The sequence below is a fragment of the Nanorana parkeri genome, unplaced genomic scaffold (genome assembly GCF_000935625.1).
Source record: "Nanorana parkeri isolate BGI_ZX_2015 unplaced genomic scaffold, ASM93562v1 scaffold600, whole genome shotgun sequence".
Lineage (NCBI taxonomy): Eukaryota > Metazoa > Chordata > Amphibia > Anura > Dicroglossidae > Nanorana > Nanorana parkeri.
The window spans coordinates 808,975-864,743 of NW_017306868.1; the positions used below are offsets into that span (position 1 = coordinate 808,975).

Here is a 55,769-nt window from a genome sequence, read left to right on the forward strand (position 1 = left end):
GTACGTTACGTCAAAACACGTGACTTCGTCAGGGGTCTGGGAAATATATACCACCATCAATATATATCCTTAACAACTTCCTTTGAACACGTTTTTTATGTTTATTTTTCGTTGACCAATTTATTCCAATTTTTTAATATATATTTTTTGCACGGATCGTTTATATATTGTGACCTATTCGAGGTCTTTACACAGTGGTTGAAATTTTTTATTGTCCCAATCATTTTCTGTTTTTCCACAGCACTATTGTACTATTAATTTTATTTTTATTTTTATATTTTTTATGATTCTATGTAAGACATATCACTTGTTTTAGGGCTAGACCGCCTAAACCTAAAAGTTCACTATATCACTTGGTTATACTAAGTTTCATATTAGTTACACCTTTAGCGCTTTGATATATATTTTTCTCGACTGTTGATAGGATTCTTCTATCCTCTTTTTAGAGCTGCTTTAGGTCTTAATTTATTATACATTTCCACTTTAGTCTCCTTTCCAGAAGCGCGGATTATCTATTTCTCATATATTTTTTGATGAACTATGTGTTTTATTATTGGTGTCAAACCCGTTTCCCTCCTGAGTGTATACTGAGGAGAAAAAAGTGTTCAGCACTTCGGCCCTCTCCTTGTCGTTTGTGACCAACTTCCCGTTATCGTCCTTTATTGGGCCTATCTGCTCCTTTCTCCCCTTTTTACTGTTTATATATTGGTAAAACATTTTTTTTTTTTTTTTACAATATGTGGCAATATGCTTTTCGCACTCTATTTTAGCTGCCTGTATTGCTAGTTTGCATCTTTTATTACATTTTAATGAATGCTTTACTGAGATTGGCCAAGACAAAGATTTACAGCATGGGATGTTATCTACAAATATCTCTAGGCACAGACTCCCAAAAAGCAGCAGAGTTATTGAACTCCCCCATGAAAAAACTAACATTCTTATATAACACTCTGCCAGGAGCACTTGCTGAGAGGATTGGGAATATTGGGAAAGGATTGTGTCTGCTCCCTCCCTTGTCATCTCGAATATGAAAGAGGAAATATTGGCTGGCAGAGCATAACGGAAGAAGTAGGTCAGCAACAGCTGGAACAGCATAATCTTCCCATCCCTGCCCGAGGCAAAGCTACAGAAGCTGCTGTCACTCTTCTTGTATTTTTATTCTCTAATGACAGTGTCAGCATACTGGCCCTGTTAACCCACAGACGTGCAGACGGATTTGGTTACACTTTTTGTCTAATGTTTTTGGTCACAGCAAATCAAGACAATGATCTCAGCAGGTACACAGTTTAATATCAGCTCCTTTTTTCAGCGTTTTTTCAACTTTCAACTAAATGGAACACAGAAATAAAGTTGCATTCTGAGTTTAATGACAGCCACCAAACATCCACACTCTGAGGTACTCACTGACTCCTTATGATCACACGTGGTTATATAACATTAAAGGGTTATTAAACCCTCAAATTTTTATGCATATATCTACTGCTAGCAAGCAGTAGATACATGCAAAAACTTTAGAAAAATGAAAGAGGTTTAAACTTACCTATGTCTTCGCCGCTCGCTCCTGTCCGAAGATCTGAAAATGTCTCGGGCGGCGGCAAAGCATCTTGGGGCGGGCGCATGCGCAGTTCAGATGTTCGGCTGGGAGACGAGAGACACAAGGTAAGTATATGGAGCAGCGTGTACCCGCACAGACACAGTGGGACATGAGTGAAGAGGAGGACAGAGGAGTCAGCGCTGGATCGGAGACCTGCAGCAGCGCTGGAGGGACAGCTAAAAACGACAGTAAGGAAGAAGATCGGATTAAGAGGCATCATTTAGGGAAAGTCCCTACACTAACATTGGGGAAGGGAAAAAAATCCTTCAACCTCCCTGGCGGTCTGATTATCTCAGTATTTTTTCTCTTTTTTACTTTTGAATTTCGGGCCGGTTCCGCGTGCGCTTGCAAGGGAAGTAACCCGGAAGACGGATGCCAACATCGGCCGGAGGACACAGCGGGGCTCGTAGGGACAAGGTAAGTGTAATCCCCAGTGTGGCTCGGGGTTACCGCTTTTGGTACTGAAGAAACTTCCTGGCGAGACAGTGTCAGCATACTGGCCCTGTTAACCCACAGACGTGCAGACGGATTTGGTTACACTTTTTGTCTAATGTTTTTGGTCACAGCAAATCAAGACAATGATCTCAGCAGGTACACAGTTTAATATCAGCTCCTTTTTTCAGCGTTTTTTCAACTTTCAACTAAATGGAACACAGAAATAAAGTTGCATTCTGAGTTTAATGACAGCCACCAAACATCCACACTCTGAGGTACTCACTGACTCCTTATGATCACACGTGGTTATATAACATTAAAGGGTTATTAAACCCTCAAATTTTTATGCATATATCTACTGCTAGCAAGCAGTAGATACATGCAAAAACTTTAGAAAAATGAAAGAGGTTTAAACTTACCTATGTCTTCGCCGCTCGCTCCTGTCCGAAGATCTGAAAATGTCTCGGGCGGCGGCAAAGCATCTTGGGGCGGGCGCATGCACAGTTCAGATGTTCGGCTGGGAGACGAGAGACACAAGGTAAGTATATGGAGCAGCGTGTACCCGCACAGACACAGTGGGACATGAGTGAAGAGGAGGACAGAGGAGTCAGCGCTGGATCGGAGACCTGCAGCAGCGCTGGAGGGACAGCTAAAAACGACAGTAAGGAAGAAGATCGGATTAAGAGGCATCATTTAGGGAAAGTCCCTACACTAACATTGGGGAAGGGAAAAAAATCCTTCAACCTCCCTGGCGGTCTGATTATCTCAGTATTTTTTCTCTTTTTTACTTTTGAATTTCGGGCCGGTTCCGCGTGCGCTTGCAAGGGAAGTAACCCGGAAGACGGATGCCAACATCGGCCGGAGGACACAGCGGGGCTCGTAGGGACAAGGTAAGTGTAATCCCCAGTGTGGCTCGGGGTTACCGCTTTTGGTACTGAAGAAACTTCCTGGCGGTAATCCCTGGCTCGGGATTACCGCCAGGAAGGTTGATGTCACTTTAAGACTGCACATACTGTCACTCTCCAGCTTGTTTCTTGGAGAGCTGACTTTTATAGAAAGTGGGTCAGCAGCACATTATCAAATGATCAATTATTGGCCAGAGTTCACAGGTCATGCAAAGCATTAAGAGGTTTTATGTTATTATTCTACACTTTATAGTCCTACATATTTTGTAGATTAGCAAACCCATCACACAAAGAAGGTTATCCGAAAATGATCTTCTTCATGTGCCGGCTTTGCTAATATTACAGTTTGGGTTCGGCAGGTTTGTTTGAACAGTACATAGTACCTTGTACATGGAGAAAAACACGTTTTTTTCCCCAGTACCTCTCTTTCCATTGTAGGTATTTAGCACTTCTTAAAACAGAAGGTATTCACATTTCTCATCTCATTGCAAACCCTTCTTTTGGGATAGTGGATGGAGCCATGCAAATCAATTTGTTATGCCCCTAACAGTAGCAGTTATGGCTTATTGTACAATCAGAACCATTGGTGTACATACAGATACAGTCTAATATTATGGAGCCGTTTTTCCACATTGTATACAGCTGTTTCGGGCTTGTTGGCCATCATCAAACAGTGTATAGAAACAATGGTTTCCATAGAGTAGTGCTCCTCATCTAGTTTCATCTAGTGGCAGTAATGCTGTGTGAATGAAATTCATCCAGCTTTACAATGGGTGGAAGATTTATTTATGCTTTCTCCTTCTTCTGTCTTCCCACTCCTTGTTTCCTCTCTCAAGGGTGCAGGACAAGAGGCACAAGGGAGGCCTCCTCAGCTATTCATTCTTCTACCAGGTACGTGATAGCTGCAAAGGAAGATGGAAGATTCACTGACAGATGAAAGCAATGTTGCTATAAAAAAAGATATCTGTGATGTCTCCAGGTGGCGAGGTCAAGAATCGGGCAAAGGAGCCTTACGCATGCGCTATATGATCAACCTCTATGTGTGACTATAAGGAGTCAGTGTACATGTATGTGGGTGTTTGGTACCAGTCATTAAATGTTGGTAGTAGTTTCTTGAATTCATTGTTCATTTGAATTTGCATGGTTTATACATCATGAAAAAAGTATGCATAAAGAATTTATATGCTAAACAGAAATTTCAGGCAAAAAGAGAAAGCAAACACTGTAACCATGTTAAAGTGACATTAAACCCTCAGATTTTTGTTAACATAAAACAATACTGTAATGTGCGCCTTACTGTAATCCATGGTAGTTTCCCTTCTCTTTGATGCTCTTCCTTTTAAATCTGTATCTGTTCTCATGCTTGGAGAGAACTTCCCTTTTCAGTAGACTGCCTTTTCTCAAACGGTGTCTGGGTATACGTTTCTATAGGCTGTAACCTGAGCCAGCACTACAGGAAGAGGCCCTGAGCTGAAAAGGGAAGTTCTCCCCAAGCATGAGAAAAGATACAGATTTAAAAGGAAGAGCATCAAAGAGAAGGGAAACAACCATGGATTACAGTAAGGCACACATTACAGTATTGTTTTATGTTAAAAAATCTGAGGGTATAATGTCACTTTAAGGTAAAAAGCCCCCCCCCCTTTACATTATTCTGCAAACTATAGCGAGCAGAAACCAAAAAGACCCTCACAGGTTCCATGGGAATGTTGTGTGTGAATCCATTGCTGCGTAACTCACACTCACTTTTTCAAGGAAAGTGCGGATTGTGAGAAACTTCTTGGTACTGAAAATTGTTTTGGATAAGGTTGTCTGCATATGAGTGGACACCTGCAGTGGGTGCATGTGGTAATTATCTTGTACCACAAGCAGGAGGTCAGCTCGCCAGCAAAAAAGGAGGTGGAATGGTACAATACATTGCAGCAATTACTGACTGAATTACCATCAGGTATTTTGAATCTTAAAAGAGAACTATGGGGTAAGTATTTTTCCCCATAGTTCTCTTAAGGGTCACGGGAGGACATATACTAGCTGACCCAAAGCTCAGTATATCGCGAGCTACAGCTTGCGGTACACCTAGACTGGCTCAGCCGGGACGGATCCCGACATTACTGTCGAGATCCACTCAGCTCTTTGAGTGACAGATGGCTCTGCCTATCTAAAGGCAGAGCCAGCTATGCCCGCCTCCTCCACGTTCGTTCCTCAACTCAGCGCTGGTGGATCGGAGAGGGGGGAATCTCTGCAGAGAGCGGTGACTGACGGTCACCGCTCTCTGCAGGGAGATGATCGAGAAGTGAGCGAGCGACAGTTCTGAGCCTACGTGTGACAGTTTCATTGTCACACGTCGGCTCCAACTATGAGGATGAGTGATTTTCACTCTCCTTTAAGTTTTTCTGCAGTGTGCCTATAAATTATAATTGTATTGCTTTAATGTTAGTAATGCTACAATGAGAAACGCTGTGAATCGCAATGGGGTTTTGAGGTACTTTTTGTATATACTGGAATAATCAAAGTTTCATTAATGCCTTCAGGGGGTCAGTCTGCAATGCTTCCAGTAAACAGAATGTTTACAGCAATACATTGTTGTATGTTTGACACAGAGTATAAATCTGAAAAGTCTACATTGGGCACTGTAGAAACATCAGGATCCCATGTGGATAGAATGGAACACAAAGCCACTGATAACAACAGAACTGGGCAACAGTCATGTGATGTTTATGGCCAGCTTTATCATGTCTCTCAGGGCCTGTGGGATATCTGCAGCAGAGTTTCTTGACCTATACACTTGTCATGCTAATTTCAGGGCAATCTCACTTTTCCTGTTGGAGTCTTGAAGTAATACACATCAGCGCTAGACACTCAGGCAGCAACATCTCATTACCGGGGTTTGCAGGAGATACAATAGGGGTGAATATGAATATGTCCAACCTACCATTGTGAGGACAAAACCTTTCAATCTTGCATTTGTTTTTACAATCAAACATCCAAATTCTATGCCTAAACTCAATTAGTTTAAAATGCTATCAAGGTTTTGTTTCTTTTTAGCATCTTATAAGACTGAGAATTTACAGATCCCTCTGACATTGAGGGCCGAATTGATGCTAAAATATGGACCATTTTTAAAATCAGCTGAAGAAGAACTCCGTACAAAGAAAAAACGTACCCGTGCAGGGGGGTAACAAGCACACTGCAAGGGTTAATGACTAATTTTGTCTGGGCGAATTAAAGTTGTTTTACTTACCTGATCTCGGCTCACCTCTCCCTCTCCACTGCTCAAGCCATGGAATGTCCCTCAGCATCCTCACGTTTAATGCTGGTCTATGGACCTGTATACGAGGTAATGATGTCAGTGGTTCTTAGACCGCCAGAGCGAAGGGAAGAAGAGGCTACAGGGACCAGTCCGATAGACCAAAGATCAGGTAAGTAAAAAAGCTTTGACTCCCCTAGACAAAATTAGCACTTAACCCTTGCAGATGGGCTGTACCTACCCTATATGCTGCCTGAGGCCGTAGATCAGGACAGGGGTGCTGCTAGTAGTGCTTTTTTGGGGGCTTTACTGACAGATAGATAGTGGTCATCCGGGGGCGCAGATGCGGTGGGATGTGCAGCTGTGTTAGAAACGTGCTGTCAAGTCTCGCCCAGCTCACTGACCTCACTGGTTGCCACGAGCTTGGCAGGATGCCAGCCAGAGTGTCCCGCTCAGCTCCCTGGCAACCAATGATGTCACTGAGCTGGGCAGGAAGCCAGAGTGTCACAGGTTGCTAAAAGCTCTTAGCAACTTGGGACGCTGTAACCACCTCATTATAGGTAATACCCTGAGTGCGGGGGTAGCCCCACTGCAAGGGTATGTTTTTCTGTTTGTACAGAGTTCTTCTTTAACCTCCCTGGCGGTATGATTTTTTCGTGTGATTTTTCGGTCTAATTTTTTTTATATCCCGCCGGTTCCGCCCCCCTGCGATGCGTACGCTCGCAAGGGACGGAACCCGGAATCGGCCGGAGAACACAGTGCGGCTCGAGGGACAAGGTAAGTAAATGCTATGCGGCATTCCCGAGTGTAGCTCGGGGTTACCGCTTATGGTATGGAAAAGTAACCCCGAGCTACACTCGGGAATACCGCCAGGGAGGTTAAAGGACAAATGTGGGTTCTGAGGTTACACAGGTTAAGAACCACTGCTTTAAACACATCCCCTGCATGCTGCATTGCTGAGTTTCTAACTTAAAGTGTAAAACCAAAATTTGTTGTATGGAATGGATAAAAGTATGAGTATGGAATGGATAAAATGCCTGTCAATTTTTTTTGTACTCCACTGTGGAGATTTCCTCTCATTCTTTGTCTTGTGCAATCAACAGCGACTAGGAGGAAATCTCTTTAAAGTGAGGGAAATCTTAAAACCTTGTCACTGGAACAAGTGATCCCATTGGAAGATTCCCCCTCTGCCTTTTCTGGTGTCAACTCAGAATGTTAGAGTTTCCCTCATTTTCAGTCCTGGTGACAGATGTCACTATGACAGATAGAGAGCGTGACGTTACCTACTGGGGACACAGGTAGCAACAAGAACCTGAAAGAGGTTCTAACCCTTCCACACTCTATTTAAAACTGAAAGCTGTTTTGGCTTTAGATGCCATGGCTGTAAGTGTAACACATCCAGTGACAACTTTCGAAGAAGAATTTCCTCACTTTAATGAGATTTCCTCTCAATTCCTACTTTTATTTTTTTCAGAGGCTGGATGGACAAGTACATGAATCCTTGTCAAAGTGTAAATATCCTTCATTAACATTATAACAACATCTTAAACTGTGTACTCACTAAAACACGCTATAGTTTTCCTTTAAATTTACATAGCGGAAAGGAAAACTATTTCTTCTAGAGACTTTAGCCATAATTGCACAGAAATGTATCACAGAGGCACATTGCAGTGTGTTCCTCCAAGAATATCAGAGGAATGTTATTTTTTTCATTACGTTACAGCCAGAACAGCAAAGACACAGAGTCATGAGATGTGCCAAGGTTTATTAGGTGGCTGCATTCAGGGGACATATTTGAGATCTCAGCAGCTTTACATGCAGGCCAAGCGATGACATAATTGGCACAAGTACAATGTCAATAAGACAGAAGATGTCATTCTGTCTGCACTAACATCTGCAATGGGAGCTTATTCTAGATAACGAAAACAATCTTTTCCACTTTTATGAGGAGTGTCATTCAGCTTAGGCAGTCAAACCATTTTTATTTATCCAGAACTTGTGAAATCACAAAAACAGAATCTATAATCCACATCAGCACCGTCTAATGGTTGATCACAGTGGAGTGTTTTCCAAATGTCGATCAGTTCTGAAACACTGGCACATGCTTTCACCAGTCTTAAAGAAGAGTTTAAGCCAAAATAAAACTCATAAGTTTGCATGTCATCTATTGTATGTTGGAAGGTTTATTGGTTGGCGAGCCTGTCAAGTTGATAAAATAAATTATAAGAGCTGCCTTTGCCGACCTGTTTTTAGGGGATTGTGCACCCTGATCCTTTTTTCACTACCTGGTAAACAATCAGGACATCTGATATGCACATACATGGATAAAGTTAGTAACTTGATAAGTATTAGGTGGAAGTTTTACAGCATACACCTTTAAAAAAGATTAGTAGTGCAGCTCTCATATTTTCAACCTGATCCTGATTCCTTTTCAAGCAATTAAAGCAAGTATACCTAAAGGCAACACTTTTTTTTTCGAGTTTTTGATAGAGCATGAAAGAATTATAACCTGTTAGTTTTTTTTTTATTGCCGAGACCTTGTCAGGGAGAGTCACTCTCTCAATTTGTCCTGGTAACCCATGTCACTGTGAGATGCTGGAGTGTATAAATGAGCCACCCCCTGCACAAAGGCTTTCATTAGAGAGTTAAGCAGCCCCTAGAAAAGAATCACCAAGGAAGATGTTTGGCCCTGGACAGTACTTAAGGCTAAATGCTGGTCTAGGCCAGACCGGAAGGAAAGGTAAGATGCATCTCATGAAGTACCTCATGGGATGGAAATATTTTTTTCACACAAAGCAAAATGAGCCATCCAGGTGTGATGGAAGACCTTGTGGGAGGTCGATTTCCTAGCTCTCAGAAGCGTAAGGATGACAACATCTAGAAGGCCTCTGTTGTTTGGGACCTGGGATTCAGGGACTGAGAAGCAGGGTGGAGTTTGACCTGTTGGAAGCATTGAGGATCACCAGAATGCCCTCCGTCTCTATCCTGCAAAGGAGGCACGGAAAGAGTTTCAGAGTAGGGAAGGCATAGATCAGGCTGAACTGGTTTCATGGAGTCACAGAGGCATCCACTGAGAAGGCCCAGGGATGTCTGGGCCTGGCGACAAGCTTGTGCAGTTTCTTGTTGAACCTGGTTGCCAGGAGGTCCATGCCTGGCATCCACCGCATAGGACAATGGTCCTGAAACACCTCTAGGTAAAAGGGACAAATTTTCCATGCTTCAGATGTTGACCAATGAAGAAGTCCTATCACCAATTTTCCAATCCTGGGATGTGCACATCAGACACAGACAGGATGTGAAATTCTGCCCAGGCCAGAATCAGGTCTACTTCTCAAGCTGTGATTTCTGGTGCCCCATTAATGGTTGATATAAGCCATGGCAATGTCTGACTGAATTCTGGTCAGATTGCCCTGTTACTGGGGGGTTTCCGCAGGACACCTCCCCAGCTTGACAGGCTGGCATCCGTTGTGAGCACTTTCCTGACCATCAGAAGGCAGGGTTTCCCTGATTCCAATGCCAGGTTGGAGATCCTCCAAGCCAGGGCAAGCCTGGCTTTGCTGGACAAGAGCTTGAGGAGGTCCAGGGATGGAACGTGTTTCAGTTTCATGCAAGGACATATAGGGCCTTAAAGAGGACTTCTAACCTCTTGTCCATGTGGCCCATAAAAACAAGAAAATTCATACAGGGATCTTTAACATCTTAAAGAAATAGCTGAGTCTACAAAAGGGACAGCCCATTTTTTAAGGAAACCCTCTTCAATAGGGTATTGCTGAGCAAACCGTTTAGATGGAGTGATCCCAGTCACCCTACACCACTGGCTGTAAAAGCACATGCACAGGCAAGGTCTTGGCAGGTTTCAGCATTTTTTTTAAAGAGCCCAGGCTAGTGACTTTTGGCAAGGCCACTGCAGGCAGCTCTGTAAAGAAAAATAAATAATCACACACACCACATCCAAAAGCACAGAAATAGTGTCCTTGAGCTTGGAAGTGTCTCAGAACTATAGGCAGTGCAGCTGTTTGCAGACATCTGGACTCCCTGGTAGACATGTAGAGTTGCAGCAGTAGCATTTGGCCACTTCAGCACATACCAAGAAAAGGAAAATGGTGGGGGATGCACAGTAGAAAGAACCTAAAGGGAGGCTGCGCAGGCCCCATAGGCTACCTTTGGAATATGGGAATGGTGGCAAGTTTAAAAAGAGGGGCAGCAGTTTCCCTCTCCAAGTAAACCCATTCAGGGAGAGGGGCTGTTACATGGGCACCTTTAGCAGGGACTAGCTCTGACGAGCGGCAGCAACCAGGCAAAACAGTGCTGTAATATAAAGGGGACATACCGAATCCAGTCTTAGCCCTCTCACTGGGCATACCCACCGAAGAGGATATTCAGGGACAGGGCTCCACCAAAATAGACCATCGCCCTTGACCTGTAATGCACCCTGTGGCAACTGCATGTGCTGCACAAAGTACCAAAACAAGTGTCCCACATAAGATCCAGTGCCCTAAACACATTACTTGCTGCCTCTGCATGTTCCTTTCGATGGGGACCAGGTATAGTCTGCCAAGGAGAATCTGCTTATCCAGATAATTGCTTTTAGGTGTCGCAGTGGTTGGGAGCAGCATAGGGAAACTTGAGAAGCAATCTGGAAGCAGGAGGGATTATACAAGGCTGTCCTTACTGCTTACATTTGCGGAGTCCTGAAGGTAAACCTAAAAAGGTAGAGGCTGAGCCCATCCGTCCAAGAATTAACTGTGTCCTGTGATGTACAATCAAGAAAATAATCCTCTCCTGGTCAGCTAATGCACTGCAAAGACTGATAGCAATTTTATTATACAATTATACAGAGCAACAACCACTAGCAGGCCCAATGAAACAGAACTGGGGACAGCCTGCAGCCCATGAGCCACCTGAAGGACCAGCTGAAAGCAGATGAGACGGAGCCCATAGAGAAGTTACGGAAAGTCGACCTGAAGCTCAAGGTCAAGATAAAAAAAGGTCACCACCAGAAGGGAATGAGTCCACGTGGAAGGGAACACCCAACCTAAACAAGCGATAAGCTGATCAACCAGAACCCCCCAAATACAGGTGGAACACTAACAAATTTCTGTGTAGGAAGAAAAGACCCTCAACCTGATGTGGTCAAAAAGAGATGGGGCAAAACCCCTAGAACAGGTCCGGAAAGGGAATCGAAGACAAAGCAGGTTCTGGTGAGAAAAACCAGTGGGTTACTGCGACTGGTGGCAGGCCTGTTCTAAGGAACTGGGTAGATCAGAGCTGAACTCTGCAGTGGAGTGTGTCAGAGCAAGCTTGGAGCCTCTGAAGCTAGTGTCTTCGATGAATTGGGTGAATTTGGTCACAAAGTCTTGTGTGACTGCAGTAGAAGCACCTGAAAAGAGCGTATGGGACTCTGCCTCACCCAATGGAACTAAGAGACTCAGGTGAGGTAGACACAAGAACCATAGGGATTACTGAATTCCAGCTTACAGATATCATTGCCCTAACAGGGTACTGGAACCATAAGAAGAGGGTGTGTGGGGGTCACGCATGGCAGCAGGACTGTCCCTCCATGTCAGTAGATAGACATGTTGCAATCCTGTAGCAGTAATGCAATTAGGTTCAAGGTACGAGGCAAGACACAAACCCAGGCAGCTGGTGGCTGATGAGGGTCGAATTGCCAGACGTAAGCAGGCCACTGTAGGCGGGCAGTAGGAATGGACCAGAGATCGCAGTTTGAAGTGGTGTTTTGCAAAGCAAGAGCAGCAGTGGGACAATGCTTCCTCTTTCAATGCTGAATTGCAGGAAAGAGGGCATGGAGAGTGTGCATGCAAAACTCTACCTAGCAGATGGTCAGCTCTCAATGTTAACCCTGGCCCACTCATAAAAAGTGAGTCTTCAGACAGGACAAGAACTGAGGCAATTCTACGGCTTTGGAAAATCCCTATGCGTCTTTTAGCAGTACTTAGAGACTTGAAAGCACCACAAGTGACCAGTGCCAGGCAGTCAAATTCCAGGCTAGCTCTGCATGTCCAGTTCATGTGATCTTGGTATGGCACTCCAAACTCAAGCTAAGGAATGGCTGGACCATGTAGAGACCAGTTTAAAGCAGCCATGTAGTACTGAAGTCAATAGAAGAATCCAAAATTAAAGTAAAAAAAAAAAAAAGCAAAAAAAAAAAGCAAAAAAGGAGAAAAAAAAATGCCCACCCCCCATGACACTAGGAAAAAACCCTCTGCCACTGTCCAATCCTCCTTTAGGCGACTGTAAAACCAGACAGTATCTCATATTGTGTGCCTCTCAATGTTTTTACCAAAAGTGGAGTTACCCTTTAAAGAGCACCTGTACTCTAGTACTAAACCTATCACAGAGGAAACAATCAGTATGGTAGACATGGATCATCATCGGCTGTCAAAAATACACTTTAACCTTTAAAACAATGATAGTACCATCTCTACAGGCTTCCTATAGAACATACAGCATTGTTTTCTTTAAGAATGCAGATGCATTTTATGATATTGAGCCCAGCTTTGTATAACCCAGAGTAAGGACAAATACCCTACGTCAGAAATCACTGCAATAGAGGTAAAGAAACTAAACTGTTACCATTTATTAGCATGAAGGCCTAAATTATTACTTTATAAAAGAATCAGTAGCCAAGTATAAAACACTTCTTTAGTCTCAATTATGGAAATGAAAGTAAATCAAAATAATGCCTCTTGTAGTAAACATAATATATTACATAGTAAACTGACATACTTGATTGCAAAAATCAAAAGCACACTGAGGTGTTGAAACTCAGTGTAACCAATCAAAAAGTGACGTTTATTAGACTGCCGTCCATGCAGTTTTGAGTTGTGGTTACTAAATTCTACTGCAGTACATCAGTTTTTATTTCTTAATTCAGAAATATATCACTCTTCCTTAGTTCCGAGTGTCAAATCAGTGACTCCATTTAGCCTTCTGAGAACTGCAGATATAGAGATTTTAGCTCTGGATTCTTGAAACTTGGCACAAAATTAATTTTCAGAATTTCATTGAAACCTTCATTTAAAGACGGTGCCACGAATTTACTCCTGTACAAATACAAATGATATGCAAACTATTAAAACATACAAATTATCTTTGCTAAAAAATATGTTTGTTTTATAACTGCAAATGCTCTAGTCTAGCCTTGCTCAACCAGGGTTCCATGAAAACCTAGTGTTTCTTCAGAGGTTATTAGGAACACACCGATATCCCACCTGCACTGAACGCTAATGAGCAGAATTTTCCACTGACACCCACAGTATGGGGTTAGTTCTACACCGATCACCAATGTAAAGGGGGATTTCCCCACTGAGCACCAATGCAAGGGGCATTTTCACACTGACCACCAATGTAAGGGGCCATTTCTCTACTGATCAGGCAACACTAAAATGTTTATTGACAGTGTTTCTTCATTATTCTATATTTGGTTTAATGAATATTATTGAAAATATTTTGTTGTATAGAACAGGAAGTGTGCATGAGTGTGCATGTGGTGGGGGTTGTTAAAAAAAAGATCTATCATGAAAGTCAAATCCTCTACATTATGGTTTTCTGTCTGCAACTTAGTAATCACGTATATGATTATATATCATTTTCAGCAGGGGTTCCCTAAGACCTAAATATATTTTCAAGGATTTCTCCAAGGTAAAAAGGTTGAGAAAGGTTGATCTGGTTAGTCAAGCCCTATTGCCGAGTACCGCACTCTCAATCTAATTCTATGAATAGTCTGACAGAAGAGAAAACAGGGAAGATCTTATTAGTGTACAGGTGAAACTCGAATAATTAGAATATCGTGCAAAAGTAATTGCAGTAAGTTCTGCAAAAGGGGCCCAGACCAAGTACTGAGTACATATGCCTGCTTGTACTTTTCAGAGGTCCGATATTGTTCTATGTACAATCCTTGTTTTATTGATTGCATGTAATAATCTACTTTTTTGAGGTTGTGGATTTGGGGTTCTTGGGGTTTTCATGAGCTGTAAGCCATAATCATCACAATTATGACAAATCACGGCTTGAATTATCTTGCTTTGCATGTAATGAGTCTATCTCATATATTAGTTTCACCTTTTAAGTTGCATTCGTGAAATAAATGAACTTTGCACGATATTCTAATTATTCGAGTTTCACGTGTAATGCTCCTCCTTTACTGCCCAATCAACAGGCTGGGGGGTAGGTCCTTGACCAAGATTAACATGCTAAATTGTACTGGCAGGAACCTGGCTATGTTGGCTGGCAGTATCTCAAGAGTAGTTGAATAGTATTACAAATATTTTGCGAGTTAAGCAATAAACTTCCTAGCAGGAATCAGAAAAGAAATTCAAAGTTTCCCTATTCCTCTTTTTTGCAATTAGGATCTGCACCTATCACACATTAGTTTAAAAAAACTGTGTGTTCAATAACATGCACTTCAAACAGTTGGCGGGGAGTGTTACTACTTTATGATAATCCTAATTAGCCCAATCCTCACCCAAGTGCTGCATTGTGCTGTTGATTTAGGGCAGTACTGGGTTTAAGGCCATCCTTAAGCTGGGTACACACAAACATATTTTCTTAGTTCAGCCTCACAGGCTTAATGAAAAAAAATATGACAGATTCCTCCATCCATGCTAACATTGTGGATGGACGAGGCGCCCGCTGTGTACATTGTATTCTAAGGGCAGTGGCCATCAGACTACCTGAATAGTGCTTGTAGCCGATTGGCCGCCGATTTTCCAGCATGTCCATTTTACAAAAGTCGATCTAATGACCACCTTTTGCTGAGTGTATAGGGCCACCAAAGAACATATTTCGTCTGATTCCTCCTGAATCTGTATTTACCCAGCTTAACTCTTTAAGGAACATACAGAGACAAATTTTCAACACTATAAAGCACTTCACAGCATGTTCATCAGAAAAAAATATAACCATCTTATTTAGATACAAGGTTTAAAAGGGACTCCCTCTGGTCTTGAAGAGATTAAAACGTACTTGTAGCTGTTGATCACCATGTCATTTACCGAAACGTGTCCTTTACCCGTGAATGTCATCTCTCGGAACTGCAAAACGTAAAGTACAGCATTGTAGCCACATATTAGAGAGCACAGTTAGATCTTAGACTGCAAGTGTCTTCGACACTTACCCTATTATTGTGTTTGGCCTGTTCAATGGTGGCAGTGAAGAGGAAACATCGAATTGGAACTCCTGCTTTCTGTGCACAGCTGATGTACCTGAGATATTACACCATGATATTAGAACACTACATTATTCTAAACGTCACCTGCTGCTATGACTGTACCGTCACTGCTGAACTACCCCCTGATGCTGGCAAGTTCCGACTTTATACTCCTGTCTATGATTTTGTATTGCACACAGAGAAGGAAGACAAAATACTGCAGTAGGTTGCCAAATTCTGAATACATGCTCAGTTATAAAGAAACATTTCAATACTGAAAGCTGACACTGTTGTTTTTGAAGGCGCATACTCCAGGTCTGTCATCATTATCCTTTCTTTATTACCTTGAGTAAAAGTTCATCAAATAATGCCTCTCACTACCGCAGATCCACTGCCAACAGGTAGAAATGGTGGGGCCCAGACAGAGCTATCAACAGTTGTCTAGTAAGTGTTTCAAAGGTGCTAGACTAAAGGAAAGGCCCAAGAATCAGCATACCTTAAGTCAAAATCTTACCTTAGACCTTAAAAGAGAACTATGGGGTAACCTTTTTATCCCATAGTTCTGTTTAGGTTTACTGGAGGACATATACTATCATCCTCCCATGACCCAAAACACAGTATATAGTGGGCTATTGTCCGCTATATGCTGAGAGCACTGCAGCCAGGATGGATCCCAACCACAGTGCGCTGTGAGGTAGACAGACATCCAACACTTTCCAAAGTGTAGAGGTGGAGGAGATTTTGCTGGATGCCGCTGCTCTTCAACAGAGCAAAGTAAGGAATTACAGAGGAATATTATTCTTTTTTAAGTGACAGGATTCCTTTAAGCTGTGCAAAATGAATATATAAAACACAGAGATACACAAAAAAAAAGCCAACTGGTTAACCACCTGCGGTCTGGCCGTTGTAATTAAACGGCCGGACAGCGGCTTCTTGAATGCGGGTAGGCAGCGCGCAAGAGCGGGAAATAAGCCTGCAATGTAAACAGCCGGCGATGGCTGTTTACATACAAGCGTGCGGGTGTGCGCCCCCCCCTCTGCCGCAGCCGGCGATCCCGAGCTCCGCTGTGCCCGGTGTGAGCCCGGGACCAGCACAGCAGCTCTGCGGCCGGAGATCAAACGGAGCTCAGTACACGAGCTCAGTTTGATCTCCTCCTCCTCTTCAGAATGCAGGCGGTGATGTGTATTACATCACTTCCTGCATTCAGTGTCACTCTCCGGTACAGAAACCGGAGAGAAGCTGGTGAAGCAGGTGTTTGCTTCATCAGCTTCTCTGGGGGTCCCTAGGTGACATTAGGGGTCTTAAAGACCCCTGATGTCTCCATAAAGAAGACCCGTCACTGAAAATTGGCTATCACAAAGGGGGCTTGTTAGTCCCCTATGTGATAGCAATAAAGTGAAAAAAAAATGTTTAAATTAGTTACAAAAAAATATAAAAAAATTAAGTCACATATAAAAGGTAATAAAAAAATGTAAACATTTGTTTTAAGTCCCCCGCATACACATGCAAACATGCTTCGAGTGCGCCTAAGTGCGTAAACGACGATTGCATCCATTACGCCGCACATGTTACGTATCGCCGCGAACATCGCAGTGAGAGCAATAATTCTCGGCCCATCAATCACTGATAACACTAACCTGATGAGCGGTAAAAGCTTTTAAAGCGTTGCCTATGGCCAATTTTGGGTATGGTAGTTTTTGCGAGTTCCCGGACGCACGCAATTTTAAAGCTTGACATGCTTGGTGTCTATTTACCCGACGTGACCCCGTCTTTTATATTTTGCCAAAAATTTGGTAATAATAACTGATTTATAACATAACGTAGGGAAAACATTTTTTCCCCCAAAATTTTTCTGTACTTTTTCCTTAATATAGTAAAAAATAAAAACCCCAGTGGTGATTAAATACCACCAAAATAAAGCTCTATCTGTCCCCAAAAAATGGTATAAAATTTATTTCAGTACAGCGCTGCATGACGGAATAAATGTCAAAGTACCCCAGCGCTGAATACTGAAAAATGGCCTGGACAGAAGGGGGGTCTAAACACCCCGGTCAGCAAGTGGTTAAACCAGCATACTCACCGCCCACGGGACTCCACATCTGGGTTGGTATTATCGATAACAATACTCTTACCATTTTTCAGAGCTTCTTCACAGGCTGCTACACACTTCTGCCATGTTCCAAGAGTGTCCTAAAACATCAACAGTACAGATTGTAATGCCAAACTATGGGAAACTTTCATTTCTTTCCTGACAGAGCTTAAGGGACATGGTGAGGCTAGAGTAAAGAAGCTGCCGCTACCACTTCTCAATGGTGTAAGCCCCAGGGCTGCTATTCTGATGCTGACATCATTACAAAGTGAGTCACTAACCTCAAATAAGCAGCTAATGAAATTTGATAAGTCAGAGTTCCAGTCCTACAAGTTCAAGGTCAGTGAGTCATTAGGTAATAAAGCAAGGATCTGGATGATAGCCCAAGGACAGTTTCTGTAAAAACCAGCCCATTAAGGACAGCTACCATATCTCTGGCCTCAGACTTCCTTTTACACCAAGTGTAAAAATGTATATATAGATAATATATTAATTGCATTGTAATAGCATTGTAGTAGCATCTCTCCTGTGCCATGTTACCAACGCCAAGGCTTTGGTCACGTGGTCTCTGCTAATGTAGAGAATCACTGTTCTGACAAAGTCCCTGACTACTCAGCTCTCCCTGTAGGTCAGTCTGCCAAGATCTTCTTGCAGATGACCAACACCTCAGCACTTTTACCTGACTGGACGATGGAGAATCAAAATCCCTTTAATGAAACAAAAAGGACATGTTTTGAGAGGCATTACTGTACCTCATCATGGTATACCTTTCTCATACTAAAATGCCTTGTGCTGAGATTTTTCTTTTCAGGTTAACTAAATACTATATTTTCCCTTCTGAGAGGATAGACAACAACCTCTCTAGGACAAAAATGTTACAATCTGTTTTAATACAAGTCAAAGGAAAATACTGGGATGCCCAAAGCAACACATTGTTAACTACATAAAAAAAAAAACAATTTTTACTTTTGGATAGCGTATGAAAAGGATACAACCCCAGTAAAATATGTTATTGCTGTCTAAGCAGGTTCTAACCTTTCCCTACGCTATTCAAAACCTCCTTGATGGGGATGGTTCCCCCACACTTACTACTACAGTGAGGGTGGCTCACTGATGACTAAAGAAACAAGAGATCTCTCCAATGAGGACATAGGCTATGCTTTGACTTGGCTATATCATTAACTACTCTCTTCAGACTGTAATTACATTTTTCGCCACATGTAATTTCAAATATTTAATTGTTTGTTTTTTCACATCTACTTACTCTGTTGGCACATGCATAGCCTTTCTGGAGCAGGTGTTCTTTTATGAAAGTTGATTTTCCAGCTAAAAACAGACAATACATTTGTTGAAGGCTAATCTGATTATCTTTGTATACCTTACAAATATTAGGTATATGAGAAAATATATGAACATTGCAAAGCCCTAGTAATCAAATCATGAGGAGTACATTTCAAAAGTATCAATAAAACAGATTACTTTTTTTCCTTTTTGCTGCTTCTGTACACCAAAAATACAATGTTATCCAACAAGAAAAAAGAAAGTAACATTTACAGATATTTATGTAACTGTTCTGTACATCTAATGCAGGCATGTGCATTCATGACTAAACACACCACACAAAGATATTTCAGATATGGGTAGTGCTGAAAAGTTCAAATTAAACCTGTCAGGTGACATGAAGGCAACAAATTAAAAATACCTTGTGTTGCTTGCAAGTGTGCTCCTTTTATTCTTACTTTGTGCCCTGAAGACCCAGGGAACCACCAATCAGAAAAAAATATAACCATCTTATTTAGATACAAGGTTTAAAAGGGACTCCCTCTGGTCTTGAAGAGATTAAAACTCTTACCACCTTCCCATTATGGAAGCATGTTATATACAGAGGCCTTGACTTCTGCTCTGATTCTGAACTTGGAATCAAGTTTCTACCTTGCTGATAAACAAGGCAAAGTTAAGTCTCGGTAACCAATGGAAGTTCTTAAAGCCAGAGAAGAACAAAAGAAATCCAGCCCTCAGTACAGAACATGCATTCAGGAACAGAGTGCTCCCTGGGTAGGATAAAAGTGTATATGTCTGGGTAAAATGAAATAATAATAAATAAAAAAAAAACAGATTCAGTACATCTCTGAAATACATGCACATTTTCCTATGTTCGTTCCTTTAAAAATGCTGCAAATACAGAAAATAAATAAATAATTAAAGAATTCCGCACCTTTACCTATAGTAAGCTGACAATACTGCCTCTGCTGCACTGAAATCCGAAGTCTCTCCTACTAAACTACACAACAGCTTTCCCTTAAGTTAATAAGACAGTGACAGTATGTGCAGGGGAGGAGTTGGGAGGGTATGACAGCAGGCAGAATGTGCAGAGGGGTGTAAAGGGGCAGTGGGCAGTACGCGTGGGAGTGAAGTGATGGCAGGCGATATGCATGGGCGAAGGGCATGTTGACGGACAGTAAAAAAACAGGGATAGTGCGGAAAGTATGCCAGTAGGCAGTATGTGCAGGACAGGAATGCGGAGGGTATGCCAGTGGGCAGTATGTGTAGGAAAGACGTATGGAGAGTATGACAGTGCACCCAATGCTTGGAAGAGGCACTGAGAGAAAATGCTCTAACAGGTCAGAGCATATATATGTATTTTGTGAAAGATATAATGGGAAAGGAGTGGAAAGTGTCATGATAGTGTAGAGTTGTTTATGTGCACAAAGATTTCAGTACTGCAGACAGGGACATAGGAGTTTATTTTGACGGTGCAAAGATGAATAGGTGGAAGAAGTCTCAGAAGACTGTGGAAAGTGCCTCTTCACTCTAGGAGGGGTTACACCCTGGGCTGGCCCACAGTTTTGTTGTTTCTCATACAGGGCAACACTGGTCATGCGGTCTCCGATTTGTTCGAAATATTTTTATTGGGTTTTAAACAAGAACTTTTATCTTACCATAAATAAAAAACACTGCCCTTAAAGTATGTATGAGCAAAATCTCCAATATATGAACATTTCCTCATGTTATCTTGAAAGTGTGGATGTGCTGACATAGTCCAGCTGAGTAGAAGTCAGGCAGAGCTGACAACATCGCTTTGGATATCAATGCAGCACTTGCAGTGCTGTCAGCCCGCTACAGAAAGTTAGGAGCTGACTTTATTTCTGGGGGGATCATAAGATATTTTTTAGTGCTTGAGCATTTTTAGAAAGACATATCATGGGAAACTGTTTACAACTTAGAGAGCTCTGCTGAATATGTTAATGTTAGACTTTGTCCGCACATACAACCTAGTCTAAGCCAAGATTACATAGTTACATAGTAAGTCAGGTTGAAAAAAAGACACATGTCCATCGAGTTCAACCCATAGAGATAACACAGTCGTTCCAATCTGTGTCTTAAATAAGATCCCATGGTCCCTGGATGTTTCATGTCATTAGAGACAGCAGGGATTATTGTTTTAAGACACACCCTCCCTGGGAGACTGCAGTAACATAAGAGGCTCAAAAACACAACTTTTACAGCAGTAAAAATGTCAGAAATCAAAGAAATGTATAAAACATTTTTTAAAACAAACCTAATGAAGATAAATATGACGGAGTATACAACAACCTTGGACCTGTGCACAAAGTTTGCACTTATTTCCATATTTTACTCTTTAGGAAAGTTTAGATTCTGCCAATATGAAGGCATGGTTGTCAGCAGTTGTGAAATTCCCATGACCTACCATGGTAAAGTTAGTTTTAGTAAAAAAAATATCAAGTGAGTGGAGTTTTAGGATAGCAAATGAGTTCTGCCACACCATTAATGTTAAATCTGTGATGAGGTTTACCTCCGGGAAAGCCAACAGTAACCACAACCTCTGCAGAAGACGACACCAGAGAGGAAGACGGGGGATCACAGAGTGCCCCATTTTGATCCAGTTTTTTCTATAAACAGAACAAGAGCATGTAAGCAAACAAACTAAAAACAGGATTTTTGTCTTACCTTTAAAATCCATTTTCCGTTAATTCTGGAATGGATGGGTTATGCAGTTACTTCCAGGTGATTGGACACTGGCAAACCAAGGATGTTAGGGCAGCCCTGTATAACTCCTCCCACTGCTTTGTAGCAAGCAGTACAAGAGATGATCATAGAAAACCAGAGAGCAGGGTCCTGTGATGTACTCCAAGAAACAGATTTTCTGGAATAGATGGGATGTCCAAAAGCAGTTAAACCGAGTTCCAAGAAGCAGCAATGATCCTTTACTGGAAAAGGGAAGAACTTTACCCCTTAACTCATAGGCTTGAGTGATGGTACATTGAATCTAACTAGCAAGACTGGACCAAGAAGCTGGCTGCCCGATATAGGGACCCTCAAGGATGATAAGGGCTTCTACAGTGGGCACCTCCAGCAGGTACTAGTTCTGGCTTACCTGACCCTCAGCAAGTGACCTTTTTCAAGGCCGAAGCAAATGGCTCTAACTGCAAATAATCATGCAATGCATCCATGATTACAGAAATAGTGTCCTTGAGCATAAAAGAGACATCAGGAGACAGGTCCTCTTCCTGGGCTGAGTCCACAGAACTAGAACCAGCCTCGTCATCTTCTTTTTGAAGACATGCAACGGAAGACAGAGGAAGGTCACAGGAAAATGCTAAAGCGGGGAAGCCGTTACTGAAAAGAACTCCCTGGAAAGCAAGGTAGAGGAGAGTGCTGAGGAAAACCCTGTGGCAAGAAGCAATGGGCTAGCAGAAACAGACTGCGTGGCCTTAGAGCCTACTGCTCATATATCCCTCCATCTGCCATTGCCTGAGAGGGAACCCTATGTACTTACTACTGTGGAGGTTCGAGGGTGCGTTGCATAACTGGCAAACCAAGGATGTTAGGGCAGCCCTGTATAACTCCTCCCACTGCTTTGTAGCAAGCAGTACAAGAGATGATCATAGAAAACCAGAGAGCAGGGTCCTGTGATGTACTCCAAGTACATCACATGCAACACTGTAGGCAGGACATCCAGTGAAGCAATGTGGGGCTGCTGTGACTCTGCACTGCCCCTTTGTAGCAGTGCAGAGTCACACCAGCCCCAATCTTTACAGAGAGGGGTTTTCTACAAGGGAACCTCCAGCAGGGACTAGCTCTGCCTTAATTGCTTACCCTTAGCAATAGCAACCAGATGGGAGCAGCATGGTCATTTAAAGGGGACATACCGTATCCAATATTTGCTCTCCCTGCTAGGCATAACCCCCTGATGTCTACAGGGCTACAATAAAATGGACAATGGTCCTGGATATGTATAGCACCCTGCGGCAGCTGCACACGTGCTGCACAAAGTGTTAAGGTGAGTGCCACATGCAGGATCCAGTGCCCTAAGCACATTACAGGTCAGCCCCACAACTTCCTTCAAGAGGGGTCTAGGTACGGTCCCGCCAAGGCTCTGCCGAGGAGAAAACCGAATCAGACAGCTGCTGTTAGGTGCCAGAGTGGCTGTGAGCAGCTTAGGGAAACTTGTTAGATAAATCTTGAGCATAAAAACTGCAGAAAAGGAATATGCTTCTCTCAGTGAAGAAAAGGAATCCATCACCTAAGGAAAAATCTATGCAGGCTGGAAGTGGGAGGGGTTATACAGTTTTGGTTTGCCAGTGTCCAAATTCTTTAAGGTAGCTGCATAACCCATGCATTTCAGAATTAACTCCCTGTGTCCTGGGATGTACAATCAAGAAATATTCTTTAATACTTACGCATACAGCAATTACACTTTTTCACAGCACTTTACAAATAAATGTAAACATTTGCACTTTTCTCTGAAGAAGCTTATAACTTAACACTGCTTTCAGTCACACATATCAAGACCAATTTATTTTAGGAATGGAGGATCGCAAATTCGTAGTTGAAAGTCCACCACAAACCGCAGATAATGCTGGTGTGCCAGAAAGATAGATATTTGTAAATATGCATCATTAATATTCAGGACGGTCAGGAAATCTGCCTGATGGAGAGAAGCAGTGAATGAGCTTGTGGATTCCATTTGGAACTTGTGAGCTTGAAAGAAGACATTTATAGCTTTGAGGTCCAAGATGGAGTGGATGCCATTTGGGCTTGTGAATAGTAAACAGTTTGGAATATAATTTTTTAAAGTGTTCCCCAGCAGGGATTGGGGCAATGCCACCTTGGCGCAGGAGCCCGAAGAGGGGCCAATGAAGGTCCTTAAGGCATTAGGAGGACATTGCAGATTGGACACTAGAAGTGAGGAGGGGGCAGGGAAAGAATCACAAGCCTGTAACCCTGAGATACCACTACTTGCAACCAGGCATGGGGGATGGAAGATTTCCAAGTGTCTGAAAAAGCCAACAGATGTCCACCTACTCTCACATGTGGGGGCGCATCTTAATGCAGAGGAGGGCAGAGCTGGCGGACTAGAAATGCCAGACATTAGGGGTGGATTAGGGTACAGCCTTAGGAGGACCCAATTTTCAGGCCAAGGGCTTAAAATAGTGCAAGAAGCTCTTCTGAGAAAGCAAGGATGGAGAGGACTTAAGAGCCTGATACTTGGTCTTGCAAAGCTTGTAAAGATGGGTACTCTTAACCTAGATAGCATCCTCGATGATACCATCCAACGCAGCTCTGAAGCAAAGTTTTCCGTCCCCATCACAGCTAAAGTTTAACGCCAAGATCATCTGGTCCATGCAATCCATAATCTGTTGGTCTCTTGTTTGTATGGGGCTTGAAAGAAGTAGCATCCTCCACCAGTTTGATGGTCACTTTGTTTAGTCGAGAAATGGCCAGATTAAATATAAGGACAGACCCTTTCTTAGCTAACTCGCCGCTGAGAGGATACAGAGAAACTAAAAACTTTTAAGAGGGTAGATTAGTTTTTCAGGGCCTCCAGTTCTAATAGAGAAACAAATCAAACAAGGTAAGGTCCTGGCAGCCTTAGAAGGCCTAAAGAACCAAGGCCAGAGACTTATCTGGTAGTAGCGACAGGCTGATCCTGCAGCTCCAGAGTAATGTGCATTGCAGTTATCACAGGCAAAAAAACCAAACCCTTCTTCAACTTAAGTTAGCTGTGGATTGTGACTCCTCAGGGTAGAACTGTTCACTTAGAGATAGCATCAGATAGGGGGTCAGTGGTAGACAGACTTGAGGCAGCCAAAGCAGTTGGAAGGTCAGATTCAGAGACTGCTGGGCAAGATGCAGGGTCAGAAATCATTTGGGTAATCTGAAACATTAGCCCCCTGAATAACTGAAAAAACCCTCTTCAGAAAGAGGTGAGGAGGCAGCAACACCCTGAATGAATAGAGGATGAGCGAGCTGACAAAAACACTACCTGAAAACCAGACTCACAGCTATGGTGGTTCTCACTATAAAGGAATGCGCTATAAGTAGAACAGGACCTATTAAGTGCTGTGTTTTACGCGCAACTGCAGGACTATCTATTCCCCCTCCCCCCATTTATCTAGAATTGTTCAAGGAAGGATCCAAGGCCTCAGTTACTTACAGAACCTGGGCAGCTGGATCACTGGCAGCAAGGTTCAAGATCGGTGGTTGAGCAAGCTGAAGGTAACCAAGCGTCACTGCAAACCGGCAGTAGAAACGGATCAAAGATCTGTGTTCCACGGTAGGTGGAACCTCAGGGAGATGTTTCCTTGATCCTGAACAAGGCATTAGCACAAACCAAACTAATCTATGTCTATACTAGACAGAAACATATACTGGATGGATTCTGAAAGAAATTATGTCATATAATGCCCGTCACACATAATGCCCGGCACACATAATGCCCCCAAACATAAGACTTACTGGGTCAAAGGCAGGAAACTGAAACTGAGCCTTCTTCCATCCAAGAAAAAACTCTTCTGGAGTGTAGAACGGTATGCCGATATTAAGAGCAAACTGCAGAACATTACAAAAATTAGTACAAGAAATGGAATTAATAGCCAGATTACTCTGCTTTGCAACTTCCTACCAAGCGGTCACTGCATGAGAAATCTTTCTTCTTGCGGCCTGGTGCCCAATTTGCAGGTCTCCCAGCAGCATCTGTGTTGACAAAATAAATTCACTTACCATGACCCCCCTTATGATATCACTCTAGTTTACCGTAATTAAAGTGAATGTACAGCCAAAGGTTCTTTTTTTTTTCAGGGAAGGATTAAAACTCACCCAATAATGTTTTGCAGTCTTTGTTTCTCTGAAGAGATTTCCCTTCACCTCTAGTCCCAAATAAGCAACAGGAAGAAACAGAAGATCTCTACAAAGTGATGGGAATTCCTCTCTTAGGCAGTTGTCACAAGTACAGGTGTTCCCACTGCAAGAGTTCCTGTTCTAGTGAGATCTCCAAATTGCGGATTTTCTCTCACTTAGCCACGATAACAAAGGTCACCAGGACATCTCGAGAGGGCAAATCTCCTCAGCAGGCATACAGACAGGTCTAAAAACTTGATAGGGGTTTGAATCCTTCCCTGTTCTATATAAAACTATAAAGAAATATAATTACCTCCAACATATAAACAATCTTCTTTCTGCACTTTGATACCATCATTAGCCTGGAACAGACAGACACACACATTAAGTTAACTCTAGCTAAACAGCTGAACATAAAAGAAGGAAAAGAGGCGCCTTTCCCTACTGTAATATTTTATAATAAAGGAATTTTTATTGTATAAAAACATCCATATACTCAGAAAAATACATGAATTTAAGTGCATCCATAGACCACATCAGTAAACTTTCTGAAACAGCTGAACATATTTGAAGGACATATCAATTGGTTTAGATAACGTCAATGCCAGTCTTGTGATTTACACAGAATTTATCACACTGCTCTTGTTCTCTGTGCATCACACTCTCCCTGTAAGCACTGCTTTCTGCTTTGCAGTGCTACCCAATGGTTCTGCTTGAGGCTACGGTCACACCACTGCAGCAAGGCCACACCGCCCGCAGTGAGATAACCAGCACCAGAACGCGTGCCACAGCGGTGCCCGCGTTCAGGTCCAGTGCGATTGCTGTCCCACGCGTTCTGGTGCCGGCGATTGCACTGTGGGCGGGGGGCGTAGCTGCGGTGCCATTGACTTGAATGCACCCCCATGCCCCCTCCCGCCAAATTTCGAACACGCCCGAGCCATCACTACTAGACAGTATGCGAGCTAGTGTGTTCCAGCAGCTAACCATGCTGGAACCCACTGAGGATGATGTGAACCGGCCCTTGGGGTGTATGCGTTTTTGGTCCAGTTAAAAAACATTCTGGTCTGGAGATGGTGTAAACAAGCGAGGGTATTTGAGGCTGAGTCAAAGAGATTTGTGGTTGACATATAAATCTCTATTTTTAAAGTGTGTGTTTAAAGTCTCCCTGTAAAAGAGAGTGAATACTAACCTTCCCCCCACCATCTGTGCCTCCCATCTTCAATCTCTGGAAGAGCTATGGTAGAATCATCAGCATCCAACACACTATGGGTAGTGTCAGCTGATCGGTCCCCTGCTGCACACTGCCATTGCACCTGCTATCTGCTAGCACATTCTTCATCCATTGGCAGGTGGGACCACAATGTGCAGCAGGGACCAGGAATCCAACACTCCCAAAAGTATGTTGGAGATTCTTCAGCGGCCATAGCAAAAAACATGTGATTTTTAAAGCTGAACTCCAGGCTAAACAAATACTGTCTAAATACAGGAGGCAAGTGTATTCTTACTTAAATCTTGGTGTTCTTTGTGTATTTCTTCCAGATCTGTACATTAATCTTACACTTGCCTCTGTGCAGAAGCATCCTGTAATACACAGTGGTCACTACTGCTCCCTCTAATTATGCAGGGCAACTGCTCTTGCTTCCACCTTCCTGTAGTTCTCTGCAGGCAGTCTGTAGTTAAGTGGAGCTGTTGGGTCCCTCCCACAGCTCTGCTCTCTGCAGGTAATTAGCAGCAGATTATTGATGTCACCACTATTTGACAAGAAGATATGTAAGTTTCAAGAGGCATTTACTGCACACAAAGTGGATTTATATAATTGTTAGCTGCTGAGGAATATATCTAAATATATTCAGCTTTAAGGAGTTGCTTATACATTTGCCCACACACTCACAGAATATATACAGAGTAGGCTTTTTATTACCTTTTCTTACAATATTATCTTGAGTATGTATGGGCTGTAATTAACATTATTGTCTGAAGGAAATCCACATAGGAATTGTTCAGGAGGGACAGAAAGAAAGCTGTATTGGTGCATGTATGTGTCTAAACAACTGCGTAAAGCGGGTGCCTGTTAAAAATTAAAACTATGGACAAGCAAGAAAAAGAAACATGTTATGGCGCTTACAAAGCTTTCAAACTGTGCAGCATTTGTTTGCCCACTGATCTCCAGCAATGCCCAATTCGGAGCGAGTGCAAATCATTTTCAAAGGCATAAACTAAAATGACAGCTTATTTTAACAAAGGAGCTTGCTGCGCTATAAGGGTAATTGCCAATATTATGTCCATGCATACTGTATACAATCACAATTATTTTGAGACAACAAAATTAGACATGAGAAAAGACTATTTGATCAAAAACAGCCAGAAAAACAAACGGTAAAGTGGTGCTTTCTAGGGGGCAAAATTTGAATGGCGATTGAAGCCTATCTACTGAAAGTAGAAGTCTCTATCTATCTATTGAAGTGTTTACAGACAAATCTTGCAGAGTTACTGCAGTCATTATCAAGCATTACATCAGTTCCTGCATTACTTCTGCACTCTGGGAAACTCTCCAGGTGGCTGATCTATAATGAACAGATAAATATAAGTGCAATAAGACAAACAACTACAGCCCTGAAATCCCACATCAACAGGACGCACATGCACATGGTCTCACCTTCTCACACAGGTAATCCCACATTCCAGTGACTGGCTTACGATAGATTCCCATGCCAGTAGCAACAAACACCTAAAAAAAACAGAATTCTTTTTAAACAGCAATATTAAAAGGGTATATATTGTCAAAAAGTAAAAATATGAATTCCTAAATTGAATTTCCAAAAGTTCCATCCCACTCCTAGTAACCATATTACAGATGTTCCTCACTTACCGACTTACCTGTTTTGCAACCACTCGCACTTACGACGGACCGCCGATCGACCTCCGACCTTGCGCGTCAGCGCCAGTGCGACGTGTCGCCGGCGGAAGTGACATCCTCCGATCTTCACTGCAGGTCCCGGTAAGTATTTCCATTGCCCGATGTACAGTACACTGTTCGGTACTGTACATCGGCAACGCTATACAGTACTGTACTAATGCAGTACAGTACTGTATAGAGTTCCTCACTTAACGACCAATCCGTTTAACGACCTGGTCGTAGGAACGGAACTCGGTCGTTAAGTGAGGAATACCTGTAATCTATTCTAGAAGCTTGCAAACAATGCTCATAGGATGTACTTTCTCAATGCAGTGACACAATTTCACGCAATCCTTTGAATATGCACTTCCTTGTGTCACAAAAGCCTGCTGACCAAGCTACAACTCAACTCTTTACCCTCTCAGTGAACACAAAAATGCCTACACTGTAGCATTATCAGTGCTTGCTGGAAGAAATGCATGATGGCATGTGTAGTCTTGAGAAATGGAGATTGCATCACATCGAGCTAAAAGAAAAGAGATGCAAAGCATTCTGGGAATCCAGGAAGTTGTTGAAAGTCATAGGCAGACACAAGGCAGCACTTCCTACACTAAAGGGATTTTTTGAAAAGAAAAATGTTATTAACACTTGCAGTGGGGCTACTCCGGTACTGCAAGGGTTAAGTGCTTGTTCATGTCTAGGTACTATAAAAAAAAAGTTATACTCACCAGACCATTTGAGCCTGCGAATCTGTAGTTAGCTACAAATTATAAAAGCAAATAAAGAGATTTTCCGCTAGTACGCAGGTAGACTACCAAGATGCTGGCATGACAAGCTGTCGTATTAACCACTTTGCAACGTTAGGACGTTCCTGAAAAGCATGGGCTTTAAAGACGTTAGGGCGGCATGGAATGTCCTAACTTCTAACCCCCCCGTTATACTTACCCGCCGGGATCCGATGTGGGGACTTGCCTGGCAACTCAGGCAATCCCCCAGGATCCAATCTGCTGCAATCTGGGTCACGTGATCGCAGTGACAAGCAACTGAGGCGAGATAAGTAGACAGATCACTGCTACTAAAAGTAGTGTGTAATAATAATAATAATAAAAAATATATTTTTAATTAACCCCTTCATTGCTGATCAGAGTTTTATAACTAATTGTTGGTGTGTATTTTTTTCTTTAACTGTACCCATTTAAAAAAAATGTATTTAAAAAAATTAACCCCTTCAGCGCTGATGACAGTTTTATAACTATAATCAGTACAGTAGCACTGTTCGGCATATTCAGGTGTAATTTTAGCATTTTTTTAATTATTATTTTACACTTTGTTAGTTTTACCCATTTTTAATTCTTTTATGTAGAAAAAAAAATAACTCCATCAGCGCTGATCACAGTTTTATTGCTGTGATCACACTGATCATTACACTAGTATTGTTCAGCATTTTTGGGATGTGATTTTTACCTCGGTTTTAATGAAAATGTTACCCTTTTGAGGTTTTTTTTTAGCCTTTCACGTAGTGAAAAATGCAGAGTCCGTTACAAAAAAGGAGTTAGAAAAGACTCTAGTCACTATTGCCCTGCCTGTCCATTTCTACCAGGCCTATGTATCACAGACTGTTTCAGAGTCTACCATACACAGGTATACTATTATTTCAAATTATTCTGTATGTGACTTGATTATTGGCATTATACTGTGTACCTGACCTCGGCTTGTCCTATACCGGCTATACCAGCTACTATAACGGGCGGACGGCAACAGGTTAAACCCAGCATTCTTAAGCAATGATAAAGTGGCTACACAAAACAACTCAAAATATTCCTGTAAAATTTTTCTTTTAAATTTAATATTTTTAAAACTGTTTATTTGTTACTTTAATTGCTATCACATGGGGGGGCTTGTTCCATGTGTTACAAATAGTGGATGCTTGGAGGTTGCTGCACCCCCGGGATAGGGATTATTCCTTATTTTGTTCTGTACATGACTATTATTTAAGATTGGACGCTGTTTTTTTGGGGCCATTTTCATTTGGAGGGCCTCCAACGGTCAAATATTGAACCGCGGAATATATCTGATCACTCTCCAGTTTCCGTAGACTCTCTTGTACCATCCATCACAAAACGCTCTGCAACTTGGACACTGAATGAGTCTCTAGTGCAGAACAAATCTGATGTTAATTATTTGTTGGGTGAGCTTAAGTAGTTTTTCGAGTTGAACTCACTCCCCGATACTCCTCCAGCTTTGTTGTGGGAGAGCACAAGGCGGTCATGCACGGTAAACTGTTTGTGCTGGGTTCCCGCTATAAAAGAGCTACGCTTAAACAGATCCGAACCCTTTTGGCAGATATTAGAGCTCTAAAGGCTTTACACAAACAATCCTTACTACAGGCTCATTTATACACTATAACCAAATATGCTTTTATGCTCACGTCGCGCAAATGTTATGAATCGGGAAACAAACCTAGTAGGCTCCTTGCTAGATCTCTTTAACAGAAAAGGGTCTCTTCCTTTGTCTCGAAGGTGAGGTCATCCTCCAGTGTTATGGCGCATACGACCTCCGCCATTGCAGAAGCCTTCAAGGACTTCTATCAACACCTCTATAATGTGAGGCACTCTTCCTCTCCTCCTCTCACAGGGGATTGACTCTATTCACAGAAAGCTAATTTGCCCAGTCTCCCTGAGTCGGCTCTAAAGGCACTGGAGGCGGACCTCACTGAGGATGAATTTAGGGCGGCCTTGTCGGGTATGGCGACAGGGAAGTCGCTGGGAACTGATGGTTTTACCTTTAAGTATTATAAAACATTTCAAGAGCCTATGCTAACTCAACTGGCTCTGGCACTAGTGTCTCTCGGGAGACCACTCATGATTACATTAATGTTCTTCCCAAGCACGAGAAGGACCCTGCCACTTGCGCTAGTTATAGGCCAATCTTGCTTTTATATCTGGACTTTTAATTGTATACTAAGGTTCTGGCCAATCGTCTGCGTCCATTACTCCCGAGTTGGATACACTATGACCAAACAGGCTTTACTCCGGGTAGGAAGGCAAGGAACATTTCCCAGAGGACCATTTCCTTGATGGCTTTTGTGAGGCTTTGCTCCCAGCCCACCCTTTTATTATCCATGGAAAAGGCTTTCAATAGGGTGGACTAGCAGTATCTCTTTACTAGCTTACACCATTTTGGACTAGGTCCAAAGATGTACAATCGTATCATGGCCCTTTATGTTTCCCCAACGGGTAGTGTACATGTTAATGGGGTTTTGAGTACTCGGTTCACACTTCATAATGGCAATAGGCAGGGGTGTCTTCTTTCACCCCTGTTATTTGTCATATCCCTAGAACCACTTTTGGCCACGATTTGTGCGAACCCTAATACACATGGTATCCGGATTGGTAACCAGCATCACAAACTTGCTGCTTACGCGGAGGACATTTTGTTTTACGTGCAGCAACCCCGCATGCCCCTCATGCATATATTTTTTGCCTGGTAAATGGAACTCTGCTTTTCAATCATGGCACTCCGATAAACCCTTACGCTTATGTCATTTGCTTCAGGGCGCTACACTTAGGCCTTTGGAGGACATTAAAGATCCAGATACCTTCACTCAAATGGATCTATGGAGATATACGCAACTTCAGCTTTATATTTAATATTTACCTCGCCCTCTTCATTCTTTAACAGAGCTATTTTTATGTCGAAGAACTCCCTTACCAAATGTATCTCACAGCTATACAAAGTGTTAATGAAGGATGGAGACTCTGTCTTCCCCCATTTCCTGTATAAATGGGAACAGGATTTGGATAGTCCTCTTTCTGATGGGAAAAAAAACAGTCCTATCTTTAGCCCACATATCCTCCATAGCTTGCACCATGGAAGAGTTGAATTATAAATTGATCTACAGGTGGTATCTGTCTCCATCCAGATTGTATGCCATCTGCAGTGATCTCTCTCCAATGTTGTGGGCATAGGGGCACATATCTGGTGGTTCTGCCCTAATATTCAGGCTTACTGGAATCAAGTGGCCAAATATATTTCAAAGATACAGGTAGGGCTGCAGCTAACGATAATTTTCATAATCGATTAGTTAGCCGATTATTAAGTTCGATTAATTGATTAATCGGATTTTTAAAAAAAGGCTCCAGTGATGGACTACTAGTTTGTATTGAGATTGTTGTCCATCATGGGAGCAAGCTTGGAGTAGGCCTGGCTAGATGTGAGGAGCGCCGGGATTGGAGGAGAGCCGGGCCGCCGCGGCGTGCGCGTTTGGTGGGCGTGGCGTGCGCTGCGTGCGGGGCTTGAGTGTGGAGCCGCGAACAGGCAAGGTAATAGATAGCCGAATAATCGACGATCAAAAACGTTGGTAACGTTTTCGATCGTCGATTTTAATCGACTAAATCGAATCGTTGTTGCAGCTCTAGATACAGGGCATGACCCTAAAGTTTGATCCATAGTGTATGCTGTTCCATTGCACTGATGAACCTGTAGGCCAATATTAGAGGTCACTTACGTCTCATTTACTGACCACGGCAAAGTCGTTAATTTCTTTCTACTGGAGACGGGTGGATACACCTCCTTTCAGCCCATGGTTTAAGATAATGGACGCAGTGTGCTTCATGGAGGAGTTGATTGCCACATCTATAGATCGATACGAAAGATTTACTGCCATATGGGCCTGTTTGATTTTCATCTTAATGTGCTGTCATTGGCTCCTTCATGATCAGAATGTATTTCTATAATTGCTGAATGTAGCAATTATAGAAATACAATCTCTTTCTCTCTTTTTCATTCTCACTTCCAACCTCTTTCTTTTTCTCTTCCGCTTCTACTTTCTTTTTGTCATTCACTTATTCCACTGAGTCTTAGGATTGTCTGATTGACATTCAGATCTGGTATGCTTCTTCATTATGATTGAAGAATCTTTGACTATAGTGTAACTATAATTTTGTCTATGCTTTGAAAATTCAATAAAATCTTAATGTACAAAAAAAAGGAAAGAACTTCAGTTTCGAGTGGGTTTATGGGATCCATAAATCCTGAAAAAGGTCTTGAGACATCCTGCCTCCTAGGACACTAAGTTGTAACTGAGCTCTCACTATCTGCACAGAGGCCCACAGTAGGAGGAGCATAGACTTGATTTTTTGCTTAGTGTCCATGGTCCTAGGAGCAGGCCTAATACACTAGTGGTCTGCTTTGTGCCCTAATGAACATTCAGAGAAATGGAGGCAGCTATTACTGACCTCTCCAGCAAAATCTAGCTGCCTTGTTGGTTTTTAGATGCAACTACAGCAATACTATGAGTCACAGAAGCAGAATACCTATGCAGTTTAGGTGTACTGACTTCACTTGCTGCATGCATGTTTTGCATCAATGTCTAAAAGAATCAAACCCAGACACAGCCAAGTAAATTACCATTTCTAAAAGTACATCAACTTACATATGAGTCTTAGTAAAAGTTTCCATTAAAGAGTCACTTTAAAGCTCAACTCCGATCACAGCAAAACACTTTTTCCCTATCAACTCCAACTAACTCTAGCTAATCTCTCATTTTTATTTTTAAAACATTGACAAAAAGCCTCAGTCACATGACAGGCTAGGTACAAATTCTTCTGGTGAAGTGGATGGTGCCTATTGGCAGGGGCAGTGCCATTAAATCATGGGGATGCAATATAACCAGTCAGCTGCATAGAAAGCAGCCAGCAACTGGATAAGGGGCAGAGGAGGATCACGCGATAGTGGAATAAGTTAAGACAGGGGTAGGCAACCTTGGCTCTCCAGCTGTGCTGAAACTACAAATCGCAACATGCTTCTGCCTCTGGGAGTCATGCCTGTGGCTTGCAATGCCTTATGGGATTTGTAGTTTCAGCACAGCTGGAGAGCCGAGGTTGCCTACCCCTGAGTTAATTGATTCTGGGTCATAGGGTTTTTTTTATACAGATGGCTAGGCTTACTGGAAAAAAATGTAATTGGCTGGAGTTTAACTTTAAGAAAACAAAAAGCTGCTGAAAAGGTATGAAGTGTGGCCAAATTCTGACACTACCCAAGAGGGAACTAAAAGCTAATGGTCTGCACTTCATACTTGTCAGCAACTTTTTGTTTTCTGAAAGTGAAAAAGTCACTCTAAATGAGACTTGTATTTATCTTCCTATCACCACATGAGGGCCATTGCACTTAATACAGACAGTTTGAAATAATAAATAAATCGCTAAAAGAAACAAAAACAACATTTGATGCAATTTGTTGCATGTGGAACAGCACATCTAAGTGTGGAACATTTTATTACTTTTGGGTTTAAGAGTACCCCAAGATACAACTGATGCCTATACAGTATATCAACATGTTTGGGTGTTTAATACAGACCTGTACAGGTATACTCAGTTCATCTAAAACTGCTTCAACTTTCGCTTTAAAAACTTCAGGCCTCAGTTTACCGCGGCTAATTCCCATCTGATTGGTTAAAAAAACCACCTGCCAGAACAGCAAAATAGATAGATCAGTAAATAGGAAGAACAACAGGATAAGAAAAATAGATACCAACAAAAAGTAACTTTGGAGCTCAGCTGTGGCCTCTATAAAAGATGGCCCTGTCTATCTACACAAATTTGTGAAAATCCTCAGCACCAAAGAAAAGTTGTGTGTTCAGTGTACCTGTGTTTATATGGTTCTTAGGTAGGTTTCACAGTGTGGATAAGATGCTCTGTTGGTTGGTTACTGTTGGCTAAATTATGTTCTTCATCAGCTGCCATTTTGAACTTAAGTTCAAAACAATATATCAATCAATCAGAAAAAGAATGTAAAATCTTAAACAGAACCAGTCACTAATTTGCATGTGTAATACTCTGAATCTTCACTCTTGAATTGTTATAATAATGCTGACTTATTAAATTGCTTCATCATATTCCTTCCCTGTCAGAGCAGAAACATCAGGATGTGAAGTCGACCTATTTCCTGTGTAAGCTCATCCATCATCTCTGCAGCCCCGGGGCTGTATAATTAGTTTTACCTTATAGCCATCTTTCAAGAGTTCTTTCAACTTTTTCGGAATTTCTGGATACAAAATTCTGCAAAATATAGAAACACGGACGGATTTTGTAATGACAGAAACACATTCAATAGATGCTGTCAAAATAAATGACTGAGGAACTAGACAAAACTTTATAGTAATTAAAATGATAATTTTTCTATCTATTCTATCTATAGGTGCAGTCTGGTAAGTCGTGTTACCCGCAAGGCCTTTATAGCTCCTGTAGACTCCAGCAAAGAGATATTTATAACATTGTTCCTAACTTTCATCCCACCCACAAGAATGACAAATTCAATAGGAAAAGGCGATGTAATTCCACACCACACCGAACATTCAGTTCACCAAACGGAGAGAATGGGTAGAAGGTATCAAAACATCTTGGAGCAGAAAGCACTCTATAAGGATGTTTTCACTCTCACCCCAAAACCAAACTCTCTGGGTCTGGAGTTTACAGTCTAGGGCTGCAGCTGACAATTATTTTCAAAATCGATTAGTTAGCCGATTATTAAGTTCGATTAATCGGATTTAAAAAAAAAAAAAAATTAAAAAAGGCTCCGGTGATGGACTACTAGTTTGTATTGAGATTGCAGTTCATCATAGGAGCAAGCTTGGAGCGGTGGAAGTAAAAAAAAAAAAAAAAAAGGGTGGTGTGCAATATAGTAAATTATACAGTGCAATGCAGAATACCACCAGCTATAGAGGAATAGAACACATTCAAGCAATACATTATACATACAGTGTATAATGTATTGCTGGGATTTGTATTCCTCTATAGCTGGTGGTACATTGCGCTCTATAATATACAGCACAATGTACCATCAGCTATAGAGGAATACAAATCCCACCATCCCAACGTTTTCTATCATCAATTATAATTGACTTAGTCATTTAGTTGCTGCAGCCCCACCACAGTCTTTATAAACTATTCATACCCAGCATAATTCCTGTTTCAGACTACAACAGACCTTAACCACCTCCTGTCCATGGACGTTCTTGAACGGCCGGATGTATATTACATCACTTCCTGCATTCAGTGTCACTCTCCGTTACAGAACACCGGTGAGAAGCTGGTGAAGCAGATCTCTGCTTCATCAGATTCTCTGGGGGTCCCTAGGTGACATTAGACCCCTGATGGCTCCATAAAGAGGACCTGTCATGAGAATTGGCTATCACATAGGGGATTTCTTAGTCCCCTATGTGATAGCAATACAGTGTAAAAAAAAAAAAACTAAGTCAAAAAAAATGTAAAGCATAAAAAAATAAAGAAGCTAAAAAAAATAAGTCACAAATAAAAAAAAATGTAAAATAACACAACATTTTTTTTTAAAGTCCCCCGCCCCCCCCCCCCACAAACATTACTGTTAACACTAAACTGATGAGCGTTAAAAGCTTTTAAAGCGTTGCCTAAGGCCAATTTTGGGAGTGGTCGTTTTCTGCGATTTCGCTGGCGCGTGCAATTTTAAAGCTTGACATGTTCGGTGTCTATTTACCCGACGTGATCCCATCTTTTATATTTTTGGGATAAAATGATCATTTAAAAAGGCATATTCCACATTTTGCAAATAAATTAATACACCCACATAATAAAATAAAGATGTTTTATTTTTTTGAATGGAGCCCGCAAAGCATTGAAAGTGCAGGTACAATTCACAAGTTCTGCAGACTATTTACCTAGCCCAGAGTCTGTACGGAGGTAGGGACTTTCAGTTATGGAGCTGAAGAAAGTATACAATGGACTAAAAGTGGGATGATGTCACCGCAGTTGTGCTCCATTGCGGTCTATGAGTCTCTATGCCAAGGTAGCAGATGGAACTTGTAGTCTTCCATTCACAGATCAGTGTGAATAGATGATGTGGCTGTGCAGGCAGAGACATGCACAGTTGTTCCGAATTGTAAAAAAAATAAATACAAGATGCTACAGGGAAAAGGACCCTGTGATTCAAGTAAGAGGAGGGGGGCCTGTTTGATGTTTGGGAGCTGTGACCATGTTTCATGTTAACCCTAAATTTGGGTGTAAGATGGTCAGAGAGGTAGAATTAGCCTTTAACACACTATTTCTATCTCATATCTTTAGATCCTGTTCAATGGGTTATAGTGCCACCTACAGGAGAAAGATGCTACGTACAAAACAAAAAAAACAGCCTAGGGTTGGCCCCTACTAGTGGCCAACACACCCAGACTACTAGAGAACTCAAGTTTCCCAGAAGGGATATAAAATCCTGTTTTTTTTTGTTTTTGATAAATTGCTGGAATAGGCAGGCAGTAATCTGCCATGTGGAGATTTTGTTGAGACAGCCCTGCAACTGCACAAGGCAGCATATCAGAGTTTACACATGGATGCTTATATGACTGTACAATTTGGAAATAGCTTATCATAGTGCTCTTTTTCAGGCTAGAAGTGCCCCACAGCCTTAGCTCTACACTGGGTAGAGGGGATTGGTAAGATCGCAGGTCCCCATTACCAAAGCACCGTAACAACCTCTCCCCCTATCTTGCTGTGCCGGCTGTTTTTCCTGTGGAGGTCAGAGAAGCACTGGTGAGCTGTATGTTCTGTACCTCATCTCCCTCCGGCAAGAATTCTCAAGGATCAAGACTGCAGTCTTGTCTCATGATTGCACCCACTTTACAGCACAGCATGGCCCTTCCTGAGAGTGTTTTACATTGAGGTGAACATGTAACCAGTGGTTCATCCCTGCCTGTCACAGTATTTTACCTTCCATAGGTCGATGGGGCCCTGGATCCCTCCTGTGGCTGCTTGTCCCACTTATGCATGTGGGCACAGAGCATGTTTTGCTTAGGCCCTTATTGCTGTGATGGACTGTGAAGTTTAATCCTTCTCTCATTTAGCGTAATGCTCCAGCAGGCATTATCACTGGGCTTCCAGGCCATTTTGGAAGAGGACATACCTCCTTCTAGACACAATTTGACCAGGTGCAGTTGTGATGACCTGGACATTTTCACTTTCCCTGAGTGCTGCAGTCATGGAGAAAAGTAAGGTAATTATGTGTCATTCAACCTCTGCTACTGAACACACGGTGGTTCCTTCCTTTTTTGCAAGTACTGCTCCGGTATAGCTAGTAACATGCCTGGCACTTCCAAGTCAGGGCCGGCATTTGGGGTGTTCGAGCTGTGCTGCTGCACAGGGCGCCATGGCAACAAGGGCGCCAGGCGGCCGACACAGCTCGTTCTCTGGGCGGCACAGCCTGTAACTTCTCTCCTCCTCAGCGCTCAGCTTCAACGCTGTCTTTCTCCTCGGATCCCCGCTGCCTCTGCCCATACAGGAAGCGGGGATCCCAGGAGAAAATGTCCACTGAAGCAGGAGGCAGTGCTGCCTGTTGTCAGGGTGGTCGAGCGGTGAGGAGGAGAGAAGCTGCAGCTGTCAGGACGCCCGAGCAGAGCCGCTGTCATCCTGTCAGTTTCAGGATGACAGCAGCTCTGTGCGTGGCTGAGCGGAGGATCGGTAAATATCTGTGATATTTACCGATCCTCTGTGCAGAACAAAACACTGGAGTGATCAACTGATCACTCCAATGTTTGTAAATAACCAGGAACACATAGTAGTATGTGTATCCAGTAATGAATGAACAGGAAGTGCTTTACATCACTTCCTGTTCATTTGTGAATTTCTGAATGGGTAGTAGCACTTACTATAGAGGCTTCTACCCATTCATAAACTGTTGATAGTAAATATTTTACTATCATCAGTTTCTGAATGAATGGGAAGCCTCTGTACTGAGTGTTTTCCATTCATTTAGAACAGATGCTGCAGAAAAAGAAATTGAGGACTTTGTGTCAATTTCTGATTTTCAGAGCAGCTTTGGGTATAGGTATTCACATATATTCACATTTATTCTTACTTTATTCATTTAATTTATTACTAAATTTTATTTTTCCAGAAGCGCAGATTTGTTTACATTCTTTGAAAAATAGCCCCCCCCACCAGTGGTGGATTCCCGTGTCTCGACTTAAAAAGGGTCACCGTTTCCCTCAGGAAGGAGTCCTCTTCTTTCAAGGACGCCACAGCACAAAAACAGGCTGCAGGGACCGGTCTAGAAGTCAGGCAGGACTGAGAAGAGGTTATTCCTCGAGGGGAACCCCCTAGAATACAGTATTGCAAAGCAAACCGTTTAGGAGGAGGAGTTTTTCGGGGTGGTCCCAGTCACAGTAAAACACTGGCTGTAAAAGAGTAAGGACAGGGAAGGTTTTGGCAGGTTTAGACATTTTTAGGGAATTTAGGCCTTTTGTAAGGTTGACACAGGCAGCTCTAACTGTAAATAATTATGCACCACGACCACAAGGACAGAGATGGCATCCTTAAGCTTGGAAGAGATGTCATGAAACTGGTCCTCTTCCTGGGCTGAATCCACAGAACTGGAAGTAGCCCCTTCTTTTTCAAGGAGTGCACAAACAGAGAAAGAAAGGTCAGAGGGAGACTCTGAAGGTGAGGGGGTCCGCTTATGCCCCCATGGTCTGTGCACGCATTAATTTCACCAAAACAGCAGTAAATTCTTCCCTGTGCAGGATAGAAAATGGTGCCCTGGAGAGAACTGGAAAGGACCCTGAGGCGGGGAGTGAAGGGGAGTAGTACAGCTTAGGGCTAGCAGCATTCCCATAAGGGACAGAACCCTTCCCAGAACCGTTGTTAGGCTGATGATGCAGAGAATAGGTCTGAAATGATGACTCTCTGCATCAATACACTATGAATGGAGTGCCATTTTGATACCCTCTCCTTAGGGGGTGGGGCCATAATGTCCTGCATTCATACGATGCCTTGGTTTTTCCTGAATTAGTGACACTGGGTGTCATTCAACCATGACAACTGACCACATCTTGCAGCGAAAAGGAAGTACTGCAGGGACAGCTCTGAATTAAAAGGTCAGTATTGCAGTGGAGATGCTTTCTTTTATATTGCCCAGAGTTGAGCTTAACATTTCATGTATGATAAATTAATAAATGTTACCTCCAGTCATCAGCACTGGTTGGGAAGACTTTTCCTGACTTTGTAGTGATAATCGTTCCATCAATGTCAAATCCAGCAATCTGCAAATGAAAGGTGATTCATTAAAAAAAACAACATTTCTCCGGCTGTGCAGAGGCTACTTCAAATGCGGACAGAAGACTAGAGTGTTTTCTTCCTCTCAGTAAAAAGCAGGATAATTATTTTGAACTATCATACTTTATAATATAATTGCACCCAAACATTTGTTTCTGAACTAGGACATTCTCGCAGGCGGACTTTTTTTTTTTACCACTTACATACATACATACACACACTGTACAGTTATGCCAACTGTATATGTCAGAATAGGCAGTGATGAAAAGCATCTCAGCTCTGTGTTATTTTCCCTAATTCCTGATCAATGTGACTTGCGCAGTTGGGAGTGTAAATCTGCCCAATAAAGCACAGACAACAGTAGAAAACTTACAGCTGTCCTAAGTACCTACGCTACACTAAAAAGGTATGAACAGATTCAGTTTAAAGCCTTAGTTCTCAACTGGTGGGTCGTGACCAAAAAGTGGGTCGCGACCCCATGTTCAGTGGGTCGCCTCGTGCCGTCTACTTTTCTTGGTGAGAGGCTTCTTAGCCTCCCCCTAGCACAGCACTGTCAGTTCCCACGCCAAGCAACAATTCATATGCTGCTCGGCGCCAAGTGTCAGCTTGACGTGGGGCGGGATGGAGATATGGCCGTGAGGGAGCTCCATCCATACATGCATTGCTTACAGCTTCCTCGCATGTCTTGTAGAGGTACCAGGACCATCACGTTCTGGCTCCCAGCATCTCTACGGGGCACGCATGGGAGTTATACAAGCAATGCACATATGGATGGAGCTCCGTCACAGCACAGCAGCCCACACTGGACCCCAGGTTGAGGATCCAATCCAGTTTTCATAATGTAGGGAGACTGGGTGGAGCTTAAAAGAAAAAAAATTATATATTTTTTTTGAGTGTATATGTGTGTGAGATTGCGTCTGTGGTTGTGTGTGTCTGTCAGTGTATTTGAGGGCACGTTCACACTAATGCAGTGTGTTCATCGAACAGTCCTGTGTGGTTAACGCACTGTACCATACAATTGCACCTACTGGACCTTCTGGTGCGGGAGGTGCGTTGCCATTCATTTGAATGGCACCCCAAACACACCTCCTGCCCACAGTTCAATCGCCCAAACCGGAACGCCCAGTACTGTGCGTTCCATTGCAGTGCGCTCCTATGGGGTTCTCTGTCTCCTCCCACCCAGGAGGGGGGTTTCTCTTCGGGAGATCCCCCTGCCTAGTGCTGTGAGGGACCCGCTCCGGCAGGTCCCCGAAGGAAATGGGTCCACCGGCCTTCAGGTTGGTGGGCCAACAGTCTCAACCCCTGTCAGGAGCCTTGCACCCCGGGGGGTCGGGGAAGTAGGTCCCTTCTTTGGAAGGACCTTGCACCCTTGTGCACGTTTTTGTGTGCTGTGATTTCACGGTTCACTTTTTTTGTTCACAGGGGGAAGTTTGTTTTGATGCACGTCCACAGGCTTCGAAAAAACAAACAAAACACTAGGTTATCAGCTTATCCAAACACATAATGAGTAATACAAGCTGCCAGCTGTGCAGTACTGCAATCTGCTGTGATTCCAGTGGCTATCTGGAGCAGTAGTAACAGAGCTGAAGGTAAGATCCACATGCTGGGTTCAATACCGCCACTGCAAAATGTGCAAGGAGCAAGCTTCAACCACTTCCTACAAGTGTGTGCCAGAGAATGGTCCCCTTTGGGAACTGGATTAAAAAGAAGGTTCCTAGTGCCTAAAATCTTGCCAGCCCATATCAAAGATGTCGGCAGACAAAAGCAAAACCATGCAATATAGTTAAAGTAAGGTGTGGGCCCAGGCTAGCATTAAGTAGTTATAGGGACACCAAGAGACACTGCAGTAGTCTCACCATACAGCCTATTCACTACTCCTGGTGATTAAGGATGGGCTCGGGCGTGTTTGCAGCTCCACGTGCCGAGCCCGCCAGGAAGCTGACAGCGCCAATCACAGGTACTGAGACATTTTCCCGGTCCGCAGCTGCAGAGATCGGGAAATGTCTCAGTGCCTGTGATTGGCGCTGCCAGCTTCCTGGCAGACTCGGCACGTGGAGCTGCAAACACGTCCGAGCCCATCCTTACTGGTGATCTCTCAGTGACTACCCACAATCTGAAAGTCTGCCATGTAATGAGCCAGGTGAGGCTGCTGCAGTAGTTTAGTATGATGCATGCAGAACAGGGAACTGTGCAGTGCACATCCAAGTCTTGGTTGCTGGGTATGAACAATGGTGATGGCTACTTCAATGACTCAATCAGAATCTGGGGGTTCAGTATGTCATGGGGGAACAAAATAGTAGTCGCAATGAATATCTTAATCTGAGGGTTCAGTAAAACACTGCATGAAAAACATTGGCTGCTGGGTCGCATTTCCAAAATCCGAGGGTTTGGTATGACACTGCCAGCAGCACTTGATAGAAGAATTTCCAGTTTGAAAGTCTTGATCCAGCAGAGCTGGATCTGGAGTGACAACCTACCTCCCCAGGATACTTAGCAAAACTGGGTGTGTTCAGTACATGCAGGGGTAGCCAGGCTAAATGGGGCTGTGTTCTTTACTATGCCTAGAGTCCTGGTATAGTGAGGCAACAGCTACTCCCATCTGTAGAAGATTTACTAATCGTGCCCCCCCCAAGGAATGCTGGGAGAAATGATTTTTTTTTTACAGTGAGGAAGTGTTAGAACCACTCGTTAGGTCACAGTTCAGGAGGTAAAGGGAAATATTATGTGCAGGGTTACAGTTAAAAAAAAAAAATTCAAAAAAAGGGGAAAAAGAACCCAAACTCTTTCCCACACTATGCTGTATTGGTTGGGGTCAGCCTATAAATCTCAAATAATGCAAAAAACACCCAGTGTATTTCTGTGTCCCCCGTCCCCCCACACTTACCTGCGGTCAGTCATCTCCTCTGCTGGTACTGGGAAGATACATGGCTTTCCCTGAAATTCCTGCTCGAGGGTATTCAGGGCATTCCTGGGCTCCTTCTGCCATCAGTCAAAGTGTAACAGTGTGAGCGGGGGGCATGGCTTGCAGCAAGCTGTGTGCTTCTATGGACGCACACAACTAGCAGCGGGAACGCGCACACACGGGTGTCTCCTCAGTAGCCGGCTTCCTGATGGAGACACCCGCAAACAGGAAGGGGGGGGGGGGCAATCGGTTTGGGGACAGCTACAAAAAAAATAAACATTTTTAAAGCAGAAACAAATGTAATTTCAAGCAAGTCTGGCCCTCAGAATAAAAAAAATGAAAGTTTAATATCACTTTAAAGCATTTTAAGTGATCATTTGTTCTGTTTTAGTAAGATAAGCCTTCTAGTCTCATAATATACCGAGTACAGTGGCTTACTGGTTTGCACTTTTAGGATCTTATATTTGATTTTCACCAGGAACACTATCCTCAAGAAACTTGTATGTTCTCCCTGCAACTTATATGTTCTCCTGTGCAGATTTAACCGGGACATTCTGGTCTCCTTCCACTGCCCTAAACATACTGGTAGCTTAACTGATTAGTGTGTCTGAATATTGTGGGTTCAATTGATGGGGCAGGGACTGGTGTTAATGTTTTGATATTGTCTGAGGTAATGCCACTCTACCCAAAAACGAAATATCATTTGAATTGATCACTGCTTAAATGATAAGCTGTGATTTGAGTGTTTGTGTACCTTGGAAGAAGCTTGCACACCTTTCTTGTTAAACACCAGGAGCTTTCCATGCTCTTCCCAAACGTCCTTACTGCAGGTTCCACCCCTCAGTGTGTCTCGGGATTCATGAGGTAGTTTAGTATTAGTGCTATTAGCTCTGGCTGCTAACTCTTGAAATTCTTTCAGTTTACTGGAAATGCCTTCTTTGTCTGAATCATCACTATCTTCTGCTGCTTTCAATTCGGATTCCTGGCACTTTGATCTCTTACTGCTTGGTTCCAATTCACCATCTTCCTCTTGCTCTCTTTTCTTCTGGTTTTCCGATGGAGCCCCACCAAAAAAGTCCTTTATTGTCTTCTTTGGGGAAGTAGCTGGACGAGGCTTTTTGTTCACTTGTGAGCCAGGCTTTGGCTTTGCAGACAGTTTGGTATTTTGGGGGTTCTCTTTATTAAAAAATAGAGTGTAAGGATATAAAGAGTTTACCAAGAAGAGGGTCTGATCCTCATTCATGAGAGTGCTTTCTCCATGCTTTAATTTCTGCTCTCCTATGGCGGTAGGGTTTGCACCAAGCTAGAAGAAAGCACATTTATTTACTCCGATATAAAATCCATTGTAATTTAGGCAACAAAATGACCAAAAAAAGCCACGTCCCTGTTAGTAATGTGCTAGACTACTGTAGTGCACAGAAATATAATATAATACCCAATTTTTTGTAAAATATGAAAGACGGGATCACGCCGGGTAAATAGATACCAAACATGTCAAGCTTTAAAATTGCGTTCGCCGTGAAGCCGCAAAAAAAGTTGATACCCAAAATTTCCCATAGGGAACATTTTAAGCGCTTTTACCGCTCATCAGTTTAGTGCTAACAATGATTGACAGCGCTAGAATTATTGCTCTGTCGAACGTTCGCGGCGATATTTAACATGTGGCGCAATTGTCGTTTTCGCACGTAGGTGCAAGGACGCTTGTGTATGTGCGGGCACGTGGGGGGCCGGGGACCTAAAAACATTTATTTGGCATTTTTTTTTCTTATATGTTACTTTAATTTTTAAACACTTTTTTTTTTTTTTACACTAATCCTATTGCTTTACATAGGGGGCTAACAAGTGAAATAGCAGATAGGGTGTGACAGGTCCTCTTTATGGAGACATCAGGGGTCTTTTAGACACCTAATGTCACCTAGGGACCCCAAAGAAGCTGAGGAAGCAGAGATCTGCTTCCCCAGCTTCATCTCCTGGCTCCAAGAGCCGGAGACTGTGTACTTCTGGGTCCAGTGATCGGAGAGAGATCCGCTGAATCTCTCTCCGATCATTGCGGGGAGACCCGCCGAGCCGCTCCCGGGAGCCACACGGGGACAACGGTGCCCGGGGAAGACAGCGGCAGCCAAGGGGGGGAGGCCGCCGCACGGTACAAACGATCCGGGCGCCTGTACAGATGCCGGATCGCTTGTAAATTACCAGCAATCGCCTGCTGTTAAGAGCGGTACCAAGAACACGGCTGCTTGTTTTAACCACTTCAAGGGGGGGGGGAGGCTGTACAGACGCCGGATTGCTTGTATATTAACAGCAATCGCCTGCGGTTAAAAGCAGTTTTAACCACTTTATCGGGCTGCCGTCTATAGATGTATTGCGGCCCGGAAGTGGTTAAGTAAACCTCAAATTAAAGTTTAGGCCACTTTATGAAACCTGCTGAATCCTAAAATGTAGAAACATATCCGACACTTGGAAACCACGGGTCCTGTGGAACTCAAGCTCAAAATCACATGGTTGAGTGCACTGATGAGATGATGTCAGCAGAGTCTATAAAGTAAATTAAAACTATGCTGACGTTGCACTAGTAATGCAGAGGGACACACAACTTAACATGAAACAATGCATGACCTGTTTCCTCATAAAATTTTGAGTTTAGGTCCAGTATAAAGTGAACCTGTCAGGACAGGGATCCACCACTGCTAACTTGTTTTTGACAGTGCATGCTCCAAGCCAATTCCCATTATGCTTGCTTCTTAATTGAATCACCAGCACAGGACAAGCGTGTGCATATCAGTAGCTCCGACACCTTAGATACACATGCTTGTTCCAGATCAGTGGCTTCAAAAAAGGAGATGGAAGAATAAGAATAACAGCACTGCAGGATGCACTGTCACAAACATGTCAAACTGTGGCTTCCATATTTTTCTTCTAACAGGTTCCTTCCAAGTGAACAATATCTCTAAGAACTTTTCCAGATTCTTTTATAGGAAATGATACAATAAAAGTTTCCCTTACCTGAGTGACACGAACAACTCTCCTGTCAATATTTGCCACAAGTTCCACTGTAAAACAAAAAAAGGATGACAGTTCATGTAATACAGCTACTTTCACCACAACACTTCTAACCCTGAGAACAACATTCTGTGAGGTATTTGCCCAAACGTGTTCAGACAAATTCACATTTTAGCCTTGCCTTGGCTGATGTTCAGAGAAGGTGCATGCACTGTAAATGGACAACAATACAGCATTTTCTAGCTGTTGCACAATCTATTCATTCAGCAAAACTGCATGTACTGCTGGTTAGTTCTGTGAGAATTACCCAGCTGTTGGGTGAATAGGGCAACATCAAATGTTCTTCTGTTCGAATGTTCTTCAAATATTATGGGTAGTAATAAAATTAGGTTAATTCTTAAAGAGTATGAAATGAGTAAAATCGGGAGAATGTCACATTATGGCCACTAGATAGAGTTGAAGATTATAGGAAATAAACATATCTTAGTAACACGAGATACCACGTAACAATTTTAGAGAACATTGGAGGGAATTAAGGTGACATTAAACTCAGAAGCTAAATCCTAAAAATACATTCAAGTGTCTTATCTATTGACAAAAATGTATCTTATTTGTGTATCAGTCAGCTGCAGATCCTCAAATCATCTCTGAATTCATGCTGACAATGTCCTTCATTCTGGAGGGTGGCTATCTTTGTTCCCCATGGTCCCTGTCTGTGTTATAAAGTAGCCACCGCTCCAAGCTCGCTCCTGTGATAGACTACAGTCTAAATACAAATTAGTAAATTAAAGGAGAATTATGAGGCGAGTGATTTTCACTCAGCCTCATAATCTGAGCCGACCTGTGACAATGAAACTGTCACAGGTCGGCTCAGTAGATCGGGAAGTGAGCGAACACATACCGGCGCTCGCTCACTTCTCGATCTATCCCTGCAGAGAGCCGTGACTGTCACTCACAGCTCCCTGCAGGGATTCCCCCCTCCACTGTCCTATCCTCCAGTGCTGACTGGCGGAACAGACGGGGGAGGGGGCGGGTACAGTTGGCTCTGCCTTTAGATAGGCAGAGCCAGCTGTCACTCACGCATCTGGGTGGATCCAGACAGAATTGTCGGGATCCGTTCCGGGTGCGGCGTTTCAGTATACTGCGAGCTGTAGCTTGCGGTATACTGAGCTTAGGGTGACGGGAGGACGCTAGTTTGTGTCCTTCCATTACCCTTAGGAGAACTATGGGGAAAAGCCCTAACCCCATAGTTCTCCTTTAAACGTGAGATTGTAGTCTAACACGGGAGCGAGCTTGGAGCGGTGGCTACTTTACAACAAACACAGGGACCACTGGGAACATAAGTAGCCACCCTCCAGAAGGAAGGACAGTGTTAGCCTAAATTCAGAGATGATTTGGGGATCCACAGCTGAGTGACACACAAATAAGCTACAATTGTATTAATAGCTGAGGTACTTGAATGCAATGCATTTCATCTCTGTATTTAGCTGTTTACCTGAAGTTCAGCTTCAATACATCAAACTATTTTATTAAGCTGCACCGGTGCAAGCAGGGCAGCCATCAGGGGGGTTCGGCCGATACTCATGTAAGGATCAGAGCCCACCATAGACAGTCTCAGATGGGCTGTGCAGCATCTATGGTGGGCTCTGCAGGGTCACTCTCAGGTGGGTCCTGTGTCCAGCACATCGCTAAGCCCTGCGTCGAGCGCGTCTCTAAGCCCGTGTCCAGCGGGGGCCGGGGGCTGGCCTGACCTAAAGCCGTGTAAGGGGCCCCAAAATTTCTGACGGCTGCCCTGAGTGCAAGTACCTTATCTAATGTGATATCAGTCAATGCAAAAAAGATATATAATCCAGTTTAAACATAGATCATCACTTATTTGAAATGTTATCGTTCCCATAGTTTTTTTTGATGTGCATCTAATCCTGAACCTTCCAATAAATACATATACATTTTAGATGGTATCCTGAAATATCCTCTCTCCTTGGACCCCTCGATCCTTATCGGAGGCCGCCTTTCCTCCAGTCCTCGGACACCAATGTAAGTGACATTTTTTTCCTTTGCGAGCGTACACACAGGTTATTGCGCCCTCTTGTGTCTTTTTAGTTGCATCAATTACAGGTGCCTCCTCCTGGTCTCTAGGGCTGCATACCACACCACTTCCAAATTCCACCCGAGAGCGCTGTACATTGTTTTTGTTGTTATCCTGACTAGAGACCTACCTTGATTCTTGGAGCATTTCCTGTCTGAGATGCCGGTCTGGGGACTTCTTCCTAGATTAACAGCTACACCATCAGGGAGCTCAATAGGACTGTGCTTTCTATCCACACTTCCTATGAAGCACTTCATTTCCAAGCAAGCACCACTTTAACTGAGTGCAATTCACCTACTGATACAAAGACATTGCAGGTTGAGAGAAGAAAAAGTAATCACATTAAAAGCAAAAAGTTTACATTTCAAATTAACCCAACCCATGTTACAGTATGAAATAATGCAAACTGTTCTATACTTCAAAGAATAAAGTGCTCGGGTAGAAAAGTGCAGCAGCTAATCCTATAAACATTTATGTATAAGCTGCCACATGATTGCTCTGGGGTCTATTTATAAAAGTTTCGGTGTGCGGACATTCATCTGTCTGTATTTTATGGCATTCATTTTCAAAGAGCAGTACCTCTATGCCTAATGCAGCAAATGAACGAATCTTGTTTGCTAATGAAAACTCTCTCCAAAGCTTTTAATGGGTGAATGTTGTTTGAAAATGATGGGTGAATTCCCTGAAAACGATGGATCCTCTTTGAAAATTCTGGGTGAATAGCACGAATACGCTTTAAAAACGATAAACAAGATTTGCCTGTAAAATGACAAGGTCTATTTACAAAAAAACAATCAACATAGCTTATTCATCCAGTGAAACTGCATGTACATTTGTTCTGTGCGAGTCAACCAGATGTAGTGGAAACGTGGCAAAAGCAAATGTTTAGTAAAATGTATCTTATGGTTGAATGTTCTGCAATTGGTTCATTCATACAGACAAGTACAAGTTTAGAAATTTATTTAGTATTAAAAAAAAGATTTTTTGTACATACTCAATGCACCAGTAAAACCAACACCCAATAAACGTCTAAAGAATGGTCATTGCAACAACCCGTTCACTCATAAAAAACACACACATGAATGGGGAAAATACTGCATTTTGGCCACTAGATGGAGCTGAGAATCATGGGAAATAAATGTATTTTAGCAATGATATACAGTTCAAAAGAACACAAACTATTTCTATCCACGTAGTATCAATGGATACATATATATGCTCAGGGCCTCAAGCGGTCTCTTTTATTGCAACACTGTATCTCCATACTAACATGTATTTATATAATGCCGGATGGTCCTCAAACATCTTTGAGGACCATCCGGCATTATATAATACGCTGATCAGCTCGTCCCAGAGTGAATGTGTGAGTGAACGGGTTGTTGCAATGACCATTCTTTAGACGTTTATTGGGTGTTGGTTTTACTGGTACATTGAGTATGTCCAAAAAATCTTTTTTTTAATACTAAATAAATTTATAAACTTGTACTAAATATTAATTCTCCGACCCTTTTTTGACCAGCTGCACTTTGAGTTGACTCCTATTGGTTCATCTCACTCCTTTTTTCCAATCAGGTCCGCCTAAAAAAAAAAAATCAACAGGCGGACCTGATCGGAATGCCCGTGTGAATGAGGCCTTAGAGCTTTAAAAAAAAAATGGTGGAAAAGCAGCAAAGAGTTGAACTCCGGACAAAAACTATTTTTGCACATTAGAAATAAATGACCAATGAGGACATGTTCCCATCTCTGGTGGCTACAGCGCTCATTAACCCCTTAAGGACAAAGGCCTTTTTTCATTTTTTGTTTGCATGTTATAATCCACATTTTAGGCCTGAAAATTACTTAATAAAATGTGTAGCGCAATCGTCATTTTCGAACGTAGTTTACGTGACCACGCGCGTGCTAAACAATATTTTATTATTATTTGTACATTTAATGTATTTAATATTATTTTTAAAACTGGTTTGTTTGTTTAACTTTACTTTAATTGCCATCACATAGGGGAGCTTACAAGCCCCCCATGTGATAGCATATTGGTGGTGAAAGGTGATACTGGGGATCCAAAAGACCTCTAGTATCACCTTTCCACTCTAAATAAGCTATTGAAATGCAGACCAGAAGTGATGCAATACGCATCGCTCCCGGTCCCATAGAACGGGGAGATCGGTGAATGGACGTTCACCAATCTCCTTCCCACTGATACCCGGGACACTGGTCCCAAGCCCGTAAGAGGGGCAGCAGAGCCCGGGACACACGGCTGGGGTGTCGGCGGCCACTTTACTGGATCGTGGAAGCGATCTGGCGGCAGGCGGCTCTTCTGAATAGAGTCCCGGCGGAGTCTGATTAACCCCTTCAGGATTCATGATGGGATTATCCCGTCATGGGTCGTGAAGGGCTTAAGGGCCTGTTCATACCAGGTTAGTTGGGACCGCCGGGATCGGCACATCAGTACTGTTTCCACTCATCGGAAACTGGCAGCCAAACGTTCAGCTCGGCTTGCTGCCATGAACCAGCCCCAAAGGTTCACCTTTTGCAAACAGGACAGTGCAGGCTGAATGAAACCAAGGATTCAAGAATAAGTTCACCTTTTGCAAAAATGAAATAAATGCATATTTGATCATATAAAAATATCAGTTAGGAGAGATGGGGGGAAGGACAGCTGGACAGAAATAAGGACAGCTCTACTGCATCTAACCAGAGCGAGGACGGCTGGACGCTGTATGAGGTGATTTAATGCTGTTTTAAGTCCAGCCGTTCTTCCCCATGTCTAATTGAAACTCCGTACCTCAGTATGAAGCTCTGCCTGGGAGAGAATGTTCAGAAGCCTGAGCTCTGCAGCCCTGATAGAGTGATCATATTGCAGTGCTTTCCAGGCTTGAATGCAAAAATTAAAGAAAAGTAATATTTTTTGTTAAATTATTAAATATGCATTTCTTAAATTTTTGCAAAAGGTGAATGTATCCTTTAATCCTTAGTTTCATTCAGCCGGCACTGCCCTGTTGGAGCCGAACTCCGACACTGAGATTTCTAGTTCCATCTTCAGTACGCTGATCAGTGAGTCACCCCATCCCCCATTCAGAAAAAGCCTTGCCATCTTTTCACAAAATGTTGTTTACAGAAAGGTGTTCTGTGATTGGAGGAGGTTTGGATCAACGTCGCTATCTACCCTCATCCAATCACAGACTGCCTTGTGTGCTGTGAAAACGATGCAAAGCTTTTTCTGAAAGGAAAGAGGGGGTACAGCAAGTGACTCATTGTGATCATCGGTACCAACAGGAGAGTGCAGGCTGAATGAAACGAAGATATTTGTCCCAGATACCATTATTACTGAATCCCAAATTTCAGGTTGTCACAAGAACAGAAATACAGGGGAAATCTTCCAATTGGGGGCCCTAGTTTTGGTGACCCTGCTGATTACTAAGGATTTCCCTCACTTTGGAGGGATTTTTTTTTCACTTCCTTTTGTGGCTATGGAGAGGAAGTTAAGAGAAATCTCCCCAATGGGATACAGGTGGCAAACTGACATGGGTTATAAGGCTACCTGACTATATCCCCGCTGCCTCAACCCATACGTTTTAATGCATTTTACTAAGCCTGAAAACATTACAATGTGACGTGCTAGGACAGGCAGTATCATTGGCTTTAGCACAACTGTTGGTCATCGGTTTCCACGCAAATTATTGTGTAACATTGAAATGAACTGAATGCAGGTTCAGAGTACTGCAGTAGAATGTTTTAACCGGGCACACAGCCCGGTCCCCGGTCCAGAGAACTGATAAAGACAAATTCCATAGTACAAGGATAAACAACATTCCACCGTGTCCCAACATAGAATTCCAATACATGACAGTGACTGTCACAATCTTATGCACAGCGTGCCAGCCCAGGTGACCCCCCCATCCCACAATGCAATTCCCGCCCCCCAACACCAGCTAGCTACACAGACCCGCACTGATGCCGCTGACTTCCGCACTCCGCCGCTAATTGGTGTCACATCCTTTACATTCCGACAGCTCAGGAGACGCGCAGAACTGTTCCGGCTTCTAAATGTCCTGAACTGTCTCACAGAAGCTGGACCTTAGGCAAACTGGAACATTTTCTTGCAGAAATAACTACGTGGAAATGTTTCACCTGCCAAAGGATTAGCAGTTATCTTCTGTCCGTCTTGTTGTCCAGACATTCCTGCTGCACAGCATAGTAAGGAGGGTGAACCCATTATTCCCTTGCAGTGTCACCTACCTGCTCATGCTGTAGTTGTAAAAGAGCCGAGTGTTGTACCATTTTCAACAAAAGCAGATGTTTGGATTATGGGCGCGTTCACATCAGGGCTATGCATTAATCGTGCAGTTGCTGCAATACCATGCAGCGTGGTGCAGTTGAAAAAAGTAATGCATTGCGGTCAGGAGGAGCGTTTGAGGTGCCATTGAAATGAACTGCACCTCAATTCACCTGCCACGCTGTAAGGGCCTGTTCATGCCAGGTCTGTGCAATTAAAGCACAGTACCATGCCACGCACCTACCGTGTGTTAACAGTGCGGGAGGTGTGTTGCAGTACCATTCATTCGAATGCCACTCCAAATGCACCTCCTTTCCGCAATACCTTGCGTTGATCAGTGCAGAAAAAATAATCTTGTAAGATCTTGGGAAAAAGTCTATTCATTCTTTTCTCTACACGGATCTGGCGCTGACGTCATTAGTAAGCAGGCTGTGAAAATGTGGAAGAAAAAGTTGGCCACCAGTGGTGTCTTCTACTGAAAATGGCAGAGCAAGAGTAGAGGAGAAGGAGAAGAGTCACATTAGCTTGTGGCAACATGAAGGCCAGAAACATATCTTCCAACTTTCTGTTATTTGATGCCTAGGATGATTTCTTCCCAGGAAGGGGGGGTCGGTGACTGACAATGGTCTCACTGGGGGGATTTGATGGGCGGCAGCGGATGCCGGACCATACTGTCAGAGTGGCAACATGAAGGCCAGAAACATATCTTCCAACTTTCTGTTATTTGATGCCTAGGATGATTTCTTCCCAGGAAGGGGGGGTCGGTGACTGACAATGGTCTCACTGGGGGGATTTGATGGGCGGCAGCGGATGCCGGACCATACTGTCAGTGGCTCTGTCTGGTGTCCCGCCTAGCTCACTAACATCTCTAGGCAAAAAAAACTCAAAGCTGCCTAATTATAGGGGCAGCCCTGAGTACAAAGTATATAGGTAAAGCATACACTGGAAAAAACATTTTTCTGGATTTTTGTTCCATTTTCTAATAGTTAATAGGATGAAATCGACAATTGTTTCGACTGTAGTGACAAAAAAAATTGAAGAATGGAAGGATGGAAATTTTTTCTTGAACAACAAATTTCTAACAGCGAATGTGGTTTTCATTTAAGAAACTCCATTTCATGCCAGAATCAAATGTTACAGACTGCCTTGTGTGCTGTGAAAACGATGCAAAGCTTTTTCTGAAAGGAAAGAGGGGGTACAGCAAGTGACTCATTGTGATCATCGGTACCAACAGGAGAGTGCAGGCTGAATGAAACGAAGATATTTGTCCCAGATACCATTATTACTGAATCCCAAATTTCAGGTTGTCACAAGAACAGAAATACAGGGGAAATCTTCCAATTGGGGGCCCTAGTTTTGGTGACCCTGCTGATTACTAAGGATTTCCCTCACTTTGGAGGGATTTTTTTTTCACTTCCTTTTGTGGCTATGGAGAGGAAGTTAAGAGAAATCTCCCCAATGGGATACAGGTGGCAAACTGACATGGGTTATAAGGCTACCTGACTATATCCCCGCTGCCTCAACCCATACGTTTTAATGCATTTTACTAAGCCTGAAAACATTACAATGTGACGTGCTAGGACAGGCAGTATCATTGGCTTTAGCACAACTGTTGGTCATCGGTTTCCACGCAAATTATTGTGTAACATTGAAATGAACTGAATGCAGGTTCAGAGTACTGCAGTAGAATGTTTTAACCGGGCACACAGCCCGGTCCCCGGTCCAGAGAACTGATAAAGACAAATTCCATAGTACAAGGATAAACAACATTCCACCGTGTCCCAACATAGAATTCCAATACATGACAGTGACTGTCACAATCTTATGCACAGCGTGCCAGCCCAGGTGACCCCCCCATCCCACAATGCAATTCCCGCCCCCCAACACCAGCTAGCTACACAGACCCGCACTGATGCCGCTGACTTCCGCACTCCGCCGCTAATTGGTGTCACATCCTTTACATTCCGACAGCTCAGGAGACGCGCAGAACTGTTCCGGCTTCTAAATGTCCTGAACTGTCTCACAGAAGCTGGACCTTAGGCAAACTGGAACATTTTCTTGCAGAAATAACTACGTGGAAATGTTTCACCTGCCAAAGGATTAGCAGTTATCTTCTGTCCGTCTTGTTGTCCAGACATTCCTGCTGCACAGCATAGTAAGGAGGGTGAACCCATTATTCCCTTGCAGTGTCACCTACCTGCTCATGCTGTAGTTGTAAAAGAGCCGAGTGTTGTACCATTTTCAACAAAAGCAGATGTTTGGATTATGGGCGCGTTCACATCAGGGCTATGCATTAATCGTGCAGTTGCTGCAATACCATGCAGCGTGGTGCAGTTGAAAAAAGTAATGCATTGCGGTCAGGAGGAGCGTTTGAGGTGCCATTGAAATGAACTGCACCTCAATTCACCTGCCACGCTGTAAGGGCCTGTTCATGCCAGGTCTGTGCAATTAAAGCACAGTACCATGCCACGCACCTACCGTGTGTTAACAGTGCGGGAGGTGTGTTGCAGTACCATTCATTCGAATGCCACTCCAAATGCACCTCCTTTCCGCAATACCTTGCGTTGATCAGTGCAGAAAAAATAATCTTGTAAGATCTTGGGAAAAAGTCTATTCATTCTTTTCTCTACACGGATCTGGCGCTGACGTCATTAGTAAGCAGGCTGTGAAAATGTGGAAGAAAAAGTTGGCCACCAGTGGTGTCTTCTACTGAAAATGGCAGAGCAAGAGTAGAGGAGAAGGAGAAGAGTCACATTAGCTTGTGGCAACATGAAGGCCAGAAACATATCTTCCAACTTTCTGTTATTTGATGCCTAGGATGATTTCTTCCCAGGAAGGGGGGGTCGGTGACTGACAATGGTCTCACTGGGGGGATTTGATGGGCGGCAGCGGATGCCGGACCATACTGTCAGTGGCTCTGTCTGGTGTCCCGCCTAGCTCACTAACATCTCTAGGCA

At 43.0% G+C, this 55,769-nt stretch overlaps 1 protein-coding gene across 2 annotated transcripts; it reads right to left on the reverse strand.

Moving 5' to 3' along the window:
• Positions 1-13,090: 13,090 nt before the first annotated feature.
• Positions 13,091-54,760, reverse strand: PNKP (polynucleotide kinase 3'-phosphatase). 2 transcript variants are annotated; one of them, XM_018562795.1, is made up of 17 exons: positions 54,717-54,760; positions 48,670-48,818; positions 46,454-46,500; positions 44,205-44,753; positions 40,456-40,535; positions 35,475-35,532; positions 34,832-34,939; positions 28,235-28,306; positions 25,892-25,940; positions 25,364-25,434; positions 25,198-25,290; positions 21,251-21,347; positions 18,701-18,762; positions 17,428-17,537; positions 15,315-15,402; positions 15,164-15,231; positions 13,091-13,242 (listed from the first exon to the last, which is right to left on the reverse strand). In XM_018562795.1, the coding sequence occupies exons 2-17, from the start codon at positions 48,794-48,796 to the stop codon at positions 13,122-13,124; spliced, it is 1,800 nt and encodes a 599-aa protein (XP_018418297.1). In that variant the 5' UTR covers positions 48,797-48,818; positions 54,717-54,760; the 3' UTR covers positions 13,091-13,121. The 2 variants fall into 2 exon arrangements, with proteins under 2 accessions (XP_018418297.1, XP_018418296.1); XM_018562794.1 differs by lacking the exon at positions 54,717-54,760 and adding an exon at positions 52,483-52,544.
• Positions 54,761-55,769: the final 1,009 nt, after the last annotated feature.

Bases quoted from the DNA above. Each gene is read 5' to 3' on its own strand.
- PNKP (XM_018562795.1), bottom strand. From the start codon at position 48,796: ATGAAGTGCTTCATAGGAAGTGTGGATAGAAAGCACAGTCCTATTGAG. The intron at 46,501-48,669 runs GTAGGTCTCTAG...TTTGTTTTACAG, and splicing joins GAAATGCTCCAAGAATCAAG to TGGAACTTGTGGCAAATATT. The intron at 25,941-28,234 runs GTGAGACCATGT...TGTCTGTTCCAG, and splicing joins GGGATTACCTGTGTGAGAAG to GCTAATGATGGTATCAAAGT.